Here is a 72089-nt window from a genome sequence, read left to right as displayed (position 1 = left end):
GCGAATTTGGTGCAGCTGGTGCGGAGTTCGCCTCCTGTATAGGACTTGAAGGTCCTTCTTCTTGTAGCGGCGGATAGTGGCTACTACTTGAGTGTCGAGGGGTGCTGAAGTGGATACCCCCTCCTCCTCGTGTGGACATACGAGCATTTGTCCTCCTACGCCTTGGCGGATCAGGCATTACTGGTTGCGCCGGTGGCGGAGGTGGTGGCGTAACTGCCACAAAGCGTGAATCCTCAGAGGGATCTTGCGGATGTCGCGGTTGTTGTGATGTCTGTTGAGGTGGTGTGTAGTACCACTCATGTCGGTCAAACAACGCTTGGAAACTATCTGGCCCCTGATAGGGTGTGCCATGGAAGGATGACCCATCAGAGACTTCTATCGGATGCGTGGGCGTACCACGAGCAGGTTCAGTTGGATCAGTATCTTCATCCATATGGTCTTCGGAGAAGTGATCTTGTGGCCCTAGTGGAACAAAGCCTGAAGGTTCCTGTATGTAGTCAGCTGGATTAAACTGACCTATGAAGTATGGAGTAGGGTCGTCGTAATTTCGGTGCGATACCGAACGTTGTAGAGGTATGAAGGAAGGTTGCGGGTTGTTGGGATCATTTTCTGAGTTTGGCCCAAAGGAGTGCCGGTAGGATGGCGTCGAGCTGTGCGAGGTGGAATGCCTCGCAGGTTCGTAAAGATCTCTTCGTCGTTGTGGTTCTTCGCTCCTTGTCATTGAAGGAGGTCTTGTGCCTGACGGTCCAGCTTCGTGATCGTGATGCGTCACGATATCTCCTCTGCCCCTTCTTCCCCTTCCTCTTCCTCGGAATATAATAGGTGGCATTTTCCTGCTCCAAAACTTATTAAAAATCGAAGTGAAAATAAAGACAAAAAGGAGTATTAATCCGAATTTGTCCTATGTTATTGTCTAGACTCAAGTATGTGCAATTGTGTCATTGAGATTAAACACATTAGGATAGTGTTTAATTCACTCAATGTTGGCTCTGATACCAACCTGTCACACCCCGAATTCCACGTGTATCACCGGTGGGCCCGGTGGGGGATTACCGTGACGATGTTGGCAACAATATAGTCAAACCACACAATTATATAAATGCACAGCGGAAGCTTTAAAGATAAATATATACTGCAACCTCTGGTGGTAATATCAAATGTATTACAGAAGTCGAATGTATCCACAGCGGATCAAAATAATAATAAAATATTGTTCATTCAGATATGGCATCGAGTTTGCGAGACTATTCGTGATGCCTAGGAAGCTATTACCAGCCCATTTCGTATAGTACCTGCACTTAATCTTTTGGGGAAAAATACGTCAGTTTACACTGGTAAATACATTCAACTGACACATTTGAAAATGTTTATTAAAATTGATTTGAATGCACAAGGCACAAACTCTTTTATAACTTGGGAAAATTATTAAAATCTTGTGAACGTTTTACATGTTCTTTTATGCGTTCAGTAGCCCGGGTCGTGCCGGGTTAAAGATTTATAGACACACCACATTGCGTAAAACCGTAGTATAAAAACCAATGGCTACGTCTTTTAATTTAATGTCGACAATGTATACCGGGTGTACGCCTACACCGGGATGTCGATGGTCGTGGCCATTTCGTAAAATGATGCCAAGGATATCCGGGACAACGGTCATTAAACCCCCCAAAGGCTTTTAAGAAACAAAACTGTTTAAATGAGCCGATCATATTATTTAATTAACCACCTAAGCGATGGAAAAATATAATGCTCAATCAAGCGGTATTAACATACCGTAACCCAAGCCCGTATAGGGGAAATAAGTTAAAGTATTTACCTTTGCAAGTATTTTCCTTAGTTAGATTAAATCACCGATAGCTTTTACTGGGGCTCCTAATCTAGAACGAAGGTTTTAATTAACCTCTTAGAATCCTAACGGGTCTTTATATTGGCCGTAGCCTAGACCGGTTGGTTCCGGAATATATATATATATGGTTTAATCGCGCGAAAAAGGCGAAAACCGAGAATGGAGTGTGATTCTGACCCAACAAGTTCAGAGACTTGTTTTATATGGGTTTATGGTTCACACTCTGGATTTTGGGGTTCAAATAATATAATTTGACCCGTATCGGCTAAATTATGAAAACTAGTTTCATAAGCCGAACCGTGCGCGCAATAGGCGAAACGGTTAACCATGAGAGTCTTACGCTAGTCAATATGCCTTAAAGAGGTTGTGGTATCAGTAGGATATCTTCCGTGATGCCCGTAACGAGTTTAAGTTAATATTATGCCCCGTAGGGGGTTTCCGGTCATTTTAAAGACTTTTAAAGAGCTTTTCGAGTTCTACAGGAAATCCGAGTTTCCTGAACAGTTTATAAAGTCTAAAATACTTTATTTATTATTTAAAATTAGTAGCAACTGGAATCGGGTCAAAAGACCTTGTAGAACTCAAGTTTTGGCCGAAAAGGGCATATTCGGTATTTACCGAACCGTAGCCATAACCGCAGGTTATGAGCGAGGTAAAAATTATTAAAAATCTTTAAAATTCCCAAAATATTATTTTAATACAGTGGGTAAAAGTTTTGGTGACGAAATCTTGGTTTAGATAGGCGTTATGCTAATTGCGCCGTTTATTACAAAAGTTTACTTTAATTGCGCTATTTAGCATAACTCTCATTCTAGACCTTGGATTGACGTGAAACTTTAAGGACATGCTTATAATTTAATAAGCAAGGTTCTGGTCCGTTCACGTGTCCGAAATATTCGTTTTATTTTCAAAATGGCGTTACGGTCAACTTTTAGGCGATTAACGGAAATGCGCAAAAGACTCGGATAACTCATGAACCGATCACAGAGGTTTATACCATCATGTAACCTGGTCCTAAGAGAGTCCTAAGGCATATCTATACCTCACTAAAACGGGTCAGAACTGAAGTCAAAGCAAAAGTCAAACTTTTGCGACATTCGGCTCCGAACCGGGTCAATATAGCAATTGGTCGATTCAAACGAGCGCAAACAAGTTTACATACTTATTATCATGTTTTATGATTGTTAAAACAGGTTTCATAGCATATACATTACAGGTTATGTACAAAATGGCAAAACGACTTTCTGTTGACTTTTTAAGTGCGCGTTTGACTCGATATTTGACATAGTTAGAGTGGTGATCAGAGGGAACCCTTTTAGGGGTTTATTACCCACATAAATACCAACTCAAAACTACTTTTGATCCGACAATTCACTGGACCATTTGTGAATTATCGTTATGACAACCGTTAGTTACGACGGTTGAGTTTATAAGCTAAATCTATGGAAATATAAGACCAAAATGGATTTGAACGACTTACAGAAGTTGTATCTTGCTTAGAGAGCAGAGAGGAATGCTTGAGAGCTTCTTAGAATGATCAGTTGAGTGTTTTTGAGTTGTGTGAATGTTATGAGCCAAATGTGGCTATTTATAGTGAAGCATAGCACACAAGATCATCACACAACACCTACAACAGGTCATGGATGATGGGCAGGTGTCCCATAGAGCTATGGGTCGAGTATAGGGTGCCCATGCCTCATTTATTGGCGTTTTGATCATTCACAAGCTCAAAAGGCAAGAAACTACAAACATTCTGCATCTGGGCGTCTAATGCGGCCCGCATGGAGAATCCATGCTGCTTTTACGCGGGTCGCCTGATGTGTAAAGATCAGACGCGTATCTTAGGTGGCTCGCGGCCCGCCTCAACTTAACCCAATCCCTTACGCGGGTCGCGAGAGGTTAAAATTTCAGGATTTTTAAATCTTTTGTAATGAATATCAGAATCTGGTAATTAATAACGAAATCTTTCGAAATGATTTACCTGACCTTTCGGGTTTGAAGGGGTAACTTTGCGGTTTGGCCCTCGGTTAATTACAACTAAGGACCTCGTGTTATTTACCCGCGTTGTTAAGTCCCCATTTAGTTTATTAATTATTCAGAAAGCCTTAACTTTCATTGTTGACGCTTTTAACCCTTCTCATACGAATTTGATTATAACTTTCTCGTTTTAAAACGGAACTTCGCGGAATTTATACAATATGTTCTTGTGAGCGTATAATACTGTTACAAAGCCTCGGGAGTGTTAAAGGGTCACTCAGAGGTATAATTAAACATGTTGACACAGTTAACCCCTGTAGCTTGTAATCTCTCACTTTCTTCCGCGTTTCGCTTCCGTACGATCCATGATTTATTCGTTTGAAGGTACAAGCATTATTTAGGGTTACTATTCAGTACATTTACCCTCGATTGACATTTATAACCCTCGAATTTATATACTTTCAAGGTTTGTCAATATTGATCCTTTATTTAATATCAATGCCACGTGTAATCAAAAGACACGTGTTAACACATTATTGGACACAAAAATTCGAGGTGTTACACTTATGCAATTGTTGAATCTGAAAACAAGGACTCATGGATGTGGTTTTTAGAGCTGTTGGGTGCAGATCTTGATATAGGGAGCAATTCCAATTTCACTTTCATTAGTGATAGGCAAAAGGTACACTTTCCTTTACTTTATCTGTCTACTCATACTATCTGCTCAGATCTGTTCATTGTGTATGTTAATTGTAACACCTCGAAAATTTGCGTCCAATAATGTATTGACACGTGTCTTAGGTTTACACGTGGTGCTAAATACTAAATAAAGGACTAAAGTTGACAAACATTGAAAGTATGTAAATTCGAGGGTTAAAAATGTCAACAAGGGATAAATATACTGTACGGTAACCCTAAATGATGCTCGTACCTTCAAACGAATGAATCACGGATCGTACGGAACAAATTGTGGAAGAAAGTGAGAGATTACAAACTACATGGGTTAAATGTGTCAACATGTTTAAGTTATACCTCTGAGTGACCCTTTAACAAACCCGAGGCTTTGTAACAGTATATTACGCTCACTAGAATATACGATATAAATTTCGCGAAGTTCCGTTTTAAAACGAGAAAGGTTATGATCGAATTCGTATAAGAAGGGTTAAAAGCGTCAAACATTGAAAGTTATGACTTTTCGGGTAGTAATAAATTAACCAAGGGTTAATAAGTTGGGTAAAAGTTCCGAGGCCCTTATTCATAAATAATCGAGGCCCAAAACGCAAAGTTACCCCTTCGAAATCGAAAGGCCAAGGCAATAATTACAAAAGATTTGAAAATCTTGAAATACAGGCCTCAGGCGGGCCGCGTTGATGAAACAAAGGATCTTACGCGGGCCGCGAGCCATGATTAGATCCGGTTTCTGACAATAGGATTCATGCGACCCGCGTAAAGGTAGACTGACCTCTTACGCGGGCCGCGTCAAGGCCCCAGTTGCAGAATACGGGGACAGGAGCACTGTTTGCTGTTTTAACCAACTTAGAACGCAATAATGAGAGCATGGGCGCCCCCTAAAAGGGCACCCTCTGATTCCCACTCTAACTAGTCCGAATGTCGAGTCAAACTTGCTTTGAAAAAGTCAACAGAATGCTAAATTGCGATTTTATGCATAATCAGTAATGTAGATGGCGTGTAACCTGTTTTAACACTCATACAACATGATAATAAGTATATTAACTAGTCTAAGCTTGTTTGATCCGACCATTTACTATTTTGACCCGGTTCGGAACCGAAAGTCGCAAAGCTTTGACTTTTGCTTTGACTTCAGTTCTGACCCGTTATGGTATGATTTAGATATGCCTTAGGACTCTCTTAGGACCAGGTTACATGATGGTATAACCCTCTGTGACCGGTTCGTTGTTTGTCCGAGTCTTTTGCACATTTCCGTTAAATGCTTAAAAGTTGACCATAACGCCCTTTTCACTTTAAAACTAGAATTTTGGATATATGAAAGGACAATAACCTTAGTTACTGATTTATAAGCATGTCCCTAAAATTTCACATCAATCCGAGGTCTAGGATAGGAGTTATGCTAAATAGCGCAATTACGGAAACCTTAGTAATTAAACGGCGCAATTAGCATAAAGCCTATCTAAACCCCAAATTTCGACACCGAACCTTTTATACACTGATGTAAAATAATATTTTGAAGTTTTTAAAGATTTTTAATTATTTTTGACCTGCACATAACCTGCGGTTATGGCATCGATTCGGTAAATACCAAATATACCCTTTTCGGACATAACTTGAGTTCTACATGGTATTTTGACCCGATTCCAGTTGCTACTGATTTCAAATAATAAATAGAGTATTTTGGACTTTATAAACTGTTCAGAAAACTCAGATTTCCTGTAGAACTCGGAAACCTCTTTTATAATCTTTAAAATGACCAAAATACCCCTACGGGGCGTATATTGGATTTAAACTCATTACGGGCATTATGGAAGGTATCCTACTGATACCACAACCTCTTTAGAGTATATTAAATTAGGAAACTTGTGTAGGACTCTTACGGTTACCCGTTACGCCTTTTGCGCGCACGGTTCGGTTTATGTAACTAATTTACATAAACTAGCCGAAACGGGTCAAACCTTATCGTTTTTACTTCAAAATCCAGAGTGTGGTTATATTACCCATATAAAACAAGTCTTCAAACCTGTTGGGTCCAAACCACATTCCATTCCCGGTTCTCGCCTTTCACGCGATTAAACCGTAATTATCCTTTGAAATTGACCGGTCTAAGCTAAGGCTAAATTAAAGACCCTTTAGGATTCTAATAGGTTGTTATAAACCTTCGTTCCAGAATAGGAGACCAGTAAAAGATACTTGCATTTGTTTGATTGAGGTTATTACTTGCTCAGGTAAATACTTTTAACTTATTTTCCGTTATACGGGCTTGGGTTACGGTGTTTAAAATACCGCTTGGTCGGGAAATTGACCCCAACTCATTTGTAGTTGGGTATTATCAATGTGACCCGTTTAAAAATTTGTTTTGTTGGCTTTACGCCTTTGGGAGCTTAATGACCATGTCCCGGATATCCCTTGCATCATTTTACGAAATGGCCACGACCTCGACACACGGGTGTAGGCGTACACCCGACAATGTGTTTATATTTATAAAGGTATAACCGTTGGTTTTCCCGCCATGGCTTTATGTTTTGTGGCGTGTCTATTAACCTTAAACCCGGCACGACCCGGGCGACTGAACGCATAGTGAACATGTAATTCTTTTACAAGATTAAATTGATTAATTATCCCAAGTTATAAAGAGTTTGTGCCTTGTGCATTCAAATCAATTTTATTAAACATTTTACAAAAGTGTTGGTTGAATGTATTTACCAGTGTAAACTGACGTATTTTCCCCAAAAGATTAAATGCAGGATCTACACGAAATAGGCTGGCCACTCCTTAAGCATCGTTAGAGTCTCGCAAGCTTGGGATGCCATATCTATTGAACAATATTTTTATTTTTATTTTGATCCCCTGTGGATTTATTTCGACTATTCGTGATACTTGGATATTACAATTGATGGTTGAAATATAATCTATCTTTATGCTTCCACTGTGCATTTAAATATTGTGGTTTGACTATATTGTTGCCAACTACGTCACGGTAATCCCCCACCGGGCCCACCGGTGAAACACGTGGAAATTGGGGTGTGACATTAATATATTATTGCCTCTTTGTGTTTTAAATAGGGAATACTTCCTGCAATCACAAGGCTCTTTCCTTTTACTGAGCACAGATACTGTCTCAGGCACATACATGAGAATATGAAAGTGAGCTTTAAAGGTGATCTATACAAGGATATGTTGTGGAAGTGTGCTGCTGCAATAACAACTCCAGAGTTTACACTTGCTATGGATGAATTGAAGGCTTTCAACAAGAAAGTCCACCTGTGGTTGTCAAAGATTCCACCATTGCATTGGACAAGGGCACACTTTTCAGGTATATAATTCAGTGAATATATATGTTTTTATTTCATTTATTGATTGGTTGCAATTTGATCAAAGGAAGGGCTGTTTCTGACATACTTCTTAACAACATATGTGAGGTTTATAATGGTAAGATTGTTGAAGACAGGGACAAGCCCATCATTTCTGCACTTGAATACATAAGGGAGTATCTTATGCGGAGGATTGTGACTGTGTTGAATGTGATAGAGAATAGTGAAGGGCTGCTGACACCAAAATCAACTGAAATGTTTGATAAGATCAAGCAGGATGCAACTCACTACCATGTTCAGTGGAATGGAGGGGATTACTACCAGGTCAGTGGCAAACCGAATAGTGCTCGCATGGTGAACTTGGCTACAAGGACTTGTAGTTGCAGGGGCTGGGAAATAACAGGTAATAAGAATACTTATTAAGTGTTGATGGCAAACTATGGCTGCATTTGAATAATTATTAAGGGTTAGGAAATGTAGGTATGCCATGCAGACATGCTGTGGCTGCATTATGGGAGAAGGCTGCTACTGGTGGAAGGGTGGGTGCTCTAGAGAGTTGGGTTCATCCAGTTTACACCATGGATAGGTGGAAGCTGGTGTATTCAATCAAGGTTAACCCAATTAATGGTCGTACTTTATGGGCAAAGATTCAACTTCCTATAACTATTGTACCTCTAAAGCACCATACACAAGTGGGAAGACCAAAAAAGTTGAGGAAAAGATCTGCAGTTGAGCTTGAAGAGTTGACCCAATCTGGTAGGCTGTCCAAAAAGCACACTAAGGCTGCATGCACAAAGTGTAAGAAAACTGGACATAATTCAAGGACATGCAAAGGTCAAGCTGAGGCGGGTAGTGGTGCAAAAGCTGGGAAAGCGGGTAAAGGTGCAAAAGTTGGGAAACCTGGGAAGGGTGGAAATTGACCATTTGGCTGCTTATTTCGTAGTTTATTATGTAGTTTGAACACTACTTATTTTGTGATGTTGGCTGCTTAGTATGTAGTTTGAACAATGCCTATTTTGTCTTTTGACCAAACATGTTATCTTTTAAACAAACATCATGTTATGGTATGGTTTGTAAGTGAAGTTTATCTATGTTATCTATGAAGTTATGGTCATTTTGCATTTATGGACATTTTGAAGTTTTGGTCGTTTGCATTTATGGACATTTGGAAGTTTTGGTCGTTTTGCACTTACGGACATTTTGAAGTTTTGGTCGTTTTGCACATTTCATTAGCAATTTAAACAACATTACATCAGTTGCAAAAGTTCGACATTTCATTAGCAATTTATACAACATTACATCAATTGCAAAAGTTGGACATTTCATTACCACTTTAAACAACATTACATCAGTTGCAAAAGCATACACCTGCTACTAACCAAATACATTAAGACATACTAAGAAAACATCACATACATAGCAAAACAAACCCATCTAATAACCAAATACATTTTCAATTTTGTTGAATTGGATTCAGACTCTCTCAATTTGCCTTCAAGTAACCCGTTTGAATGTTCCAGGTTCTGCATATCGACTTCCAACTTGTTCTTACCCCTAAGCAATCCAGGTATGATATCGACACACCTTTGACAAATTTCTTGATCGTACCATCCAATAAAAGCACAGGTTGAGCCCCAGAATGCAAAAAACCATGATCGATTGAAAGATGAAGAAAACCTTAATTTGAAGAGATATGATATTACCTGGACTGGACAAGCATAAAAACGACGACCAGGATTCTTGCTTGTCCATGAGGTCTGAATTATTGCCTCTCTTCCACAATGGCAGAAAACCATGATCAACGATGATTTGGAGGATGAAGAAAACCTAATTTGATGGCCAGATGAATTGAAGAGATGATTTTATGTTGGTGAGTGGTTAGTGTGTGATATAAATGAGGAATTAAATGGGGATTTAAAGGATTTGAGAGGGAATGACTATTTTACTCTCATGTGCCTTGCACATGACATATTTTAAATGAGATTTCTAACCTGGTTTGGCCTAAAGGAGAAAACTTGCAAGATTTTGAAACGTAAAGGACCCGCCTGTCAACTTTTTGCCTAAAGGACAACGCCTGAAACTTGATGTAAAGATAAAGGAAAAAACTTGTAATTTACTCCAAGATTTATGAATTTGGCATGCCTTTTTTGGAGTCGAAGGTTCAAACAACGATTTAAACGTTCTAGCAAGATCTGAGATTTTCGACGACATCATTAGAGGTACCAGTCCTAATTCTTCGTTCATGCTCATACAAGCACGTGTATTATCTAGTCGATGGTATATACCCAAGCTATGCGACTGTTATTAAAACTATACGAGATCCTACTGATGAAAAAAGAAAAAAATATACGAAGTGCCAAGAAGTGGCAAGAAATGATGTCGAAAGGTTGTTTGGTGTGTTAAAGTCAAGATGATATATAATACAAAACACAGAACGTGCAGGGACACCAAAAAGATTAAGATACACTATGTATACTTGTACAATACTTCTAACATGATCATTGAAGACGAAGGTCGAGCGATGTGCGAATACGACCCGAATGATATTGGTGAGACACAACAAGAATCAAATATATGGGTGTTACGCAATGAATATGTGCATGAGAACCTTTGTGCAGATTTAACTGTCTGTATTTGAAATAACTTTCGTGTCAATCCCATTGGTGACAAATAGTGGTGTTTGTAGGTTTATGCAAAATTTATTTTATGCTTTTAATATGTAATTTTAGATTAAAATTTATGTTTTTTTTTTATTTTTAAGTTTCTTGAATTTTTATTAAATGTCTAATTTTCTTAAAACAATATTCTTATTGTCTACATCTATTAATTCATAACAAATTGAGGAATAGTAACCTTTTTTTTGTTTTTTTTTTCGCTATGTCTTTTATGGTTTTTTTTGTTTGCGTATTAAACTTTAAGATTTTTCATTTTTGTAATAAAAAAACTTTGATTTTGTTATAATTTTGCGACAAAAGTTAAATGGGTTTTGTTTTTTATATTAGTTTTTGTTTTACACTTTTTACGGGTTTGATCGTTGTTTGATTACTACCTAACATGGTGTTTGATTGTCACATTTGGCGCCTCAAGTTTATTCACCACCTAAAACTTATAACATGTGTCAGTATACATTCGACTTCGTCAATGTTTTACGTCACGTAAGTCACTTGGTGTAAAAGTTCGTGATTTCGTTTTACGTTTTTTTTTTCGATTTTAGTTGTCGTTTGCTTGTTACTTAGCATGGTTTTACGTCTTACGCCCTAAAACATTGGTAACATGGTTTTACGCTCTCCGCCCCGCAACGATGGGGGTTAAGACTAGTTTATTATTACTTTAACATATTAAACAAATAAAAAATAAAAAAAATGTTATCTATAAATAAAATACATTAAATAAAAATGAAAATAAATAGAAGGTGGAAGGGGGAAGAAACCACACCCCTATTTGGGGTAAGGATGCTTAGGTGGAAGGGATGGTGATGTGGGAATGAGGTGAAGTTAGGGGAAGAAGGGGGAAAGAGAAACCACACCCACAACCTAATTAATCTTTGAATCCCCACACATATACAAGATATGCATTTGATAAGAATCCACATGATCAAGCACAATTTGAATAGATGCGACCTTCAAGCATTTGACATATCACATTCTCCCACCACCAAAACATTCACTTCCTCACGCATCGTTGCTCGTCTACGAAAACATCCAACAACATGCTTTAGTGTGGCTTTCGGCTAGACGGACACCCAATGGTATTGATCCTAGCATGCTATGACCATTTCCCCCATACCAGTTCCGCCTGTTGGGTTGGTTCATTACTGTGTATGGCGGTCAAGTTGGTTCCACTTTACAATGATTCTTATCCAGTCAATCGGTTGTATGGAAACACCATGCATCATGGAAACTCTCATCCACCGTCGAACCTTCGGCGTTGACAACAAAATTCTATGTGATCTAGTCTTGGATTAGCAGTTCGTTTAATTTTCTACGTCTTATGTCCCACGATAGTCGTGGAGCTTGAACGAAAACTCGGTGGGGGACGGTCTTTTAAAATCCAAATCGGTGGAGGCCAGACCCTTAACAATTCAATATTTTACACTACGAAAAATAGATCAGTTAGTACATGTAAATTTATAAATAACTAGCTACTTGAACGGATCAAACCAGGGATGAGCACGGTACCCGTTCGGTATCGAACCGGTACCGATACCGAAAGTACCGGTATCGAAAAACGGGAAAAGTGGGTACCGGTACTGGTGTTTTACCCATAAATACCGGTACCGTACCGCTACCGAAAAAAAAGGGGAAAGTAGGTACCGGTATCGAATATAACCGATACGGTTCGGTACCGGTACCCGATACCAAATGCTCATCCCTAGATCACACCGACTGAATTTGGTAAGATAATGAAACCATTATTTGATTAAAGTACAACCACTTAAACACAATTTATAATCATACATGCATACAAATGTTACAAAATAGTATATAAATAATTCAATATTTTACACTACTATTTTTTTTTCAAAATTTTTCCATAAAGCAAAACACTACGGGTGAAGAAATTGGTGGAGGCCGGGACACCCGCGGGCCTTAATTAACCACCGCCCATGGTCCCATCACACTGTATGTAGCTTTGACTCATTGTCATAGGCCCCTTAACTCTTCTTCCACGACAATTTCTAGCCATCGTTTTGCTTATATTAATTTTAACTTGCGCCCTACGCTTAAACGATTCCACTTGCAACTACCACGTAGTTTCATCAATACAAAAAAAAAAAAAAAAAGAAAAAGAAAAAGAGTCTAAAGCGTGTTTTCTTGTTTGCAAACGTACCATCTAATATATATATACACACATTTCCTTCGAAACATTCGGATAACAAAAATTCTCACTAGTCATCTTGAATCTTCGCACCGGTCGATCCACACTGAAGTTTGAGTCGTCACCCGCTAAACAAAAATATCCGAGGTTTGTAAACACACCCACAAAGTTACTTTCCTCTCCGAATCGATTTTGCTTCCAAACACAGTTATACATAGTTGAGTACATGTTATTACACCAGAAACACAGAGTTTGTAGTTTGTAAGCTTACATGTCTATTACCATTTTCTTTTCAAAAATTTTGAATTGAGTACTACCCTTTTTCTTGTTCCAGATTTAGATGAAGACCATGCCTTCCATTGAAGATGTGAAGCACTTGCAGATTCCTCTTCGGGAGATATCATTGGCGACAAATGGATTTGCAAAAGAGAATTTCATTGGAGAAGGTGGATTTGGGCCTGTGTACAAAGGCATATCCAAAAAACACGGCTCCATCGCGGTGAAGCGGTTGGTGTATAGGCAAATGCGTGGGCAAGGAGATCACCAGTTTAAGACGGAGATTGCATTGCTTTCAAAATATAAACATGAAAATATTGTCTCTCTTCGTGGTTTCTGTGACGAAGAAGGCGAGAAGATTCTTGTTTATAGGTATGAAATCAACGGGAGTCTTGACAAGCATTTAAACAACGAAAATCTAACCTGGATCCAACGCCTATGGATTTGCCTAGATGCTGCCCGTGGGTTACAATACCTTCACGATAACGTTGGGTCTCAACTTGGAATCTTCCACCGCGACGTGAAAAGCCCCAATATCCTTTTGGATGAAGGCTGGAAGGCAAAAATTTCAGATTTTGGGTTGTCAAGAGCACGCCCTGCCAATATGCAGGCTAGCTTTCTTATCTCGTATCCGTGTGGCACAGAAGGATATATTGATCCAGACTACAATAACAACTGTTATCTCACCCAAAAATCTGACGTCTACTCCTTTGGGGTCGTATTGTGGGAAGTTTTGTGTGGAAGGCTCGCATATGTTCCATCATACAATGATGACCGTCGATCTTTAGCTGTTTGGGTTGAAAAACATTACGCAAGGGGAATGTTAGACAAGATCATTCCTTCCTATTTACACAAGCAGATGAACACAGATTCATTACGTATGTTTTCAAAGATTGCCTATCAATGTTTGAAGAACAGAGAAGAACGCCCAACAATGAAGGAGGTCGTGTATCAGTTACAAGAAGCTATTGATCATCAACTAGTAAGTTGTTACACTTGTCATAAGGTTAATTTTACATATTTTATTGACATCAGTTCACTTTACTCCTTGATACCACTAGTAATCTACAATATTACTTATATAAAGTCCTTTTGGTAGTGTTTTATAAAGAAGCCGGAGGAAGAAGCAAAGCCGAGCATTGGAGAGAAGGAAAAGGGAGAGGATTCAAGAGACCCGGCACCATGTCCCTCACAACAACAACAAGAGATTGTTTTGAGCATTTACATGCATTGTCAAAGTTGTGCTAGAGATGTCAAGCGATGTCTCAAAGGCTTTGAGGGTTTGTATATTTTTCTTTTTCTAGTTTCTTGATTGAAATTTCTTTTTTTTTGGTATACTCAATAATTATTAAGTTGTTTTGAAATATAGGCGTTGAAGATGTTGTTACGGACTGTGAGACTCATACGGTTGTGGTTAAGGGAGAAAAAGTTGATCCGTTGAAGGTTCTAGAAAGAATTAAGATGAAAAGTCACCGAAATGTTGAGCTTCTATCACCATCACTAACGGAGGGGCTCAATGAACTAGAGCTTTCTAAATCAGAAGAGAAGAAATATGAGGTTGCCAATTATTCTTATTATTTTTATATATATCATCTTTTCATAATAATCTGGTGTGACAATGAGTTTCTTTTGGGTTTTAATAAAAATGTGTGTATAGAGGATGATGATATAGATTGTTGTTTTTCATTAGGTAAAGAATCTGGAGGAGGGAGAGAAAGAGGTCGAAGAAGCAAAACCGGCTTTCGGAGATGAGGAAATGGTAAAGGGGTCAAAAGACCAGCTACCACCTCCCTCGCCGCAAGAGATTGTTTTGAATGTATTCATGGATTGCGAAGGTTGTGCTAAAAAAGTCCGACGATGCCTTAAAGGCTTTGAGGGTTTGTACTCTTTTCTATTTTTTTTTGTTTTATGGAGTTTCTTTATTGTTCTTATTTTGGTATAATTTATAATTAAGTGTTTTTTTTTTTTTTTTTTTTTTTTTTTTTTTTTTTTTTTTTTTTTTTTTTTGAAAAATAGGCGTTGAAGATGTTGTGACGGATTGTGAGACACAAAAGGTTGTAGTAAAGGGAAGAAAAGTAGATCCACTGAAGGTTCTAGAAAGAGTCCAAAAGATATGCCACCAAAAAGTTGAGCTTCTACCGGAGGTCCAAAAACCATTGAGAGATGAGCCCAAGAAGCCGAAGCAAGAAAAACCTCGAAAACAGGTTTTAATTATGATTAATAATGCGTGTGTATGTTAATATTAGAAAATTATGATGTTCTAATTTTGGATTTTTGTGGGTATCATTATAGGGATGGAAGTCTTGGTTCTAAAAAAAGTAACGGTCAAACGCACTTTTCCTACAACGGAGATGGTGGATTATTTGCACGACATTAAGCAAAAAAGTTGTAATCGCTAAGCACGCTAGATATGGAGCTCTCTCATCCACATCAATGCGCCTATAATGTGTTGATGATATTTAGTCTTAAAACTAGGGTCTATCTAGAAATTTGTCTTTTAGATCTTCAAAAGAAATAGATATATCAATTATGTATGGTTGTATATGCATAAAGAAATAGACGTGCATGCATAGTGAAGATGTAAATAGAAGTGCACGTATAGTTAGACTTGAAGTAAATTGTATTATAAGAGTGAAAATATATGGGAATGAAAAGCTGAAGTATTATAAATTGAAGCTTTTATCTTTCAGTTGAAGTACATATACATATTGCTTGATAGTGGTGGTATCAAACCCAACCTGTTTTTCTCAGGACTTGGTGCTCAAACCTACTCAGTATTTTGGGAAGAAAAGGAACCCAGCGAGGTGGATGAGATGGTTAGCCAGCGGTGGATGTCTAACCGGTGGTGATGTCTTGGCCAAAAAAGATAATGCACCGTTCAAAGAATTTTCACCATTAAAAAAAGTGGTCGAACTTAAATTATTATTTGTTATAAACCAGACATTTTAGGCCCAACCCATTACTTACGGGATTTAGGGTTTACAGTTTTGTTTATCTATATATTGTAATGAAACAATGAGAATTCAGTTTATCTCTATTCTCCTTGGTTTTTATCACGTTATCAGCACGACGGTGCTCCGTGTAAAACCCTAAATTACAATCAGCCGCACACCCCTCTTTTGCTCACTCCTCCCTCGGGGGGCATTTCCGGCGACCGGAGCATATTCCGGCGCCTCGTTTTCCAGCGAAACACCTCCCCAAGCCCCTCTCCTTCTTATACTTGTTCACCCCACACCAAATCCTGCTCCTTTTCTCTCTCGTCGTTTTGACGGCGCCGCCGCCGCCGCTCACGTCGGTGGTAGCAGTAGAGGTGGTCGACGACGATACGGCGGCGATGGTGGTGGTGATCGTTACAGTAGAGGAGCAGCGGCGCCGCCGCCTGCGGCAGCGACTGTGTTTCTCGGCAATCAAATTCGGGTGGAGCTCGAGTCCAAGGAAGCAGCAGTGGTTGTTGTGGTGGCGCGGATTTCAGTGGAGGTGGTGGTGACGGAGCCAACGACAGCTCCGGCTCGTGCACGTCAGATCCCTCCTCTTGTGTCTCGAAGCTTTTGGTCAGTATTATGTCATTCCTGATACCTTTATGTTGTCTGATTTTGCTTAAAATTGTTAAAAGTTTGCTTGCTTGGAAGTGTTTTTAAATTGGTAGGATGTTAAATGGTTACTAAAGATATGATTAGAATCATGTTTGTGGATGTAGTAATAGTTGGTGCACTGTTAAGTGTCGCTGTGTTCTCTGTTTCCTTTTTAAACCCATAACAAATAGTCAAAATGATGTTTATAATGATATGTTTTCTTGGGGTATAAACTGCTTGTATGATGAAGAGTGGTATGTTATGTGCTTCTAATATGGTCAATGGCTTGCAACCACGTTCACATCATGTATTTCAACCACATTCTGCATGTTGTCATTATTCTAGCAGTATATTAAATTTGCTTATTTATCTTTCATGTTAGTGGGTTAGTTAGTAGATTATTATTTTTTTTTTTGCAATTATGTTTTGTTAGTTTATGCCTATAAAAGGCATTATGTGTTTCACTATTGGATATGAATGAAGAAATGAATTAGTCACTTTCAAAAGTCTTGTTTTCTTTCAAGTTCTTATCTATTTTCTTTGGATCATTTGATTACGATTCAGTTCGTAACATGGTACATGTTATCATATAATTTTTAATCCGAGTGATGACAAATTATTGCTACTTTTAGTTGTAAAAATCATATATTGATTTATTCATCTTTCTTTATGCATGTTATATCGCTTTTAATCAAGATGTATGATTTTATTGTGGCTTTCTATCATATATCAACATTAATTTGAAAACTAACGCACACGATTTCGATAAAATAGAGCATGACCTATAATAATAGGCTTATCACTATTGCAATTTTATGTGTCTTTTATATGCTTTGATTTATTTAGATGATATGTTAAATAAAAAAAAATCTAAATCATGAAAGAGTATGAATATGCTTAGACATGCCATCCAAAATGTCATGCACACATCTCATTATTGGCCGAAGTGTCATACTCATAACATCTCATTATTGATTTATAGAAGGCCATAAAATTTAAGGCCGATAATCGTACATGATTCAATCATGTAATTACTTCTCAATTTATGTAAAGAGAAGATTACTTACATGAAAAAATCGGATATAACAATTTTCATTTGTCACATCTCAGGATATGCTCCTGAAGTAGCAATATCATAATAAGAGTATGAAATGTTTTATAGTGACTTTATATCCGTATGTTCGAAAACTAATGAAAAGCCATGAAACTTAGTTGGTTTTACTTCATTCCCCGAAGTGAATGTGATTATATAACGATCATTGAAAATATCGTGATCATGGACATAATTGAGGAAATTCCAATGATGGTCATTGTAATAATGAGATCAACCATTAGAAATTATAACAATAGCCAAGTTAATAATGAGATTGACTACCACAAGTGACAAAATAAGGAGTGATAATATGAGAATGATATGTGGAAATAATGACAGTGATATAATATGATAGTTTATACATTATCTCGTATCTTATGTCTTGTACTAGCATACGTGCAAATAATACATATACGATCATAAACCAGAAGTTTATGGATCATGATTATTTACTTTATATGGCATGACCGTCTAGGTCTCCCTGGTAGCATAATGATGAGATGAATAATTAAAAGTGAAACCGGGCACCCTCTCAAAAAACTTAAAAATTTTGCTACCACAAGACTTATCATGTGCAGCATGCTCTCTGGGCAAACTTATAACTCGGCCCTCACAAACTAAATTGATACATGAAACCCCATCATTTTTAGAAAGAATCCAAGGGGATATTTGTGGGCCTATTCATCCTTCGTGTGGACCATTCCGCTATTTCTTGGTCTTAATAGACGCATCCTCAAGGTGGTCACATGTGAGCCCTTTTAGCTACTCGAAATGTAGCATTTGCCCGACTTTAGCTCAAACCATAAAATTGAGAGCCAATTTCCCCGATAATCAAATTAGAAACATCCGGATGGATAATGCGGGAGAGTTCACATCTCAAGCTTTTAATGACTATTGTATGTCAATTGGGATCAATGTTGAACATTCAGTACCTCATGTTCACACACAAAACGGTTTAGCTGAGTCTCAGATTAAATGATTACAAATAATGGCTAGACCACTCTTAATGAGATGTAAATTACCATCTTCTGCATGGGGGCATGCTATTTTGCATGCCGCTGCACTGATTAGATTGAGACCAACTGCTAACTGGTCTCCGGACGAGAATCAAGTTTGTCCCACCTTAGAATTTTTGGTTGTGCAGTATACGTACCAATACCGCCACCACAACGTACTACAATGGGACCCCAAAGAAGACTGGGTATCTATATTGGTTTTAACTCCCAGTCCATAATTAAATATTTAGAAGCAATGACGGGAGACATGTTTACAGCACGGTATGCTGACTGCCATTTTGATGAAACAAAGTTCCCAGTCTTAGGGGGAGATAAGGACAAAGAAAGACTGGTAACACAAGAAATAACGTGGAATGCATCATCGCTATCAAATCTCGACCCCCGAAGTGGTCAATGTGAATATGAAGTCCAAAAGATCATACATTTGCAAAGAATAGCGAATGAATTACCAGATGCATTCACAGACACGAATAGAGTGACAAAGTCACATGTACCAACATCAAATGCACCTGCTCGAATTGAAGTAATCCCAGAAGCGATTACTATACAACGAAAGCGTGGGAGACCAATCGGTTCCAAAGACAAAAACCCACGGAAACAAAAAGAGCAAAGTAATGCAGTTGGTGAAAACTCATAAAAGATTATAAGTGAAACCCCGGTAGAGGTAAATGTCCCAGAAGAGACAACTATGAATCCAGAGGAAAATGAAGTTTCAGAAGAAACACCGGTACCGAACGAAAATGAGATCTCTATTAATTATGTACAAGATAGTACAATGTGGAACCGGAATAAAACACGTGTTGATGATATATTCGCATATGCTATAGCAACGAATGTAATCAATGAAAATGATTACGTACCTAGAACTTTAGAAGAATGCATGCACATAAATGGTTGGCCAAGATGGCAAGAAGCCATAAACGCCGAATTGAATTCGCTCGAAAAGCGACATGTTTTCGGACCTGTAGTCCGAACACCCATAGACGTCAAACCAGTAGGTTATAAATGGGTGTTTGCAATAAAGAGAAATGAAAAGAATGAGATTGTACTATATAAGGCTTGACTTGTAGCGCAAGGGTTTTCCCAAATCCCAGAAGTTGATTATGAGGAAACGTATTCCCCTGTAGTGGATGCGATAACCCTTAGGTTCCTAATCGGCCTCACAATCTCTGAAGGACTTCATATAAGACTAATAGATGTCGTAACCGCATACTTATACGGGACACTTGAAAATGACATCTACATGAAAATCCCTAAAGGATTAAAATTGCCCGAAGCATTAAAATCAACACCTCGAGATATGTGTTCTATAAAGCTCCAGAGATCTTTATATGGTCTCAAACAATCTGGTCGTATGTGGTACAATCGACTTAGTGAATATCTCGAAAAAGAAGGATACAAGTCTGATGTTATCAGTCTATGTGTTTTTATAAAAAGATCACTCTCAAATTTCACTATAATAGCAGTCTATGTTGACGATATCAACATCATCGGATCTCCTGAAGAGATAGAGAAAGCTGCTCAGTTGTTAAAGAAGGAATTTAAGATGAAAGATCTTGGTATGACAAAATTATGCATCGGACTACAATTTGAGTATTTGTGCAATGGCACATTTGTCCATCAATCAAACTACATCCAGAAGATGTTAGTATGTTTCAATATGGATAAAGCACATCCGTTTAGTGTACCTATGGTTGTCCGACCGCTAGATCCACACAAGAATCCTTATCGCCCTCAAGAAGAAGGCGAAGAAGTACTTGGTCCAGAAGTACCGTACTTAAGCGCGATCGGTGCCCTTATGTATCTCGCAAATAACACAAGACCTGACATTGCATTTGCAGTACATGTACTAGCGAGATACAGTTCGAATCCAACAGGTAGACATTGGAATGGCGTAAAACATATATTCCGGTATATTTGCGGGATACAAGACTTAGGTCTTTTCTATCAGAAAGATCAAAAGTCCCAGCTTGTTGGGTATGCTGATGCCGGATATCTATCAGATCCTCACAAAGCAAAATCTCAGACAGGTTATGTATTCACATACGGCGGCACAACAATTTCTTGGAAGTCAACTAAGCAAACACTTACAGCAACATCATCAAATCATGCCGAATTGATAGCACTATATGATGCTGATCGAGAATGCGTATGGTTGAGATTAATGATTAATCACATACAAGAAGCATGCGGATTAGAACAGATCAAGAAGGAGCTGACAATTATTTATGAAGACAATGCTGCTTGCATAGCTCAGGTCAGAGAAGGTTATATCAAGGGTGATCGAACAAAGCACATCTCACCAAAATTTTTCTCAACATATGACTTGCAAAAGGAAGGGGAAATTGATGTTCGCCAGATTAAGTCAAGCGAAAATCTAGCTGACCTGTTCACAAAATCTTTACCCAGAAGCAGTTTCGAGCAACTATCACACAAGATCGGTCTTCGTAGATTGAAAGATGTTTGTTGAATTCAGGGGGAGAATTATGCACGCTGTACTCTTTTTCCCTTAACTAAGTTTTGTCCCACTGGGTTTTCTTAGTAAGGTTTTTAATGAGGCAGCATAGCTGATCCAGTAGTATCAGTTTATTTATTCAGGTCCTGAAGTACCTATTTAACATCATCCTGAAGTATGTTGTTAAACTGTGTGTAATTCTAAATGTCTGAGGGGGAGTGTTATAAACCAGACATTTTAGACCCAACCCATTACTTATGGGATTTAGGGTTTACAGTTTTGTTTATCTATATATTGTAATGAAACAATGAGAATTCAGTTTATCTCTATTCTCCTTGGTTTTTATCATTATCATTATTATTATTATTATTATTATTATTATTATTATTATTATTATTATTATTTATACTTTATGTTAATAGATTTTGCATGTTACGTCCTTTGACACTAGCCCAGTTAAATATTTTCGTTAAACAATGTAACACCCCAACCTGAACAGGCTGACGTGTCACTCATACATATATCAAAACTAAAACCAATCCATAACGTTGAAAACAAAAGAGCCTAACTACATTTTCTTACATTACCGAAATAAAAATAAATCTTTATCTTCAATACACTCTTCACTTATTCCCCACGTTTACCTGTCAAACACATAAGGCAAACACAAGAAAGAAACTACGGCTGAGCCAAAAAGTTGCCCAGTAACGGAGAAATCAACAGTAAAAGTAAGACCGACATATGGAAGCAAAACAGACGGTACTGACACTAACAAATCCAAAAGATGGCACTGAACAAATACTTCTATAACTTGAATCCCAAAACTTATACTGAACAGATAACATATACTGAACATAATCAGATGCATATAATCATATCAAACATATCATAACAGAGACAAGACATACGTGACAACATATAACAAAAAACAAGTCACGTGATATAGAAGCACCCACGAGCCTAAACAGAGGCATGCATGGCTATAGTCCATGCGCCGAGATGGTGCGTGTAGGCGCACACACATTATTCCATCTCAACAGGAGTCAGGAGTCAGGAGTCAGAGCTAAGATCGATCTATTCGCCTCTAGGGGCCATGTGCTACACAAGCACAAACTAGAAACGCCATGAACTTTAGTTACGCACCGTCACGATGAGTGCCATGTCGTTGATGCCCCAACGGTAAGTCAGAAGCGCTCGGGTGACAGAGTACAAAGCCGTATCAGAAATAAAATGTATTTTGACATAAGTTTAGAGGGAACATGCAATAATGAGCACAAAGTCTAAGGTCTATTGCATGCTACAATATATACTAGTCTTATAACAATACGAAACAGAGACAAGTAGCGAAAACATCCGTACTACAAAGTAACGGACTTGAATAAAATACTATAATGAAAAGATAACAGAATCCGTACCTTAAATTTAGCTAGGCAAAAGCAAAAGCAAATCAAGTCATCCACAATTAGTACACGGACCTATATTTAAATTATTACGGGATTACTCTTATGAAACACCCAGTTGGTTATCTAACTAGTTGGCTTATCGATTTCCGACGACAAAGACTATACGGATTTTTTTCTTGTCAAATTATTACGCTTCCGAAATTTCAGAGTCCCACCAGAATTTTACATTTAGAATATCTTTAACACGATGAAAATTCTTTTTTTTTTTTGTACCGTATCACAATCGATAGGATACTGATTATGTAACAACAGACATAACTCTAATTTCTGTATAAGAGTCAGCTCTTAATTTAAAACAATCAAATATACAACTTAAGTTGTATTTGATATTTATAAGTGATCTATTATAATATTATATAATATAATTGGAAAAAGTTTGTAGAACTAAAAACATTTAATTTAATATTTAACATAGTATGGCTTTAGTGTATCATCTTCCTCGTCAGAAACATCCAAACAAGACCAATATTTGCATGAATATTTTCAAATAGTATGATGGTTCGATGTGATACCTCAGATGATCATACAGATCTGAATCGAGATAAGCAACAGGGGTGATTAACGGGTGATCTTGAATCAAACTGACTTGAACGGAATGCGAGTGGAATCCGTGGTGGCAACTCTGGTTCGTGGTGGCAGACGGTGGCACCGCGCCGTCATAAATGGAATGCGGACCGCATGAGATGGTCACGGTAGTACGGTACCGACGCTGGCTTGGAGCACGGCTAATGACAGCGGTGATGAGTGCTTAAAGATGGAGACGTGGTTGTTATGCGCAGCGGTGTGACGGTGGCTGGATCGGGAGTCAAAACTACACTGGCGACACCAAGGTCACAGGAATGAGTGCGGCAAGGGTGGAGTCGAAGAACGAAGGTAACCGGAGACACACAATAAGCCTTCGGACGGTCGTGCGGAACCGAACTAGGGTGTGCGACAGTGGTGGTGCGGCGACAGTCGTGCGAAACAACTGATCAAACTTATAAGTGATTTGAATGGGTTTATAAGGAACGACGATCCTAGTATCGTATCCCAAAACGTTCGGCAGTTTGGTTTGAATGATAATATAGTAACTTAAAATTACATTACAAAAAGAAAAATGGCCAAAGAGATAAACATTTTGCCGCAAAAGACGTCGGAAGAAGGATTTGAAAATTGTATTATTAATTAATTAATAGTATATAGGGGATGGTTCAAATGAAAACCACTTTTATTGCGAAAACTCGAAAACTAACTAAAAAAAGCCTAAAAAACACCCAAAAAAATTTTTTTTTCAATTTTTTTTTATAAAAATCGCTAGTTTTTATATATAAAAAAAACTTTTTTTCAAAAAAAAAAAAAAAAAAATTTTGTGTAGTGCACATGTGTAATAATACACATGTGTAGTACACATACATATGTACAGTATTACACATGTGCACTACACAAATTTTTTTTTTTTTTTTTGAAAATTTTTTTTTATATTAAAAAACCTGCGAAATTTTGATTGCAAAAAAAAAATTAAAAAAAAAAAAATTTTTGTATGTTTTTTTGGCTTTTTTTAATTAGTTTTCGAGTTTTCACAATAACTAGTGGTTTTCATTTGAACCTTCCCATACTTTTCTATTTCTTTATTTATGTACGTAGAATCAAAACAAAGCATGCATATTTATCTTAACATATTTAATTAACAAAAACCTAAGATTTTTTTTTTATTACTGTTATTATTAATAGATTTCTTTTATACACTTATTATTTTTCGTATATTACAACTCCACCCATCTTAAAAAAAAAATTTGTCCTCAAAATTGCTAAGTACGAACACAAACGCTTCACACATAACGGACACGGACAAGACTTAACACATAGCAAGTATTTAGACATCACACATACTAATGTACGGAGTTCCTAAGATGGCAATTAAACGGATACTAAATCAAATCAAAACAAGTATCCCTAAAAGGAGCATATGTAACTAGAGGATACTCTAAAGCAGTGGACAAGGACTTCAAATACTTAGCAGATAAAAGTGATAAACATATATACACACTTAATTATTAAAAGTTTAAACAAATAATCTAAGAATTATTCATCAAATTCTATGTAGAATTTTGATTCGTTCTATTATAAAAAAAAATATAACTTTTATTTTCAAATATTACAATTTTACCCACTAAAAAAATTGTCCTCGAAATTGTTAAAGTATGGATGATGAGCAAATTTAGGTATAACAGTTACGAAACGAATTTTAAACATCGTGTGCTTATATATGAAACATACTAAAGTGTGGAGTTCTGAGACGGTCAAAAGACGCATATAAAACAAATTCAAATTCAGAATTAACAAAACAAGTAAAGTGAGATTTAGAATGCTAAGACACAACAAATTCGGGTACATACTAATCTACACAATATGAGTCCAAAAGCATACATATGTACCTGTAATTCACGATTATGTTCGCGACCATAATTGTCAATTACCTTACATAAGTGTACTAACGGTCCTCTTATCATGCATCTTAATGACCTATTAAAATTGTAAAGAAAGCTAGTGTGGCGATAAACAAATCATAGTTAGCAATAGTTCTAAAAACAAATACTAAAGCGAACACCAGAAAAAATGCTGAAAGACAACAAACTAACGAGTACGAAAATTGATCAGAAGTTGAAATCCTAACCCAACGTCTACCCATAACCTCACATGTTAAGTTTTTAAGGTTTAAGTTTTCTACAGGAAAGAGCCTTGGCTCTGATACCATAATTGTAACACCCCAACCTGAACAGGCTGACGTGTCACTCATACAGATATCAAAACTAAAACCAATCCATAACGTTGAAAACAAAAGAGCCTAACTACATTTTCTTACATTACCGAAATAAAAATAAATCTTTATCTTCAATATACTCTTCACTTATTCCTCACGTTTCCCCAAATTACCTGTCAAACACATAAGGCAAACACAAGAAAGAAACTACGGCTGAGCCAAAAAGTTGCCCAGTAACGGAGAAATCAACAGTAAAAGTAAGACCGACATATGGAAGCAAAACAGACGGTACTGACACTAACAAATCCAAAAGATGGCACTGAACAAATACTTCTATAACTTGAATCCCAAAACTAATACTGAACAGATAACATATACTGAACATAATCAGATGCATATAATCATATCAAACATATCATAACAGAGACAAGACATACGTGACAACATATAACAATAAAACAAGTCACGTGATATAGAAGCACCCACGAGCCTAAACAGAGGCATGCATGGCTATAGTCCATGCGCCGAGATGGTGCGTGTAGGCGCACACACATTATTCCATCTCAACAGGAGTCAGGAGTCAGAGCTAAGATCGATCTATTCGCCTCTAGGGGCCATGTGCTACACAAGCACAAACTAGAAACGCCGTGAACTTTAGTTACGCACCGTCACGATGAGTGCCATGTCGTTGACGCCCCAACGACAAGTCAGAAGCGCTCGGGTGACAGAGTACAAAGCCGTATCAGAAATAAAATGTATTTTGACATAAGTTTAGAGGGAACATGCAATAATGAGCACAAAGTCTAAGGTCTATTGCATGCTACAATATATACTAGTCTTATAACAATACGAAACAGAGACAAGTAGCGAAAACATCCGTACTACAAAGTAACGGACTTGAATAAAATACTTTAATGAAAAGATAACAGAATCCGTACCTTAAATTTAGCTAGGCAAAAGCAAAAGCAAATCAAGTCATCCACAATTAGTACACGGACCTATATTTAAATTATTACGGGATTACTCTTATGAAACACCCAGTTGGTTATTTAACTAGTTGGCTTATCGATTTCCGACGACAAAGACTATACGGATTTTTTTTCTTGTCAAATTATTACGCTTCCGAAATTTCATAGTCCCATCAGAATTTTACATTTAGAATATCTTTAACACGATGAAAATTCTTTTTTTTTGTACCGTATCACAATCGATAGGATACTGATTATGTAACAACAGGCATAACTCTAATTTCTGTATAAGAGTCAGCTCTTAATTTAAAACAATCAAATATACAACTTAAGTTGTATTTGATATTTATAAGTGATCTATTATAATATTATATAATATAATTGGAAACATGTGGGTGAAAGTTTGTAGAACTAAAAACATTTAATTTAATATTTAACATAGTATGGCTTTAGTGTATCATCTTCCTCGTCAGAAACATCCAAACAAGACCAATATTTGCATGAATATTTTCAAATAGTATGATGGTTCGATGTGATACCTCAGATGATCATACAGATCTGAATCGAGATAAGCAACAGGGGTGATTAACGGGTGATCTTGAATAAATCTGACTTGAACGGAATGCGAGTGGAATCCGTGGTGGCAACTCTGGTTCGTGGTGGCAGACGGTGGCACCGCGGCGGTCATAAATGGAATGCGGACCGCATGAGATGGTCACGGTAGTACGGTACCGACGCTGGCTTGGAGCACGGCTAATGACAGCGGTGATGAGTGCTTAAAGATGGAGACGTGGTTGTTATGCGCAGCGGTGTGACGGTGGCTGGATCGGGAGTCAAAACTACACTGGCGACACCAAGGTCACAGGAATGAGTGCGGCAAGGGTGGAGTCGAAGAACGAAGGTAACCGGAGACACACAATAAGCCTTCGGACGGTCGTGCGGAACCGAACTAGGGTGTGCGACAGTGGTGGTGCGGCGACAGTCGTGCGTAACAACTGATCAAACTTATAAGTGATTTGAATGGGTTTATAAGGAACGACGATCCTAGTATCGTATCCCAAAACGTTCGGCAGTTTGGTTTGAATGATAATATAGTAACTTAAAATTACATTACAAAAAGAAAAATGGCCAAAGAGATAAACATTTTGCCGCAAAAGACGTCGGAACAAGGATTTGAAAATTGTATTATTAAATAATTAATAGTATATAGGGGATGGTTCAAATGAAAACCACTTTTATTGCGAAAACTCGAAAACTAACTAAAAAAAGCCTAAAAAACACACAAAAAATTTTTTTTTTTCAATTTTTTTTATAAAAATCGCTAGTTTTTATATATAAAAAAAACTTTTTTTCAAAAAAAAAAAAAATTTTTGTGTAGTGCACATGTGTAATAATACACATGTGTAGTACACATACATATGTGCAGTATTACACATGTGCACTACACAAATTTTTTTTTTTTTTTTTTTGAAATTTTTTTTATATTAAAAAACCTGCGAAATTTTGATTGCAAAAAAAAAAAAAAAATTAAAAAAAAATTTTTTTGTATGTTTTTTTGGCTTTTTTTAATTAGTTTTCGAGTTTTCACAATAACTAGTGGTTTTCATTTGAACATTCCCCTACTTTTCTATTTCTTTATTTATGTACGTAGAATCAAAACAAAGCATGCATATTTATCTTAACATATTTAATTAACAAAAACCTAAGATTTCTTTTTATTACTATTATTATTAATAGATTTCTTTTATACACTTATTATTTTTCGTATATTACAACTCCACCCATCTTAAAAAAAAATTTGTCCTCAAAATTGCTAAGTACGAACACAAACGCTTCACACATAACGGACACGGACAAGACTTAACACATAGCAAGTATTTAGACATCACACATACTAATGTACGGAGTTTCTAAGATGGCAATTAAACGGATACTAAATCAAATCAAAACAAGTATCCCTAAAAGGAGCATATGTAACTAGAGGATACTCTAAAGCAGTGGACAAGGACTTCAAATACTTAGCAGATAAAAGTGATAAACATATATACACACTTAATTATTAAAAGTTTAAACAAATAATCTAAGAATTATTCATCAAATTCTATGTAGAATTTTGATTCGTTCTATTATAAAAAAAAATATAACTTTTATTTTCAAATATTACAATTTTACCCACTAAAAAAATTGTCCTCGAAATTGTCAAAGTATGGATGATGAGCAAATTTAGGTATAACAGTTACGAAACGAATTTTAAACATCGTGTGCTTATATATGAAACATACTAAAGTGTGGAGTTCTGAGACGGTCAAAAGACGCATACAAAACAAATTCAAATTCAGAATTAACAAAACAAGTAAAGTGAGATTTAGAATGCTAAGACACAACAAATTCGGGTACATACTAATCTACACAATATGAGTCCAAAAGCATACATATGTACCTGTAATTCACGATTATGTTCGCGACCATAATTGTCAATTACCTTACATAAGTGTACTAACGGTCCTCTTATCATGCATCTTAATGACCTATTAAAATTGTAAAGAAAGCTAGTGTGGCGATAAACAAATCATAGTTAGCAATAGTTCTAAAAACAAATACTAAAGCGAACACCAGAAAAAATGCTGAAAGACAACAAACTAACGAGTACGAAAATTGATCAGAAGTTGAAATCCTAACCCAACGTCTACCCATATCCTCACATGTTAAGTTTTTAAGGTTTAAGTTTTCTACAGGAAAGAGCCTTGGCTCTGATACCATAATTGTAACACCCCAACCTGAACAGGCTGACGTGTCACTCATACAGATATCAAAACTAAAACCAATCCATAACGTTGAAAACAAAAGAGCCTAACTACATTTTCTTACATTACCGAAATAAAAATAAATCTTTATCTTCAATACACTCTTCACTTATTCCTCACGTTTCCCCAAATTACCTGTCAAACACATAAGGCAAACACAAGAAAGAAACTACGGCTGAGCCAAAAAGTTGCCCAGTAACGGAGAAATCAACAGTAAAAGTAAGACCGACATATGGAAGCAAAACAGACGGTACTGACACTAACAAATCCAAAAGATGGCACTGAACAAATACTTCTATAACTTGAATCCCAAAACTAATACTGAACAGATAACATATACTGAACATAATCAGATGCATATAATCATATCAAACATATCATAACAGAGACAAGACATACGTGACAACATATAACAATAAAACAAGTCACGTGATATAGAAGCACCCACGAGCCTAAACAGAGGCATGCATGGCTATAGTCCATGCGCCGAGATGGTGCGTGTAGGCGCACACACATTATTCCATCTCAACAGGAGTCAGGAGTCAGAGCTAAGATCGATCTATTCGCCTCTAGGGGCCATGTGCTACACAAGCACAAACTAGAAACGCCGTGAACTTTAGTTACGCACCGTCACGATGAGTGCCATGTCGTTGACGCCCCAACGACAAGTCAGAAGCGCTCGGGTGACAGAGTACAAAGCCGTATCAGAAATAAAATGTATTTTGACATAAGTTTAGAGGGAACATGCAATAATGAGCACAAAGCCTAAGGTCTATTGCATGCTACAATATATACTAGTCTTATAACAATACGAAACAGAGACAAGTAGCGAAAACATCCGTACTACAAAGTAACGGACTTGAATAAAATACTTTAATGAAAAGATAACAGAATCCGTACCTTAAATTTAGCTAGGCAAAAGCAAAAGCAAATCAAGTCATCCACAATTAGTACACGGACCTATATTTAAATTATTACGGGATTACTCTTATGAAACACCCAGTTGGTTATCTAACTAGTTGGCTTATCGATTTCCGACGACAAAGACTATACGGATTTTTTTTCTTGTCAAATTATTACGTTTCCGAAATTTCATAGTCCCACCAGAATTTTACATTTAGAATATCTTTAACACGATGAAAATTATTTTTTTTTGTACCGTATCACAATCGATAGGATACTGATTATGTAACAACAGGCATAACTCTAATTTCTGTATAAGAGTCAGCTCTTAATTTAAAACAATCAAATATACAACTTAAGTTGTATTTGATATTTATAAGTGATCTATTATAATATTATATAATATAATTGGAAACATGTGGGTGAAAGTTTGTAGAACTAAAAACATTTAATTTAATATTTAACATAGTATGGCTTTAGTGTATCATCTTCCTCGTCAGAAACATCCAAACAAGACCAATATTTGCATGAATATTTTCAAATAGTATGATGGTTCGATGTGATACCTCAGATGATCATACAGATCTGAATCGAGATAAGCAACAGGGGTGATTAACGGGTGATCTTGAATCAAACTGACTTGAACGGAATGTGAGTGGAATCCGTGGTGGCAACTCTGGTTCGTGGTGGCAGACGGTGGCACCGCGGCGGTCATAAATGGAATGCGGACCGCATGAGATGGTCACGGTAGTACGGTACCGACGCTGGCTTGGAGCACGGCTAATGGCAGCGGTGATAAGTGCTTAAAGATGGAGACGTGGTTGTTATGCGCAGCGGTGTGACGGTGGCTGGATGGGGAGTCAAAACTACACCGGCGACACCAAGGTCACAGGAATGAGTGCGGCAAGGGTGGAGTCGAAGAACGAAGGTAACCGGAGACACACAATAAGCCTTCGGACGGTCGTGCGGAACCGAACTAGGGTGTGCGGCAGTGGTGGTGCGGCGACAGTCGTGCGAAACAACGGATCAAACTTATAAGTCATTTGAACGGGTTTATAAGGAACGACGATCCTAGTATCGTATCCCAAAACGTTCGGCAGTTTGGTTTGAATAATAATATAGTAACTTAAAATTACATTAGAAAAAGAAAAATGGCCAAAGAGATAAACATTTTGCCGCAAAAGACGTCGGAACAAGGATTTGAAAATTGTATTATTAATTAATTAATAGTATATAGTTTTCTTTTTCTTTTTTTATGTACGTAGAATCAAAACAAAGCATGCACATTTATCTTAACATATTTAATTAACAAAAACCTAAGATTTTTTTTTATTACTACTATTATTAATAGATTTCTTTTATACACTTATTATTTTTCGTATATTACAAACAACCCTTATCATTGTGCATTGACTAAATTACCCTTATTAAATTAAAAAAAAATACAACTAAATTAAAAACTCAACACTCCCTCACCCTCTTTTAGTAAGTACTAACCCCACAATCTCATCATCCCTCCACCGTTTGAAGATTACAACATCAATCGAAGACCACCAGGGTCAATCAAGAAACAACCAATCACCATATTCTTCTCGCTACCATTCAACATACCAGTGACCCACCACCAACTAGTGACCACTTCACGAGCTCTCAATCTCTCACCATCTAGAACCCGTTTAAAATCAAACCCATATTCAAACTTTAAAATCTAAACTAACACAAGATCGTTCTTGAAAAAAACAAACCCCATATCGTTCTTGCCACGAAGCCCATATTTAAACTTCAAAATTCAACCCGTTAAAAACAAACCCTATGACGATGAAATCGACTTGCAAACCGAACCAACAAACATTGGATTGTTCTCGCCCCCTAATTTGACTCGTCGCATTATATGCCAAAGCCACCTATGATTAATTGAGATCAAGGTTTTGGATTTTGACAAGGATTGAAGGTTATGGATAAGTTTGTAAACAAGAGGATTTTGGATAGGAATTTTAGGGGTTTGGGTCGAAGGAGAGAGAGGTGGTTGCGATGGTGGAGTTGATGGTGGTGGATTGGTGGTGCGAGGCTTGAAAATTTTCACCATGGGGTAGGAAGTTACCGTACCTAAAAATTCTATATAAGTATTTTTTTTTTTATAAAACCGGGGGTCGAAAACGTATATACCTAAAAAAATTCTATACGAAACGTACATACATAACACTACTAAGCAAAAAGTTCGGGGGGTCGTGCCCCCCCCCCCAAAAGCTACGCCCTTGTTGGTGGTTGGTTGCAATAGAAGAGGTGGTTTTGGTGGTGTTGTTGACGGAACTAGATTTTTAACAAGCAGTCTTGGTCGGACGTTGGAGGCGGTGGTGGTGGTGGTGATAGGGTGGGGTGGTAGAAATCAACAAAAATTAATAAACCAATTGGACCAATTGGACCAATTGAAGAAAAACTGTTTTTTCGAAAGTTAACTTCATTCATAACGTGAGCAGCCCCTACACTAACAAAGGGGCAACTAGAACCAACAACCAACACGACAACCTACATTAAAAGCAATTTACACCAACTAGACCACATAATGAACATTTATTGAACTATTTTTGTACCACAAGAACCCCAAGAGCCTTTATATCCTCTATGATTTCTTAAATTTTATGGCTTTGTTAGAGAAAATCTTCTCATTTCTGACTTTCCAAATTCTCCAACACGCAATCATCAGTGACGGATCTAGAATTTTTTTCCTGGGGGTGCGAAATATTTTCAAAAATATTTTCATGGAAACATACCCACAAAGTCACGTTGCTCTCTAAATCCATTTTGCCACCAAACACAGTTATACATAGCTATTTAGATAGGCCAAATTACCAATATACCAAATTCTCAGAAACACAAAGTTTATACATAGTCAAACACGAAAATACAGTTTGTAGTTTTATACACTTGCAGATTCCTCTCCATGATATATCTTAGCAACTAATTAGATTGGCCAAATTACCACTATACCAAATTCTCAGAACGAGTTGATATTTTTAAACGAATCAAACTACAGGTTGTGTTCTAGTTTTAACTAATTTGGTCCAGCTATTTATTAAATTACAAAAATTATACCAAACTTTTAATGATATTTAGTATTACTTATAATAGAAAAGTTTCCAAATATTACATGCATTCCTTCTCTCCCAAGTTTTTCTAAATCTTATTCAACCGTCTCTTTCATCATTCCAATTAATTAAAAGCATCCAAAACGCGTTTTACTTCTTTCAAAATGTATCTTTCCAGACATTTCCTTGTACCCAGTACTTGTATATAAAAACAGCTCATCTAGCGGTCTGTCTTCAGTAAGTCGCTTCCACTTAATCTTTTTAAAAAAAATTTCCCAACCACAAAGTTACCCCCTTTTCTTTGAATGGATTTTTCCTTCAAACACATAGTTGCATCAAAGATCATGCCTTCCATTAAAGATGTGAAGCACTTGCAGATTCCTCTCCGGGAGATATCATTGGCAACTAATGGATTTGCCAAAGAGAATCTCATTGGAGAAGGTGGACTTGGGCCTGTGTACAAAGGCATATCCAAAAAACACGGCTCCATCGCGGTGAAGCGGTTGGTTTATAGGCAAATTCTTGGGCAAGGAGACAAGGAATTTAAGACCGAGATAGCTTTGCTTTCAAAATATAAACATGAAAATATTGTCTCTCTTCGTGGTTTCTGTGACAAAGATGGCGAGAAGATTCTTGTTTATAGGTATGAAAGCAATGGGAGTCTTAACGAGCATTTAAACGACGAAAATCTAACCTGGATCCAGCGCCTATGGATTTGCCTAGATGCTGCCCGTGGGTTACAATACCTTCACGATAACGTTGGGTCTCAACTTGGAATCTTCCACCGCGATGTGAAAAGCCCCAATATCCTTTTGGATGAAGACTGGAAGGCAAAAATTTCAGATTTTGGGTTGCCAAGAGCACGCCCTGCCAATATGCAGGGTAGCTTTCTTTTCTCGTATCCGTGTGGCACAGAAGGATATATTGATCCAGACTACTGTAACAACGGTTATCTCACCCAAAAATCTAACGTCTACTCTTTTGGGGTCGTTCTGTGGGAAGTTTTGTGTGGAAGGCTTGCATATGTTCCATCATACAATACAATGATGACCGTGTAAGATTAAATATATTTATTTTATATTTAATCTAGTAGCCATTATAATCATTTACATTATATGGATGAAAATATATAACAATCCTATTAAATAATTAGTTGGTAATTGTTGATGGGCCTAATTACCCTTATTAACTAATTAGGGTTTCCTCCTGGGTGCATATATAAGGAGAATAATGTGGAGGTTAAAGGGTTAGACAATTACACAAACCCTAATAACACATAACATCAATCTCGCCTCCCTCTCCCAACCGAATACCCTTTTCGGTTTCTTCATCACCATCATTAGATTGCACCATAAGGAGGAACCAGATCAAGCTGACAATCATGTCAAACACTACTGCTGGCCTGTCTGATGCAATCAAAGGTATGTTTACATGTTTTCCATTATGTTTAAACAGAACCAATCAACATGTGGTATCAGAGCGTATGTTGATTAGTCGGTTCTGTTTTGTATCCGTAAATCTGGAATAAAACTGGAAAACAGTTTTAATAACCTTAATAAAAAGCCGTTTTTTGCCATCCGAAATCATCATTATTGATCATTACGGATGATTACAGATGATTACGGATCTGGGTTTCATCATCTCGAATGCATCTCAGATCATTACGGATCATTTCAGATGCATTACGAATGAAAATTCATAAAGAAATTTTTTCCTGTTCTGAAATCATGTCCATTATAACTGTTCCGAAATCATAATGTTCAAGAAATTGATTAATAAATTTCCAGATTTCGGATAAAAGATTAAGTTTTGTTTTAGGGTTCATCACATGTTCATGAGAAAAATTCAAAAATTCCTTTAGCTTTGGAATGAATTTAGGATTATTGGGTGTTTGTTCCTGTTTGATTTATTTTTTTATCTAATTAGAATTTTCGAAATCTGTTATTTTATTAATGGATATAATTTTCGAAATAAACAGATAAATATAATTAATATCTAAACAGAAACTTAATCCCATAATCCTTAAGATTTTGGATTAAATCTTATCAATAATTAACTGTCAAAATTAGGGATTTTGTAGCTTGTGGAACACATTACGGATAGGCATTTCGGATGATCATTCCGAATCATTACAGATCGTTTCGGACTAAGCGTCCATCACGAATCAACATATTTGATCATTATGGATCATTTCGAACTAAGGATTACGGATCATTATGGACTAAGCATCATCCATAACAGATCAATAACTAACTGATCATTCCGGATGAACATTTCGGATGGACATTCCGGATGAAGCATCTGTTTCATCCATTACGGATCATTAACTGCCTGATCATTTCGGACCATCTCGGACTTAGTGTCACGGATCATTTAGGACTAAGAATCACCATTTCGGATGAATCCAAGACATAATTCATCTGAAATCATGCGTCTTGGACACATCCGAAATCATCCGAAATCATCCAAGATCATCCGAAATCTTGAGTGTTCATAAAATTTCAAGACTTATTCGAAATCCCATTACTTTATTAAGCAGTTAATATGAACTAAAATTTAGCTCGGGGTTCCGCCGCGAACCCCGTGCAGGGGCACGCTGTCCCCCTGCAAACCCCAGCGAACTCACCGCGGAGTTCGATCCGCGCTAACAGGTGGTTTGCTATTAAATGATTGGTTTTTGTAATTACTTAGTTAATCAATGAGGATCAAATAATGTTTTACAAAACCAAAATGGCTTAACTTGAATGAGCTTCTGATGTATCACTTCTGGCCAAAGCTGATTTGATGCATCTACTTATCGTTCAAGTATTACGAAAGCTATGTTAAGTGTGCATCATAAACATGAATGTCTTAATATCTGGCCAAAGCTGATTTAATTCCTTCATAGATGGCATACTTAACAAGTGCATAACTAAAGTGATTGTCTCAATTTCTGGCCAAAGCTGATTTGTTACAACCACTTTGCACACATGCTTAAATGATTACACTTCTGGCCAAAGCTGATTTATCTTCGTTTAAGTAGAACGTTAAATAGTCTATTATTTTAATGTTAGTAATAGACATATCACAACCTTTTCACATAATGATCCTTATATTAATGATCCTCAATTAATATTTATGATCATTTCGTCTGCCTTATTCTTAGTACCCATATTTTTACTCACTATAAATTTCTTCTATAAATCTATATCTCATCCACTCTAATTCCTAAATCTAATATGTTTTGCTTAAAGTTTCTATAAGAATTAGCTCTTAAATTAAATCTTTGATTATCTCTTAAGACACGATAATCCTATTGCTCTCTTCTGATAAAGCACTACAGAAGAAAAGTAGAGCATGATGATTAGGATAAATTGAACATGATGTCTCTTATAATAATCAAGAACTCTCTAACATAAGTGCTGTCACTAAAAGGTTATTCCAGATTAAATCTTTCCTAAGACTAATCTATAATTGTGGAATAATCACTAGAACTCCTAAGATGCATGCCTTCATTTAAAATTATAAATTATAAAGCTAAGTGGTATATGTGAATACATAACAATGTACAATACCATGACCCATAAAGTTAAGGGCTTACGCGTGGAAATAAGTACATTTTTCCAGTACATTACATACTAAGATTTTCACTTGTACAATTTGATGCCTTATAAATCAACTATAACACTCAAAAGTACCAAAGTATAATGAGTGTGTTGATAAGCAACATATGTACATAGAAATAAATGTTTGAAACTGGAAAATAAGATGTTATTCACCTTACAACCACTAATAGTTTAAAAGAGGATTGTTCTAAGGTCCATAGACAAATTACAAGTGCTAATTCCAACTTTAAGGTTCTTCAAGGGAAAATCTCAATGCATAATTATGTCATTAGACTAGGCATAAGCAACGAGACTATCCATTATTCTAAAGAACAGTTGGATAAATTAATTAGATAGTCACTTACTAATGATATTTAAGTCTGATAATTGTTTAATATTCTTATTAACAAATGATTAGTTGACTTTAGTTCCATACGTTTTCTTACCAGAACTCGACAAATAACTAACATGAGAGTTAGTGACAAAATTAATTGTTAAGGCTATAAGAACCGTAATAAGCAGTCTTCTAACACGCCTTTCAATACCTTATATATTCTGAAGATTAATCAGAATATAGTATCATAATTAAGCAGCGTTATGAAGGTTGTGAGGTTTGCATAGTCAACATAAAGTCACATTTACCTTAAACTCTCATCTTATTTGTTCTCAATATCTGGATAGAAACATTACTAAGATGAAACTAGATGATAACTTAAACTTTCACAACTTTTGTCATCATGCAAATGAGAATTTGACAAAAGGAAAATGAGACTTATAAATTTCATCCATTATAACCAAAATTCATGAGAAATCATGACATGGTTAATGAGGATGATTTTTTCATCTAATCTCATTCTAAGTGATTTTAAATCATGACGTTATAGCCCTAAATATTACTTGGCTTCAGGAATAAGTATGGGTCCATCATAAGTCATTCATTGACATTCGTGGAACTTATTGCAAACGGAATATTCAGAATAATTCATTAATCATTTTAAAGACTATCAACTTGTATCTAAATTTTGTCGCATATGGCACACGGTCTTAGAAGAAATCTATTCATATATATACTTAATAAGATTTCTATTAAATATGTCCTTAAGGTTTCTTATGATATCTGGACATTAAAAAAATCAAATAAAGTCTAACGTATATATGATAGGTTCCCACGTCACGTAGCTCATTGAAACTTCTCTTGTAGCATTCTAGAGATATTAAAGATCAGTGGGAGCATTAAGTGTCTTAATAATAACTTGCAATAGTTGCAAGAGGTGGGGGAGTGAAAATTTTTACATTACCTAAATTTGCACCTCTTGTACAAGACAGCGCTCCATCACGACACTGTTCTATGATAACTTGTCTCCTTAAAATCTAATGCTACTCTTACAAAAGTTTCATTGTTGCTTAATTGTAGGCACACTTAGATTTCTTACCTAAACTAACATAATCCTCAACAAGAGAAATCACAACGACTAACGTCATTAATTTGTTTTCTCTATTAGAATTTGTTGGTCGTTAAATATTGACCCTAAGCATGCTGAGTTCCTAAAGTTTTCTAAGGTCAGTGGGAGCAGTCAAAGTCCTTATCATGACTTGTAAGGAATACAAGAGGCGGGGGGGGGGGGGGGGAGTGTCATTAAATTTCACTCTGAATTTAACTCCGATTACACCTCTTGTACACCATACTGCACCAACTCTTTCAAACTTAGAATGAAAATGATAGCAACCTAACCAAGAGCTAATCTATAGAGCTGAAACTTTTAAAACCCAATAATCAACTCAGGAGGTCATCTAGGTTTAAAAGCCTACTAACTTTGATGATTACATAACCTCCCTAACTGAAGTTGAAATGGATTATGGAAAAGTTCACTGATCCAATCTCTTCTAATTAAGCCATTAGTGTCAATCAATCTTCTAAATGGAATAAAACAGTTTCCTAGTAAAACTAATTTTATGTGTTCGTATAACGTTTGGGATTTTGATTGAATTACCTAAGGGTGTTCATAACTAAATCAATTCCTGATACAAACGTTAAGACACTAAGAAGCATGATTGATTGTCAAAGGTTATACTTAGGAAGAGATAAATTATCAAAGTTTTCTTTGAGGATCATCACTGTTCTAGTAGCTTATAATAGTTTAAAGCTACATTAGATGAACATTAAAAACAATTTTTCTTAACAAATGGATGACATATTTACATGTTCAAAAAACAACCTGAAAGTTTCAAACTGAAGGTTAAAGAACACTTTATTTGTAAGCCAATAAAATCCATGTATGGGTTAATGCAAACATCATAATGTGATGAAATCTTAACGTAATTATTTTCATCAAAAATAAAGTGGATTAATGTACCTACCTCAAAATGAGTGGGAGCAACTAAGATAAACTTGTCTATATAGATGATATTCTTTTGACAGGTATATGTTACATAAGTCAAAGAATTGTTAACACAAACTTTGATATAATAGATCTCAGAGATATCTCTTACGTGATTGATATCATAACATACCGAGATAGACCCAATGGGACATTAGTTTCGTTCCATAAGTTTAACTTTAAATGGGTCCTTACATATGTAACAAACAATACTGCTCTTCTTTAGAGGATAATAGGATAAATGAGATTATTTATTTACGCTTCATTAATTGGAAGCCTTATGTAAGTTTAAGTCTATACTCATTTAGATATTACTCATATTGCAACACACTAGTTTTGTCTAGATTAATGTGAAACATCTAATGGAGTATTACAATATCTTTAAAAGAAAAGAGAGACTAAAATTTGAAGAAAAAGTGAGAACTAAAAACCGGTTGATTACTTTAACTTTGTGATATTCAAAGATGACAGAATGTAATTTCGGGTATATCCTTATGTCAGCAGACAAAACCTATCTCATGGAGGAGTCATAATGCACTGATATTAACAACCTAAGTTATAACGACATAATATAGTCACTAAATGTTGTTGGAAATTTATCAGTGGACTCATAAGTTATTAACTCCATATAATTAATGTTTGAAGACTTAGTGTGATAAAGCCAGCTACCATGACTCCTTGAATAGTAACAGTTCAAGAGGTGCTGCATTAAGTTTCGATACACAATTAGTTATTCGTTTATGAACGAATTGAGGAAACTAAGTTTTGTATCAGATACATTCATGATATGCTTAAGGATCCTATAACTGAAGGGCTATTACCCATAAGTCTTATTAAGAGAGCTCATAGACGGATATTAATAAATGGCCGTGCGCAATTGCATATCGTACTATGAATGACTAAGTATTAGTTAATTTTCCTCATCAGTTTGATTTTGTATGTCTCTAAGAATATGTCAAGTCGACATAATGGCATATATACAATTAAAGTTACAAGTCAAACAAAGGGCTTATGCATATTTTGATCATGACGATTAGGTTTTAAATTAAGGCTATAGTATAGTATGATTAATGGGGGTCCTGAGTCGCATAATGATTCAACGGCTGTATTTCTCTGCTATAGTACTTGTTTAAGGCTAAAATGAGTGTTAACTCCTGATCAGACTTATCTAATACTCATAGTAAATGATTACTCGGCTAAGTGGGAGAATGTAAGATTAAATATATTTATTTTATATTTAATCTAGTAGCCATTATAATCATTTACATTATATGGATCAAAATATATAACAATCCTATTAAATATTTAGTTGGTAATTGTTGATGGGCCTAATTACCCTTATTAACTAATTAGGGTTTCCTCCTGGGTGCATATATAAGGAGAATAATGTGGAGGTTAAAGGGTTAGACAATTACACAAACCCTAATAACACATAACATCAATCTCGCCTCCCTCTCCCAACCGAACACCCTTTTCGGTTTCTTCATCACCATCATTAGATTGCACCCTAAGGAGGAACCAGATCAAGCTGACAATCATGTCAAACACTACTGTTGGCCTGTCTGATGCAATCAAAGGTATGTTTACATGTTTTCCATTATGTTTAAACAGAACCAATCAACAGACCGTCGATCTTTAGCTGTTTGGGTTGAAAAATATTACATAAGGAAAACACTAGACAAGATCATTCCTTCCTACTTACACAAGCAGATGAACACAGATTCGTTACGTATGTTTTCAAAGATTGCCTATCAATGTTTGAAGAACAGAGAAGAACGCCCAACAATGAAAGAGGTCGTGGATCAGTTACAAGAAGCTATTGATCATCAACTAGTAAGTTGTTACACTTGTCATAAGGTTAATTTAACATATTTTATTGACATCAGTTCACTTTTGGTAGTGCTTTATAAAGAAGCCGGAGGAAGAAGCAAAGCCGAGCATTGGAGCGAAGAAAAAGGGAGAGGATTCAAGAGACCCGACACCATGTCCCTCACAACAACAAGAGATTGTTTTGAGCGTTTACATGCATTGTCAAAGTTGTGCTAGAGATGTCAAGCGATGTCTTAAAGGCTTTGAGGGTTTGTATATTTTTCTTTTTCTAGTTTCTTGATTGAAATTTCTTTTTTTTTGGTATACTCAATAATTATTAAGTTGTTGAAATATAGGCGTTGAAGATGTTGTTACGGACTGTGAGACTCATACGGTTGTGGTTAAGGGAGAAAAAGTTGATCCGTTGAAGGTTCTAGAAAGAATTAAGATGAAAAGTCACCGAAATGTTGAGCTTCTATCACCATCACTAACGGAGGGGCTCAATGAACTAGAGCTTTCTAAATCAGAAGAGAAGAAATATGAGGTTGCCAATTATTCTTATTATTTTTATATATATCATCTTTTCATAATAATCTGGTGTGACAATGAGTTTCTTTTGGGTTTTAATAAAAATATGTTTATAGAGGATGATGATATAGATTGTTGTTTTTCATTAGGTAAAGAATCTGGAGGAGGGAGAGAAAGAGGTCGAAGAAGCAAAACCGGCTTTCGGAGATGAGGAAATGGTAAAGGGGTCAAAAGACCAGCTACCACCTCCCTCGCCGCAAGAGATTGTTTTGAATGTATTCATGGATTGCGAAGGTTGTGCTAAAAAAGTCCGACGATGCCTTAAAGGCTTTGAGGGTTTGTACTCTTTTCTATTTTTTTTTTTTGTTTTATGGAGTTTCTTTATTGTTCTTATTTTGGTATAATTTATAATTAAGTGTTTTTTTTTTTTTTTTTGAAAAATAGGCGTTGAAGATGTTGTGACGGATTGTGAGACACAAAAGGTTGTAGTAAAGGGAAGAAAAATAGATCCACTGAAGGTTCTAGAAAGAGTCCAAAAGATATGCCACCAAAAAGTTGAGCTTCTACCGGAGGTCCAAAAACCATTGAGAGATGAGCCCAAGAAGCCGAAGCAAGAAAAACCTCGAAAACAGGTTTTAATTATGATTAATAATGCGTGTGTATGTTAATATTAGAAAATTATGATGTTCTAATTTTGGATTTTTGTGGGTATCATTATAGGGATGGAAGTCTTGGTTCTAAAAAAAGTAACGGTCAAAGGCACTTTTCCTACAACGGAGATGGTGGATTATTTGCACGACATTAAGCAAAAAAGTTGTAATCGCTACATCAATGCGCCTATAATGTGTTGATGATATTTAGTCTTAAAACTAGGGTCTATCTAGAAATTTGTCTTTTAGATCTTCAAAAGAAATAGATATATCAATTATGTATGGTTGTATATGCATAAAGAAATAGACGTGCATGCATAGTGAAGATGTAAATAGAAGTGCACGTATAGTGAGACTTGAAGTAAATTGTATTATAAGAGTGAAAATATATGGGAATGAAAAGCTGAAGTATTATAAATTGAAGCTTTTATCTTTCAGTTGAAGTACATATTGCTTGATAGTGGTGGTATCAAACCCAACCTGTTTTTCTAAGGACTTGGTGCTCAAACCTACTCAATATTTTGGGAAGAAAAGGAACCCAGCGAGGTGGATGAGATGGTTAGCCAGCGGTGGATGTCTAACCGGTGGTGATGTCTTGGCCAAAAAAGATAGTGCACCATTCAAAGAATTTTCACCATTAAAAAAAAGTGGTCGAACTTAAATTATTATTATTATTATTATTATTATTATTATTATTATTATTATTATTATTATTATTATTATTATTATTATTATTATTATTATTATTATTATTATTATTATTTGTATTTTATGTTAACAGATTTTGCATGTTACGTCCTTCAACACTAACCCAGTTAAATATTTTCGTTAAACAACCCTTATCTTTGTGCATTGACTAAATTACCCTTGTTAAATTAAAAAAATACATCTAAATTAAAAACTCAACACTCCCTCACCTAGGGCTGTAAACGAGCCGAATCGAGCCGAGCTCGAGCCGAATCGAGCCGAGCTCGACCCGACTCGAGCTCGACTCGAACTCAATTCGAGCTGGCTCGGCTCGAGCTCAAATTTCAAATCGAGCTGAGATTTGAGGCTCGAGCTCGACTCGATTAAAATTCAAGCTAACCCCTATATCTCATCATCCCTCCACAGTTTGAAGATCACAACATCAATTGAATACCACCAGGGTCAATCAAGAAACAACCAACCACCATATTCTTCTCGCTACCATTCAACATACCAGTGACCCACCACCAACTAGCGACCACTTCACGAGCTCTCAATCTCTCACCATTTAGAACCCGTTTAAAATCAAACCCATATTCAAACTTTAAAATCTAAACTAACACAAGATCGTTCTTGAAAAAAACAAACCCCATATCGTTCTTGCCACGACGCATAGCCGGCCCTGAGAATTCATGTACCCTGTTCGAGCTCGAAAAAACGTGTCCTTGAGCGTGAATGAAATTGGTATTGGGCTCAATAAAGGTTTAAACCTAATGCCAATGGGGTAATAACTAATCTAAACCATAAAAATAGTTTTGTAAGTGGGCCTATGTTGGTATTTGTATGGGTATACCCTATTAATTTATTTATTTTTACATATACATATCGGAGTTTTTTTAAAAAATAACGTGCCCTTCGAAATATCGGGCCCTGGCCGGTGGTCCTCCGCGCCCACCTTTACACTGTGTTCCAGAGTTTACTAACGGAAGGAAAGGAAAGGAAACAAAAAAAAAATATTTTGTGTTCCAGAGTTTCATTTAAGGAAGGAAAAGAAAGGAAAATAAAATATGTCGTGTTCCCGAGTTTCATTTAAGAAAGGAAAAGAAAGGAAATAACAGGAAAACTAGGCTAAATTCTTTAATTTTTCTTTCCTTCCGATTTGGGAGGAAACGGTGGGAAAGACATATTTTTTTTCCTTTCTCCTCCTTTCCTTTCTCACCTTTCCTTTCTTTTCTTATCCCTCATTAAGTTAACTCGGGAACACAGCGTTAGGGTTGGCCATGCCACAAAAGACCATATTTAAATTTCAAAATCCAACACGTTAGAAACAAACCCCATGACGATGAAATCGACTTGCAAACCGAACCCCTAAACAAACATCGGATCGTTCGCCCCCTAATTTGACTCGTCGCATTATAGTGCCAAAGCCACCTATGATTAATTGAGATCAAGGTTTTGGATTTTGACAGAGATTGAAGGTTATGGGTTTGTAAACAAGAGGATTTTGGATAGGAATTTTAGGGGTTTGGGTCGAAGGAAAGAGAGGTGGTTGCGATGGTGGAGTTGATGGTGGTGGATTGGTGGTTGGTTGCAATAGAAGAGGTGGTTTTGGTGGTGTTGTTGACCGAACTAGATTTGTAACAACCAGATCTTGGTCGGATGTTGGAGACGGTGGTGGTGATAGGGTGGGTGGAAGAAATCAACAAAAATTGATAAACCAATTGGACCAATTAAAGAATTTTTTTTTTCGAAAGTTAACTTCATTCATAACGTGAGTAGCCCCTACACTAACAAAGGGGCAACCGGAACCAACACCCAACACGGCAACCTACATTAAAAGCAATTTACACCAACTAGACCACATAATGAACTTATATATTGAACTATTTTTGTACCACAAGAACCCCAAGAGCCTTTATGGTTTTGTTAGAGAAAATCTTCTCGTTTCTGACTTTTCAACTCTTCCAACACGCAATCATCAGTGACGGACCCATGATATTTTCCTGGGGGTGCGGAATATTTAAGTACATATTATTACACCAGAAACACAAAGTTTATACATACTCAAACACGAAAACACAGTTTGTAGTTTTATAGTTAAGCTTACAAACAAATGAACACGACTTCCGTTGAAGATGTGAAGCACTTGCAGATTCCTCTCCATGATATATCGTAAAGCAACTTAGACAGGCCAAATTACCACTATACTGTTGTATAATTTGGTCTAGAACAAGTAATTTCAAAGAAATTAACAAACCTGGAATGCGAATTGAAATTGCAAAGTCATGATAAAACCTGGATTAATCTCTCAATCGTATGAAAACTATCAGATAAACCTATTTGCGGGTTACACACAATGATTTATCGGATTGGACAGAGACTACTCTTATAGGAATTGAATTTGATGTTTATGTGATAAGAAGATCGCACACCGTAACCAGAGAAACTGTCGTATGTCTCAACCTTTTTATTCTTGTGTATTCTGTGCGCATCCCATATGTTCCTTTTTGATCGAGAGGTATTTCCAAAGTCTGCCCCAGACTTAATACAAAGCCTTATTAAACTAATGAAACAACTAGTGGTGGCCCAACACCAAAACTTTATTAAACCAATATATATGGCCTTATATGACTAAACGAAAATAATAAGTCCAAGACATAAACCTGTTAATGAATTCTTTTAAGAAGTCTGCAAGACTTCACCTTCATTAAATAAAATCCATGGACTAAAACCATTTATTGGGCTTTATCAAACGCAAAATAATAATTTAATATATAGTAAGTAATGACAAGGCCCATGTAAGTTAATTACATGATAGACTCAAATAATATTAGGATTAAGTCGAGCCCGCACTCCCGCGTCACCTAACTCGTTTAATCTCTAACGTTATTTCCTCGATCAACAAGTTAATCCAATACCCTAAAATCCGTTGATAACACTAAAATTACCAACATTCCTCCCCCATTTTAGTGGTATCCATGATTAACTTAATTGTCCTCATAGAAACACAAATGCATGCATAATGAAAATGTCCTGAGGATTGAATTTTCACTTACACATTACAAATATTAGAATAACAGAGTGTCTCTATGGATTGAACTCATGTTATCCATTTAAATACATGTAGGTAATATACACAAACTTTTACAAATCCAAACTCCACTTGACACAATATTTTACTAGCCTGTGTCCTAATCCTTCAAAGAACATATCAAAGCTCAAGTCCAAAGCTTCTTGAAGCGGCTAAACTTCATATTCTTATAGGTAGTTCATTACTCTTGCACCTGCACTGCAATTTATCAATGAACTATTAAGAAGTTCAACTTCAACCTACTTTATCTTGCAGTCTGAACACACACCTTGGGATGATTTGCTAATGTGTTCCAATATCGTTATGACAAGCTTTCCGCATTGAATTCTGCATCTAACGTTGTATTAGATGGGAATTGGGTGTCTTGACATAAGATATTTAAAGTGGACTTTAAACCCATCCCTTTAGCTGATTTCTTCACGAGATCTCTTCCTAACCCTTTGGTTAGATGATCAGCTAAATTAAGCTCAGATCTAACAAACTCAACGGATATCACCCCATTCATGATTAATTCTCTAATCATACTATGTCTAACACCTAAGTGTCTAGACTTCTCATTGTACACTTGACTATATGCCTTAGCCAATGTAGCTGCACTATCACACCTGATAGAGATTGGTGATATCGGTTTCGACCATAATGGAATCTCATAGATCAAATTTCTGAGCCACTCCGCTTCTTTACCAGCTGCAGCTAGAGCCACAAACTCAGATTCCATAGTTGAGTCAGTGATGCAAGTTTGTTTCTTTGAAGCCCAGGAGATAGCACCTCCACCAAGTAAGAACACCCATCCACTTGTGGAGGAATGATCTTCCTTATTGTTTATCCAACTTACATCAGAGTACCCTTCGATAACTGAAGGAAAACCTGAATAGCATAAACCAAAGTGCATGGTTCCTTTTAGGTACTTAAGCAGTCTGTTCACTGCTTGCCAGTGTTGAGAACTAGGATTACTAGTAAATCTGCTCAACTTACCCACAGCACAAGCTATGTCAGGCCTTGTGCTAATCATAGCATACAACAAGCATCCAATGACCTTAGAATACTCTAATTGTGAAACTGAATCACCAGAATTGGGCATTAACCGGATGCTCGGGTCTAGAGGAGTGCTAATAGGAGAACAATTATAATGATTGAATTTCTTCAACACTTTCTCAATGTAATGAGACTGTGTCATGGTTACACCATTGTTACTCCTTTTAATCCTTATTCCAAGGATCACATCTGCCTACCCCATATCCTTCATTTCAAAATTCGAAGACAACAATTTCTTTGTCTTATCAACCTGATCTTGGTCAGTACCAAAGATCAACATATCATCTACATATAGACAAATAATCAATCCTTTACCAGAGGATTCAAATCTACTGTAGACACACTTATCAGCCTGGTTTAGAAGAAAACAATGAGATAAGATCACGTCATCAAATTTTTGATGCCACTGCTTAGGTGCTTGTTTCAAACCATATAATGATTTGATGAGTTTACACACCTTGTGCTCTTGTCCAGGTAATACAAAACCCTCAGGTTGTTTCATGTATACCTCTTCATCCAATTCACCATTCAAGAACGCGGTCTTGACATCCATTTGGTGAATTACCAAGTAATGGTGAAAATTCTTGCAACAGGAGCATATGTATCAAAGAAATCTATTCCTTCCTTTTGTCTAAAGCCTTAGATAACCAACCTGGCTTTAAACTTATCTATGCTACCATCAACTTTCATCTTTCTTTTAAAAATCCATTTGCAACCCAAAGGTTTGCAACCAGGAGGCAAATCAGTCAATTTCTGTTAGTTGCATTTTTTGGCACGTTTTATAGCATATTAACATTAAAAACTCACCACATATCATGCATATTTCATAGTCATACCTCGTTATTTTGCGAAACGCTTGTTTTTGTGGAATGGAATCTACGTTGGTTGTTTTTGGTTGATATTGAAGGTGAGGAGCGATTGCGAAGGACGAAAGCATTGGAAAGAATTGGAGTACGTCGAAATACCAATTCATAAGCTAGTGAACAAAGTGAGCTGGATGTGTGACTAAGCTAAATTGTGACATCACAAGAAGTGAAGTTGGGCCAAAATACTAATTGTCATGGGATCATCTTTTTATTTGGAGTGTATTTGTTGGGCTAAAAAATACGGGCTGTCAACAAGCACAAGAAAAAAAAAATAGAAGCAGCCAAACAAGTGATAGATTTTGGGGGTGAGCCAATTAAAAGTAGAATGATCATCAACAACAAACTAATAGAAAAAAAAAAGGGGAAACAGTGTTGGACGGTTGCAAGTGGACAAAAAGGAAAAAAAGATCAATTTTTTGAGGGCATTCGAGATCAAGGAAAAAAAAAAGAAAGAAAAGAGACTTTTCTTTGTTTGTCTTTGGTGATTTCGAGAACAACAAACTATTTTGGTTGTTTGTTTTGTAAGTTTCTTTTGATGTTTTGTTTTGAATTAAACTTGATTGTTCTAGCTATCATGTCTGGCTAGATCTTTTTAGTTTCGACATCGGGGTTTATTTTCTTTGATTTGGTTCATAAATTTATGTGAAACGGTTATGTTAGATTCAATTATTTTAGTGGTTTGTTTGTGTGTTTCTTGATCTTAAATCCGGATATTTTACCGGATATATATTAGTTTGTTAATGAAACTGGCCACTTTGTTAATTAATCTAATAAAGTTCATCAAGTTTTAAAACCTAACCAGTTTTGATTTTTGATAAAAGGAACAAATAACGGGCTGTGTTTGTCTATGAACTCGGTTTCGTTATAGAATCATACAATCTAGTTAAACATACCGAACGGCGTGTGTGTTTGATTATAATCGATACTTTTATCACGCAACCCGCACACTAAAATCCGAACGGCGTGAGTTTAGAGTAGCGGGTTGGCTCTAACCGACGAACTGCGCTTGGTTAGACATTATATGGAGTGGATGTCCGAACTGCGTGACGTCTAGTATTGATACAAACTATTATTTAAAAGGATCATTGCACCGTGACCGTTAATGATCGTAAGTTGAACTGAATCAAGAAATTGCCCTGGTGTTGAAATTAGTTTTTAACATCTAAATTTTCCAACCATTTTAATAGCTTTTCTTTTTAATCTAAAAATTAAAAATTGTTTTTTTACATTCTAGTTTAAACTTAAAACCCCCCTTTCAAAACAACCGTATATGTGTTTAAAACATTTTGGCATAATTAGTTAACCTGTATCCCTGTGGACACGAACTCTACTTCCACTCATACTAGTAGGTTTATTTTATATTTATTTGCTGGATTCGACACCCAACAAATTGGCGCCGTTGCCGGGGATACGGCAAAATTTAACCGTTTTATGCCAAGATCTTTGCGTACAGGTACACCACTTGAGATTGACCCGGAGATCGAGAAAACAGCAAAGAGATTAAGGAGGCAAGCAAAACAACGAAAGAAGTTAGCAAGCTCCTCATCCTCTATATCTTCACCTCCGGTCACCAACATTTGGCAGGACATACTCTTGTCAAGTGAATCAGAAACCGAAACGGAATCACAATCCCATCAAGAAACACCCATCACCCCACCACACTCACCTACCCATACCCACCAAGAACCAAACTCACCTAAACCACAATTTCCCGCAGTTACAATGGCAAATGAACAAACCCTTAGACAGTGGGCGACTCGTGATGTCCCACAACAACCCCTTTGCATTAACTACCCTGCTATGGAGAACTTCGAGCTGAAATCCGGACTCATTCACCTATTACCACTTTTCCGAGGCCTAGAGAATGAAGACCCACACAAGTTCCTCAAAGAGTTCCATGTTGTGTGCTCCGGTATGAAGCCACATAATGTCACGGAAGACCAAATCAAGCTAAGGGCATTCCCCTTTGCTCTTCAAGACTCAGCAAAAGAATGGCTATATTACCTACCACCGGGGTCGGTAACTACTTGGAACGAACTTGCAAAGCTGTTTCTAGACAAATACTTCCCAGAAGTTAAAGCTTCGATCCTGCGCAAGGAGATCATTGGAATCAAGCAACTAAAACGAGAAGCCTTGCACACTTATTGGGACAGGTTTAAAAAGTTGTGTGCTCGCTGCCCACAACACGGCATAACTGATCACCAACTCCTTCAATACTTTTGTGAAGGATTGGCATCAATGGAGAGACGTTTGATAAATGCATCTAGTGGAGGGGATCTACTCGACAAAACACCTACTCAAATTAGGGCCTTGATTACCTCCATAGCTGAAGACACCAAACACTCAGCACAAGATGAAGAGTGGTACACCGATGTCCCACGCGCAGTCAAGGAAGTGAGGACTCCTCACATTGAAACTCAACTCGCTGAGCTGACAAAAGCGGTCATGCAACTCACCAAGGATAAGAGTGCTGAGCCACAAGCCCGAGCTTGTGGAATTTGTCTACAATTTGGACACCCCACTGATATGTGTCCCACACTGCAAGATGATGTTGAACAAGCACAAGCACTTGGAGGTTACCCGGGGCAAAATTCAAGACAATATGAACAATATCAAGGCAATCAGAATTGGGGACCTCCTAACATGAGTTATCAGCAAAGGCCCCCACAGTATCAGCAACACCCGCCCTTCCAAGGTAATCAACATCAACAAAACTTTCAACCTCGACAACAGCAACCCGCCCAACAACAAGCGGGTAGCTCGGGAATGTCTTTGGAAGATATTGTGAAAAGTTTGGCTACTAGCACCCATACGTTTCAACAAGAGACTAAAGCTAGCATCAAGAACTTAGAACAACAAATGGCTCAACTTGCTAGCTCGGTGAGTAAACTAGAGTCTCAAGGTAAATTACCCGCACAAACTGAGAATAACCCAAAGCACAACGTGAGTGCCATTACCTTAAGGAGTGGAAAGAGCTATGACGGTACGAGTATGCAAGAAGAAGAGGAAATTGTTGTTGAGAAGAAGGACCAACATAAGGAAAAAGTACAAGAACCGGTTCGAAGTGAATTGAAATTTACTCCTGTAGCTCCATTTCCATCAAGGCTACGAAGCACAAAGAAGGAAAGGGAAGAACAAGAGATCATGGAGACATTCCGTAAGGTTGAGGTAAATATTCCACTTCTTGATGCCATTAAACAAGTCCCACGGTATGCGAAGTTCCTCAAAGAACTTTGTACATCAAAGAAGAAGCTTAAAGGTAATGAAACCGTCAAGGTAAGTGAAAATATTTCTGCAGTGTTACAAAAGAAACTACCTCCAAAGTGCAAGGATCCGGGTGTTTTTACCGTTCCTTGTAAATTGGGGAATATCACTGTGCCTAGAGCTATGTTGGACCTTGGAGCCTCTATTAACGTCCTACCATACTCGATTTTTAAAACACTTAATGTAGGACCGTTAAAGAGGACTGGGGTAGTCATTCAATTGGCCGATCGATCCATAGTACGCCCAAAAGGTGTATTAGAAGATATATTGGTACAAGTGAATGAATTGGTCTTTCCAGCTGATTTTTATGTGCTAGACATGGAGGGTTATGAAGCCCCAAATTCAAGTTCCATATTATTAGGAAGACCATTTTTAAAAACCGCAAGGACTAAAATTGATGTTTATAATGGCACTCTTTCTATGGAATTTGATGGGGAGGTAATCAATTTTAATATAGATGATGCTATGCGTTACCCAAGTGATGTCTCGTCTCTGAATTATATAGATGTCATTGAACCACTAACAAATGAATGTTTTGAGTTGTCTAACCATGATGTTCAAGCATTAGTGTCAAATAAAAGCATTGATGAAGCTGTGGCAAAGGAACTTACTGAAAAGTTCAAGCTTGGGAAGGATCTAATGGATGTCACGATCCTCATGGACCCGCAGAAGAAAGCAAAGGAAAAAACACCAAAGTTTAAATCACCAAGTATTATCCGAAAGCTTCTTCCGTGCATTGAGCAAGCACCAGATTAACGAAATAAGGTCCAAGTCTAGCCAAAGACGAGAAAGAAAGGCGCTTCGCGGGAGGCAACCCGTGGTTTCGTATTGTTCTCTTTTGTTTTAATTCCATAAAAAAAAAACAAAAAAAAATATAAAAACAGAAAAAAAATTGTTTTCTTTTAGTCAAAAGTTTAACCCGGCCGCGTTGGATATTTTTTTAAAAAAAATGTCCCGGTCGTGTGAAAGTGAGTTTTTATTTCAGAGGCTTGCCCCGACCGTGTTAAAAATTCTATAGAAAGTGACCCGACCGTGTTGAATTTTATAAAAAACATTCAGAACCACGACCCGGGCGTGTCAAGTTTTCACCCGGCCGGGTGAACATTCTGTGGAAAATTTGTGGGAGAGATGTTTAGTGCTGATAATAATTATTATTATTAATAATGATAATAAGAAAAGAAAACCCTTCTTTCCCTTTAACCCTAACTTCTCCACAATCCTCCTCAACGATCTATCTGATCCATCTTCTACCCCCATAGACACCACAGCACCTCCTTCATCGTACCTTCACCACCCTGAACTGCCTACGTCGCCCACACACCCCGCCGCCGCTCGTCCTCCACCGGTTCGCCCTTCTCTACCGCCTTCTCCGCTGCTCCCGTCGCCGGTCGACCACCGCCCTCAACCTCCCTCTCCGTCCTGACCCCCCTCCATCTCTCGCTGCTTCCGATCTCCACCGCACAACCTCACCAATCAGCAGTCTCCCCGAACCCATCTTCAACCGCCGCCTGTCTCCACCACCATCACAAAGACGGCACCACCATCGCCGATTACCGCCCATCGCTCGTTGCTCATCATATTCGCCGCTCACCAAACAACAACCAGCATCGTCGCACCAGGTATCTCCTACGTCGACCAACACATCAGGTACGTCTCTCTCAGGTGGGTTTTCATATTCTGCAGGATGGTATTTTAATCATCTCTACCATGACTTGAGTGAACTTATTTTATATGTGTTAACTGACAACCGTGATTTTTGAAGTGAATACAAAATTGATTTGTGATTGTTTTATGGAGATAAGTATTGGACAAGCTATACTTTCCACATGGGCATTCAACAGATTATGAGGCTACTAGTGATACTGGGAAAACTTCGTATGACATTGATCTGCCGCCTTAGTAGATTCCTTACACACTCATCTCCGAGCCTCGAGGACGATGCTATATCTTAAGCTTGGGGAGGTTGAGATTAGAGGTAATTTTTATGTTTTCATCTTAGCATGCATCACTTAGTTTGTAAATAGTTGCATATAGTTGCATTTTTCATGTTCATTGCATTTAGGTTGCATATAGATGCATTAAAAAAAACCCGTTTCTGTTCCGCTGAAAATGATTTGTGAAAAAATGAGATATGATATGATTTCTGGCATGTCAAAGCTTATGCGCGAAATGGTAACTTTGGGGAAGAAAACATAGATAATTCGGGATATGTTGATAGGCTCGGCCCTAGCTTAGGAACGCCAATGTTGGATGCAATAACCTTAATTATATATATGTGTTTTGTTTCCCATCTTAATGCTTGTGGTTAAAGATTGATCCCGACCAAAAATCGGTTGAGTTGCATATCCTCTATCACACACCATGTTCCCCATATCATGACACCTCCGTAATTTCATTGAAAAAATAAATAAAGAGGTGAAAAATTGACCTCAAAGAGGTGAAAAATTGACCTCATAGGTTATTATAGTAAAAAAAAAAAAGAAAAAAAAGAGAAAAAGGAAGGGGTAAAAGAGCACAATGTATGCCAAAAATTTGAAAGAAAAAAATCGAAATCGAAAAAAAAAATATTTGAGCAATTTAGGGAGAAAAGTCCCGACCCCTTGAAAAACGGAAAAAGATAATAACTATTGTGTCATGGTTTGGGTGCATGGTCGCATCAAGTGTGGTTTTGGAAATCTTCAAAAAGTCGTGAGGTTGGGTAGATGTTGCCATAGGTGTTGGGCGTGGGGACGATTGAACCATGTTGGTAAATTTGTATATTATTAAGCAGAAAGCATTTGGTTGTGATTAAGCGGGTTTGAGTTTAAAGGGACACAGAATATCAACAATCGCGGTTACACGTGTTAGTATGACCCGGGTTTGAATGAATGTAATAAGAGTTGACAATGTTGGATGTGATCTCATTACAAGTTTGTTTTCCGGAATAAAAGAAGCAGGTTGAAAAAAAAAATATTTTTATAAAGCATGCATATGTGTATTATTTTTTTTCGTGTTTATTTCTTGGTTTATTCTTGTTCTTGACTTCCTTGAGGACAAGGAAAGGTTTAAGCTTGGGGAGATTTGTTAGTTGCATTTTTTGGCACGTTTTATAGCATATTAACATTAAAAATTCACCACATATCATGCATATTTCATAGTCATACCTCGTTATTTTGCGAAACGCTTGTTTTTGTGGAATGGAATCTACGTTGGTTGTTTTTGGTTGATATTGAAGGTGAGGAGCGATTGCGAAGGACGAAAGCATTGGAAAGAATTGGAGTACGTCGAAATACCAATTCATAAGCTAGTGAACAAAGTGAGCTGGATGTGTGACTAAGCTAAATTGTGACATCACAAGAAGTGAAGTTGGGCCAAAATACTAATTGTCATGAGATCATCTTTTTATTTGGAGTGTATTTGTTGGGCTAAAAAATACGGGCTGTCAACAAGCACAAGAAAAAAAAAATAGAAGCAGCCAAACAAGTGATAGATTTTGGGGGTGAGCCAATTAAAAGTAGAATGATCATCAACAACAAACTAATAGAAAAAAAAGGGGAAACAGTGTTGGACGGTTGCAAGTGGACAAAAAGGAAAAAAAGATCAATTTTTTGAGGGCATTCGAGATCAAGGAAAAAAAAAAGAAAGAAAAGAGACTTTTCTTTGTTTGTCTTTGGTGATTTCGAGAACAACAAACTATTTTGGTTGTTTGTTTTGTAAGTTTCTTTTGATGTTTTGTTTTGAATTAAACTTGATTGTTCTAGCTATCATGTCTCGCTAGATCTTTTTAGTTTCGACATCGGGGTTTATTTTCTTTGATTTGGTTCATAAATTTATCTGAAACGGTTATGTTAGATTCAATTATTTTAGTGGTTTGTTTGTGTGTTTCTTGATCTTAAATCCGGATATTTTACCGGATATATATTAGTTTGTTAATGAAACTGGCCACTTTGTTAATTAATCTAATAAAGTTCATCAAGTTTTAAAACCTAACCAGTTTTGATTTTTGATAAAAGGAACAAATAACGGGCTGTGTTTGTCTATGAACTCGGTTTCGTTATAGAATCATACAATCTAGTTAAACATACCGAACGGCGTGTGTGTTTGATTATAATCGATACTTCTATCACGCAACCCGCACACTAAAATCCGAACGGCGTGAGTTTAGAGTAGCGGGTTGGCTCTAACCGACGAACTGCGCTTGGTTAGACATTATATGGAGTGGATGTCCGAACTTCGTGACGTCTAGTATTGATACAAACTATTATTTAAAAGGACCATTGCACCGTGACCGTTAATGATCGTAAGTTGAACCGAATCAAGAAATTGCCCTGGTGTTGAAATTAGTTTTTAACATCTAAATTTTCCAACCATTTTAATAGCTTTTCTTTTTAATCTAAAAATTAAAAATTGTTTTTTTACATTCTAGTTTAAACTTAAAACCCCCCTTTCAAAACAACCGTATATGTGTTTAAAACATTTTGGCATAATTAGTTAACCTGTATCCCTGTGGACACGAACTCTACTTCCACTCATACTAGTAGGTTTATTTTATATTTATTTGCTGGATTCGACACCCAACAATTTCCATGTATTATTATGCATGATAGAATCTATCTCATCTTAGATGGCTTCTTTCTAGAAAGCAACATCCCTAGATGCCATTGCCTGACTGTATGTCTTAGGATCCTCCTCAATATTGAAACAATATTGATAATGATGTTCAACCCCATTCCTGGTTCCTTCCACCAAATAAAGATGAAAGTCAGAGCCAAAAGACTTGCCTTTCCTAACCCTAGTACCTTTCCTGGGTTCAGCACTAGTCGATGGTACATCTTTGGTACCAGCAGAGTTACTACCAAACTCAGTTACAGCTGATGTTTTCAAACTATAAGGCATGTCCTTTAGTCTAGGCACATAAGAAAATCTATCCTCATCGCCAAAATCAGCAGTTCTTGATTCAATCACAATGTGGACAGAAACATATGTAGGTCCCCTTGATGTGTATGGATCGTCACAGAATCGTCTTTCCAATCAAGAGTGCGGAATCCTCTTGATCAGAATTAGCAGAAAACGTGTAGGAAACAGAAACAGCAATTCACTTTCAAACTGGTCTTTATTGATTATCAATCTTGACGAATTACAATCAATCAAGACCACAAATTCGTCCAAGCCCTAGCTCTCACGAATTCTCTCTCTCACAAACTGTTTTGGCTGATTAACCTTAACCCTAATGTCTAACCTTGTTTATATAACACAAGGTTCACAACTGGGCTAGGTTAAAGACTCCTGGGCTGCGAATTGGACAGGCCCAATTCGCCCCCCATCACCCAAACCTTTGGGTTTAGTTAGCCCAAACATTTACAACTAACTATTACAAAGCTAAACCCGCTAACTGTTTATCGTTTAACTAATTACAAGATATCCAAAGACCAAATCTAAGCTGTTGTCACAAACATGCACCAACAAACTCCCCCTTGACAATAGCTTCATAAAAACTTTGTCTTGAGTCAAAACTTTGTCTTTAGTCTTCTTGCAATCTTCAAGTAGTCTTGCACTCTCTTTGGTCTTTGGATAGCTTCAGCTTCAACAGCTTCTGTCAGCAACAGACTCCCCCTAAGCTGATGCATCCAATCACCAAATCTTCAACACGTTAGCGTTTGAGTAAACTCCAGTTCAGCATTTGCACAGCAATCTTCAAACTCTTCAATCTTGTCTGCAATATAGAAAGGAGGTTCTACCATGCATCCAATCAAACTCTCATCTTCACACTGCACAGCCACTACTCAGCAACAAACTGCTTCAATCTGTATACTATAAAACAAACATCTCGAGAAACCATAAGAATTTTTCAACAAAGTTAAATAAATTTTTATTTTTCAAGAGATTAGTTAAACTGTATAACAGATTAAGTATTTACAATTTCATCACCAACACGCAAAACTTTTGTTCAACACACAAGAACCTGCAGAAGTTAAAATTTGAACTCACTTACTAACACCGTCTCCCCCTATCGGTAACAATTCCTCCAAGAATAACAGTTTTCCGTACGTTAAGAACTTCAAAACAGAAAATGACACTATTTTTGGATTTTTATATTTTTCTGAAAGCAAGTAAATACAAAAGCAATAAACACTCTATTTTTGTGAGAATCACTGGTAAGAAGATCATATCAGCACAATCAAACTATTTCACACTATTAGATAATTCTTTATTTAATTTTTCGTGAAAAGCAGTTCAAGACGATTACCAGTATGTTTGTCCACTTAAACAAAATGCATGAACATTTCAAGTACCATTACCATATGATACATTAAGGTAATTTTATTTTCTGAAATACGAACGTGTCCCACTTCAGGATATACCCCCACGATCAAGGTATGCACAAAGATTCATCGTAGTAGGTGAGTATACTGATGGCATCCTTTAAGATATCCTGACTGTGTCTAGTTCTGCATATAATCTGTTTTATCATGTTTTGATTGCTTAACTATGAACACCCAAATAAATACAAATCAAATCCTGGAAATATAAACAGCACACTCTATCATGCAAGTATCTTCCCTACCACATATTTCACAAGTCCAATCCTGAGTTCTGAAATCTTAACTGGGAATAGGTTGAGAAGAGAACATAATAGATCTTTAGTAGAGATGGTATAATATACAGATCAAATGAGATTTTCTCAGTTTGATATAGGTTTCTTGGGTTTCTTTTGGGCACTTGAAGGCCTCTTTCGGGTGTATTAGATCTATAGCGCGACAACGTACAGCTAGGTCAGCATGTATCTGGATGCAGCAGAAGCTGTCGTTGCCTAGCACCTCCAGGTCAGCATATATCTGGATGCAGCAGAGGAGGTACACGACTTTTTTTCAGAGAAGATTTCAGAATAAGATCAAAATTGTGTGTATCGGGAAATATACAGACATTCAAATAGAAATGAGCTAATTCCAAGTGACTATCTTTCCTGGGGTCATGTACATTTTTAGTTCTAACAGACAGACAGCCAAGATATCCCTAGTTGAAACAACAGTATAAAGACCCAAAACTTCAGATTTTGGCAATCTATCAACGCAAGAATTAAGGTCATTAAACCATACACCACTAATGTGTTCCCCACTCATATTCAGTTCATTTAAGTTTATATCACATTGGTAAGTTGATTATTTCATGCTTTTGCCTACTGGTACATCATATGATGAAGCTGCTATCACACTTAAGCAATTTAGGTTCAGTGTGACAGTCTAACTTGCTGATGTACTATCATTTCTTCTTTTTCACACAGTGAAATCTCATTTTTGATTTTCTATTTTTTTTTATGTTTTTGATTTTTCAATTTTTTTTTATTTTTAATTTTTAAAAAAAAATAGTAAACTATTTACAAAAATTCTTATGAAAAACCAGTTATTCAGGATTCCTCATCCCGTTGAGTTCGACTAAATGTTCAAAGCGAGCCCTGTCAAATGCTTTAGTATAAAGATCTGCCAGGTTATCCTCTGTGTCGACTCGATGTAATTCAATTAGTCTCTTTTCAGCACAATCCCGTATAAAATGATGACGTATGTCAATATGTTTTGTACGACTGTGGTTCACGGGATTGCTTCTTGCATTGCCAAGACACGATCCTGCCTTCTGTTCGATTGGGTTCGGGTTCATCGTCACTTGAATCAGTATCAGCAGCATCTTGGGAAGTTTCAGGAGCATCTGTCATATCAACATTTGATCTAGGCATGAACTCGCCTTCATCATCTCCATTTATCACTGTTTGAATCAGCTGAGACTCATCTGCATTGGAAAACTCAGGAATATTAAATGATTTAAAAACACTTTCATAATCATATAATATAGCTGGTCCACTCGTTGACTGTTGAGGTTTGTAAGAAGTAATTTCAACATTAAACACAACCTCAATTTTACCAGTTTTTAGATTAAAAACCCTTTTATTCGGTGCGCCAGGTACGTAACCTAGAAAGTAGCCCTCGTCAGCCACCTCACCGAATTTTTGTTTATCTTTATTTCGCACAATGGTGCAGGGTAATCCAAATGGTTCAAAGCCTTCTAAGTTTGGTTTCTTGTTAAACATTAATTCATGACTAGTTTTGTTAAAACGTTTAACAGTCAAAACTTTGTTTAGGACATAGCAAGCTGTATTCACAGCTTCTCCCCAGAAGAGAACTGGTAGCTTAGAATCTGAAAGCATCGTCCTAGCGGCTTCAATCAACGTCCTGTTTTTCCTCTCAGCAACTCCATTCTGTTGAGGCGTATAAGGAGCAGAATATTGATGTTCAATTCCCTTGCGAAGACAATAGAGATCCAGAATACGATTCTTGAACTCCGTGCCATTATCACTCCTTATCCTCTTGATCTTTGCATCATGGACGTTTTCCAATTTTGTAAAAAGATCTATCAACATCTCTGCTGTTTCATCTTTTGTACCTAAAAAGAAAACCCATGAATAACGTGAGTAATCATCAGTGACAACTAAACAATAGTACTTTCCACCTATGCTCCTCACGTTCACTGGACCGAATAAATCCATGTGAAGTAATTCGTAAGGGGCATCTATGGAATTTACTGTTTTTGATTTATGAGGTTTCTTATGTTGTTTTCCCTTTTGACATGGAAGACATTTGTCTTCCACTTGAAACCTCCGCAATGGAACCCCTTTCACTAGCTCATTTTTAACAAGATAGTTCATTTTGCGATAGTGAATATGGGCCATGCGTCTGTGCCACAACATCGATTCAGCTTCAGATGCTTTTGATAGTAAACACGCCACCACTGCAGTTGGATCCTTAGCACCCATGTCCATGACATAAGTGTCATTTCTCCTTGGCGCTCGCATCATTATCCAATCGTCCGGTATCTCCAAACCTGGTTTTAACACTAATGCCTCATTCTTGGTAAAATGGACCGAGTGACCCTTGTCGCAAACTTGTGACACGCTCATAAGATTGTGTTTAAGCTGCTCAACATAGTTCACTTTGTCCAGTGTGATCTTCCCATTGGTCACCTTTCCTCGTCCAGTAATTCTACCACCTTTCGCACCCGCAAAATTTACTTGTCCTCCATCATATTCTTCAAATTCAGTCAACAACCTCGCATCCCCCGTCATGTGCCTAGAGCAGCCACTATCAACATACCACAAGTTGATAATCCTCCTTAGCAGCTCCTGCACACACCAACCAAGAAATTAGTTAGATTGGGGGACCCAAGCCTTAATGGTCTTGGGTCGTCCAAATTCACCAACAACTGGAACATCCATCCAATATCCATTACTCCTAACTGGAGTCTTGGATCTTAGACCTGTTGGAATTTGATTTTGATTTCCAGTAGGTCTTTGGTCCTGAGGGTTCCTATGTGTGTTTGGACTATTTGACCTTTGAAAATTTTGATTTTGATTTCTAGAAGCATTATTGATGTAATTTCTAAAGCCATTGTTATAAAAATTTCGACTACCATTATTTTGGTATCGATTTTGATATTGACCTTGACTTCTGAAATTATTTGTATTTTGATTGTTCATTCTTGGTGAACTGCTTCTAGGTCTCTCAAATCTGCTTGGTGGAGATCTAGGCTGAAATCTAGGTTGATTTCTTTGAAAACGAGGAACTGGTGAAGTTCCTTTTTCAGCCTTATCCACACCAACAGCAACTGTCTCTGGTTGCTTAGGAGCAGATTTCTTTGGAGAGTTGGACTCTCTCTCCTGCTTATCACCGCTTTTCTCTGGTGACTTCTCTATCTTCCTCTCATTCACCTGTGCTTCATTCTTTTTGTTAGGACAGCAGCTAGCTACATGTCCTTTGGTGTGACATTTGAAGCACGACATCTTTTTCGAAGACTTCTTATCTGAAGCCTTTGAACTAGATTCAGGCTTTGATGATGATGCTTTAGAAGAATCTGGTTCAGTTTGCTTAATTTCAGAATTTTCTTTGTTTTTATTTTTAGCAAACTCTACGTTCGATTCATTTTCAATAACAGCTGTCTCATTTTTCATGTCACTTCCTTGAACAAAATTTATCTTTTTAGCAAAAGTCGAATTTTTATTCTTAGGTTGTGAAGTGTTCTTTTTCAAAGCTGGTTTGCTGTTATTATCCTTCTTAGCATCACCTCTCTCAGACTCATCACCTCGACTTGCTGTGGAACTACTTGGTGCTGTTGACATAAACTTTGTTAGCTCATCTTCATCAGGTAGGAATGAATAATCATGACTAAGAGGAGGTGGGACTTCATTATAGCCTTGGAATCCCACACTAGTCTTGTCATTACTCTTCTTTAACCCACCCAGCATATGTTTCATAACAAAAGTAGAATCCCTGAATTGACCCAATTTCTTTTCAAGTTCAACAATTTTGAGTTGAGCATCTGACAACTCTTTGTTTTTATCAGAAATCTCTTTTGTTTTTTCAGCCATCATGTCATGAGCTAAGTCTATGACTTGAAGTTTTTCATTTAATTTGCAGGTTACGGCTTCAATTTCACTTTCATAACCTTTTATTTTCTTCAAGTATGACGTTTCATTTCTTTTAGAAAAAAAGTTTGATTCTTTAATGTTAGACATTTCGCTTACCAAACTTTTGTTTTGTGCAGACAACCTGTCAACCTCACCCTGTAGTTCACGACATTTTAAACACACAGAATTAGATTTTACCTCTCCTGTTTGTTTGTCAAGGTTGGCCATTAGAGCTGCAAGCTGAGCTTCCAATTGTTTATACTTAGCATCCTTTTCCTCAGCTTCTTTTTCATATTTAGACTTTTGTTTTTCATCTTCAGCACCTGTTGTCTGATCAACCTTCTTTTCTTCAGCTCTATTCTCTAACTTCACCTCAGCATCCACTTTCACTTCAGCATCATCTATTTAGCTTCACCATCATCGACTGGAGTAATCTCTGCCATGAATGCTTGAGTGACATCCCCATCATTTTCTAAGTGAATGCTCCAATCATATGAACCCTCTCTTGCAGTAGAAATCAACGCCTTTGAGCTAGAGTTGCTTGATGCATTCCTGTTGTTTGAACTCTGACTCGAGTTTTCTTGCTTTTGTTTCTGACACTCCCTAGCAAAATGCCCATAACTTTGACAGTTAAAGCACCTCACTTTGGCCTTGTCGAAACCAACAGACCTCCCAACAAACTTCCTCCCAGTTCTATTCATAAACCTCTTCACACGCCTAGAAATCATGGCCATTTGCCATTGCAAATCCATCTCTTCAAGATCATCAGGGTCAATCTGATCATAGTCTTCATCTAAAGTAGCAGGATCAGAAATCTTTCCCTGAATATAGTTTTCATAGGAAGCAACAAACGAAGCAAGTAGAGCCAGATGCTCCTCAGCAGACTTCACACTCATTGGCATTGACTTAGCACCAGTACTCTGCTTAGAAGCTGACGTTTTCTTTACTCCTGATGATCCTCCTGAAGCAGCAACAAAACACACATCACCATCCTGATTCACCATAACCTGCTCATTCTCACATGATAAAAACGCAGTAGCTGAGTCGCTAAAAGCGTTGTGAGATGAAGAAGATGTAAGCCCATTGTAAACAGCTGGATCTTGAACCTGATCATATCCAGTATCTTTCTTCTTCATACTGAGCTCATAAGCTCTCAACTTTCCTACTACCTCTTCAAGCTCTTTTGTTTCATAATCTGCTTCACCCTTGATCATTAGAGTGTAGATATCCCACTTAGTAGGCAAAGCATCTAGCAGCTTGTCATTCTTCTCTACGTCAGAATAGCAATCGATCTCATAATTGTCCATTTCTGACATCAGATGGTAGTAACGGGTGATGACGTCTTCAAGTGACTCATGCTTCATGTACTTGAAAACATCAAACTGCTTCTTCAGTAGATCAATCTTGTTCTTCTTGACATCAGCATTACCAGCGTATCTTTTCTCCAAAGGATCCCACATATCCTTTGAGTTAGTGTACTTTTTGAAGGTATGTTTGATGCTATCATGTAACGACATTTTGATTGCAGCCAAGGCTCTCTTTTCAGCCTCATACATCTTTTTATCGTTGTCTTGCATGTTCACATATTCAGTTCTACGTGGTCTGCCCTCAAAGTCGTGTGTAGGATTCACGTACCCATCTTCGATGCATATCCACATGCGCGTATCCTGATATTCAATAAAGGACTGAAAACGATCCTTCCATGTCAGATAATTCTCCACCTTCATCATCTTAGGTGGTTTGTTGGTAGTACCAACCTCATGCTCCATCTTCAACAACTCGTTCAAAGTAGACATGTTTGACATTTTAACGTTAACAGACTGAGAAAACCATACAAAAGTCGTCCGAAAACAGTGGTTACCAAATTACACCGTTAGAATCGTCTCGAAAAGACGAATCCAATGATATATAATGTCAAAAACCGAATTCGGGATTTTCCAGAGTCTTTTTTTTTGTCCTAAAAATCACACGAGTTCAATGGTGCAAACGGTTCTGTCAAACGAGCTACGGATCAATTTCTATTTGCAAAACACTGAAAATTTTCCGACGCTTGCCAATGGAAATTCCACCCCTTAATTTTGCTATTAATTTCGCTGGCTAGTCAAGGGTTATTTCGCAGATCAAATTCGCTGGTCTAATTCACTGATCTAGTTCGCTTAAATGTCAATTTCGCTGTCAAAATCGCTGGTCAAATTTCGCTGCCAATTTCGCTAAATTCGCTGGTCAATACCGCTATCCGACGACCAGTAAATTCGCCGAAAATCGTAATAACTTCGCTGTGGAAAGTTATACGATCACCAAAGTCGCCTTTGGATTTATTTCGCCGACAAATATGCTGGAACTAGCAAATTCGCTGTGTCTGTCAGCGAAATTGGTCAAGTTCGCCGGATAAATCTGGAAACTTAATCTGTTCGAAAATTTGAAGATTTTTCTGATTCTCTAACAACTTCCTGCAAAATCAAAGCAGCAAATCAGCAAAAAATTTCGAAAATTTATCAAGAACAGATTGAATAAACTCAAGAACACGAAGAACAGTCTTCGAATCTTCAAGTCTATCAGCCAAAAACTTTTCCAGAATCAGCCGAATCTTTCCAGAAAACCCTGCAAACCACCAAACAAACAAACCAGAAGATCAAACAGCCAAAAAATTCGAAAATTTTATCAAACCAAAACACACAAAATTCGAAAATTTTAAAAACCCTAATTTTCAGGTTTCAAAAATTTCGAAAATCCTCCTGCCAAGCACAATTCTGAACCGAGCAATCAAGAGCCTAACGCTCTGATACCAATTGTAGGTCCCCTTGATGTGTATGGATCGTCACAGAATCGTCTTTCCAATCAAGAGTGCGGAATCCTCTTGATCAGAATTAGCAGAAAACGTGTAGGAAACAGAAACAGCAATTCACTTTCAAACTGGTCTTTATTGATTATCAATCTTGACGAATTACAATCAATCAAGACCACAAATTCGTCCAAGCCCTAGCTCTCACGAATTCTCTCTCTCACAAACTGTTTTGGCTGATTAACCTTAACCCTAATGTCTAACCTTGTTTATATAACACAAGGTTCACAACTGGGCTAGGTTAAAGACTCCTGGGCTGCGAATTGGACAGGCCCAATTCGCCCCCCATCACCCAAACCTTTGGGTTTAGTTAGCCCAAACATTTACAACTAACTATTACAAAGCTAAACCCGCTAACTGTTTATCGTTTAACTAATTACAAGATATCCAAAGACCAAATCTAAGCTGTTGTCACAAACATGCACCAACAACATAGTCATTTGGTTCTGTGACATAGAACCTATGAACAGGGGAATGCTCACCATACCAAATAAAGATGCAATCAATGCCTCTTTCACCTATGTTTCTCAATTTTGGTTCAGTAAGCTTTACAACAGCTCTACAACCCCAAACTCTAAGATGACTTAAGTTTGGTGCCTTTTTGTACCAGAGTTCATATGGGGTTACTTTAGACTTTTTATTAGGAACTCTATTTAACAAGTAACAGGCTGTTAACATAGCCTCACCCCAAAATCCTTCACTTAACCCAGAATAGGATAACATGGAATTAACCATTTCTTTCAAAGTCCTATTCTTCCTCTCTGATACACCATTTTGCTGTGGTGTATAGGGAGCAGTGGTTTGATGTATTATACCAGTAGACTGAAAGTAAACTGGATCATAATACTCCCCACCTCTATCAGTACGAAGGTTCTTTATCAAACAACTTTGATGCCGCTCTACTTCTTGTTTATAAATTTTGAATTTATCAAGAGCTTCATCTTTTGAATGCAACAAATACACATAACAAAACCTAGAGGCATCATCAATAAAAGTAACCACATACTTTTTATTTCCAAGTGAGGGCGTATTATGAAAGTCACATAAATCAGAATGAATTAATTCTAATACCTTAGAATCCCTTTTAACATCTTTAAACGGTTTCCTAGTAATTTTAGTCAACATGCAAGTATGACATTTACTACAGTTTTGCATGTCAAAGGTAGGTATTAGGCTCATTTTAGACATATCTTTCATCCTATAAAAATTAACATGACCTAATCTAGCATGCCATAAACATGAATCATTCTTAACATTACTAGAAGATATAGATGCCATACATACAGATTCAATAGCAGGCGGGACATTGATATTAAGCATGAACATGCCATTACATAAATATCCAAACCCAACAAAGGTTCCATGTCGAGACAAGATAAACTTATCTGACTCAATAACTTGTTTATAACCACAATTATTTAATACAATTCCAGATAAGAGATTTTTTCGAATCCCTGGTACATACAACACATTATCTAATAATTGATGTTTTCCAGAAGTAAATACAAGTCTAACTTTTCCAACTCCTTTGATGGGCTCGGTTGCAATATTTCCCATCCTTAGTACAGATCCATCTTCAATTGGTTCGAATTCCTCAAACCATTTGAGATCCTTGCAAACGTGACTCGTAGCACCCGAGTCTACCCACCATGCAAGCATGTCATCTTGTACATAAAAGGATTCATAAATAAATGATACATAATTCTCAACCAAATTATGTTTACAAACCATTGGACTTTTTAAGTCCAATAACAAACCCGAAGACTGGGTTTCATTTATTTCACACCCAGAGGGATTTTTCCCGACTTGTACACTTCTAGTAATTTGGCCCAATTGCCCCATGTGTGTATCACCACAGCCAACGGGCTGCACCTTTGTATTAACTTTGTTTGATTTAGAAACATTACCTTTTATTTGTTTATTATCCAAATCACAAAATAAATTTTGCTTCTTTAAATTAAATCCAATTTTTGGGTTTTGTAAAAAATTACCATGTCCCGAATGACCAATTGAATCAACTACAAAACTCATAGGTTTTGTCAAGCTTAAAGTAGAATTAGTAAGCGTACCGTGTGGAGCATTTGGATCTTTTGACCCACTTGGACCTGCTATGTTAGCTTTGTCTCCATCCGCAAGCTTTACGCAACAATCTTTCTTGAAGTGTCCCGGTTTTCCACATCTCCAACACCCCTTTTTGGTTTCTTGTTGAAATCATTATTACCTCGGTCAAACTTTCTTTTATTACCCTTATCCTTGTTGAACTTCCCATTTGCCTCATCACATTCAACCATTTTGAAACAACTGATTTTGAAACTTGATAGTGATCAAAATAAAATAAAGTACAAAACTCTTCTAATATAATTTAAAAGTTCCCACTTTCAATTCAATGATTTTTAATTCTTAACCTTAGTTCTCCAACCAAATAGATTCCTATGCTTTAATTAATTCTTCAAATTAATCCATTATATATATCCAGACGATGAAACAAATGTCATAATACTAACTGAACTGAAATTCAAACTTTACTATAAGATGCTTGATCATGTAATCACCACTTATACCATCAATAATTTTGCAAATTGATGTTAATAGTCAAAGCACTATTCACGGAAAATCATAGTATATGCAAAATAATATCAACTAGTATTGAGCACTCTCGCGTTGCGGCGGGGGCGAGCACTAATGCTACACTACTGTTAGCGACCACGGACACTGAAGTTGCGGCGTGTTAATGCGAAGAAATAAATCGAAACGTAAAACATTAAATAAAATAACTAAGTTGATTTAGCACTCACGCGTTATGATGAACCCGCGTGTATATTTTCCCGTTTGACAGGTTAATCATAATCCATACATTACAACAACCATTGCGTCAATATGTTGCAAATTATATATATGTCATTACCAGTATACAAACCATAATCCATACATTACAACAACCATTGCGTCAATATGTTGCAAATTATATTTATACAAGATTTTGGCTAAATTAATTATATTATTATATTATAAATAATAATGATTTACAAATAAAACAACACAACTTTGAATGGATCAAATCGATTGAATATAGTAAGATAATGAAACCATTATTTAATTAGGGTACAATCACTTAAGCATAATTTACAACCATACATGCATACAAAACATATTGAATTTGGTAAGGTAATGAAACCATTATTTGATTAAGTTACAACCAATTAAGTACAAATTACAACCAAACATGCATACAAATTTTTCAAATTAATAGTATAAGGTACAACCATTTTAGCACAAATTACAACAAAAAAAGCATACAAATATTCCAAAATAAATTTTCCAAATTAATAATATAAATAAGGTACAACTATTTTAGCACAAATTACAACCAAAAAAACATACAAGTGTTCCAAATTAATAGTATATAAATTTTTGGAATAACTTCATGCCATTAAAATTATACATTAACTAAACTTGCATGATGACAACAACCAAAATTAACCCAAGAGATTCCAGAAAATAATTCACTGCTAGAAATAAAAATTTATGAAACTAGATTTCTATAATAAAAACTTGTGAAATCAAGATAAACAAACCCAAATTAATCACTAGAACATGTGAATTAGGGTTAATTCACAAACTATAGAACATAAAAATATTCATTGTAGAATATTTTTCAAACTTGAAATCACAACCAATGACCAAATTGAACCCTAAAATAGGTTTATCTTTGTTGTATAATTTGGTCTAGAACAAGTAATTTCAAAGAAATTAACAAACCTGGAATCCGAATTGAAATTGCAAAGTTATGATAAAACCTGGATTAATCTCTGAATCGTATGAAAACTATCAGATAAACCTATTTGCGGGTTACACGCAATGATTTATCGGATTAGACAGAGACCACTCTTGTAGGAATTGAATTTGATGTTTATGTGATAAGAAGATACACCGTAAGAAACTGTCGTATGTCTCAACCTTTTTATTCTTGTGTATTCTGTGCGCATCCCATATGTTCCTTTTTGAGCGAGAGGTATTTCCAAAGTCTGCCCCAGACTTAATACAAAGCCTTATTAAAACTAGTTCTATACCCGTCCGGTGGACGGGCGTATTAATGGTATAATGACGTTTTTTTTTCTTTGCATTCTAATAAAACCCAAAGCGTGTTCCGTTTGGGTAAATTTAGTTCTACACCCGTCCGGCGGACTGAACCATGTTAATAAAACAAACTCGTTTTATACATGTCCGGTGGACAAGTATTTACTGTCAAAATAACATAAGTATTTTTTTTCTTTGTATTCTAAACAAAAAAAATTACATTAAGTGCATAATGATTCTAAACAAAAACATCATGTTAAATGCTAGTTAGATTATCAAACTTAAATTACCAAGAATAAGTTCATCGATCATAAAAAAAGAACAATAATAAAGGCACAAATTCTCTCTCTTTTTTTTTAAAGGCAAGGATAACCATTAACCAACCAGCAAGTAGCTGGCACCGAATAACAGCAACAAAATAACATCATGACCATGGTTTTACAAACCTTCTAGACATAAACCTAAGTTTGAGACTTGCCCAATACAATCCCTGAACTAAAATTCATCCTGTCTTCCCATTGTGTACTTTAGCAGCCCTCTGTACAAAAGAACGACTATAACCGAGCCGATATATCTTGAATCAACAGCAACTAACGTTTTTTTTTACCTTTTACCCTTAGTCTTATACAAATCCCTGTTCGATATGCCCAGACCGCTTATGTGTGTTTCTTGCGCTACTGTCGAGTGATGCTCCATGTTTAGGCCTCTTACCACCTAGTTTTCAGCAGCTGCTTATGTTTCTTGCGCTACTGTCTAGTGATGATCCTTGAAAGAAAGGCAACCAAGAACATCATGCTTAGTACCCCCCCCCCCTTCCTCATAATGCCTTTCTTTCATATGTGATTTGAACATCATGCTGAATACCCTCCCTTTCCTCATTTCAGCTGCTTTTTATTATGCCCACTTACCATATTCCTCGTTTGCTTTTAAGGAGACCCACTTGCATATTCTTCATTTTATGACTCTCCATTCTCAATGTTTCCATTATATGTGAATTGTCAACATAATAGCCCTATTAGGAAAGTGTCCCTCCCTTTCAGCCATCATGTTTCACCAATACGCACCCACACACCAAGGTTTATTACCCCCACTCATGTTTCCTATCTTTGGAAAGACCATTCCAAATTGTATCTAAAAATTTAATCTTACCATACCTAAAGGTGCATGCCCCACCCCCGAACTGAAAGCACGCAAAAGAAGGTACACAAATCGAATATGAATGGCAGATACACTAGCACCCAATTTTTTTTCATATTACACCCAGATTTCTAACTCGATTGCTCCCCTTTTGGACTCACACCAAGACTCACATAGGGTGCTAGTGCCTCGCGCCCTTTCCGCCATCATATATCACGACCCGTGAAGCTGATATACATAACAATCTCTGACCGGTTATCACCTTTAGATTTCTTAAAACGTTGTTCCAACTACTCTGTTCTTCTAATTGCCCGTCCTCTTTTTTTTTCTCGACAGAACAATCTCTGATACATAATCAAGAGGCTTTGATTCCTCATCAGCCATTAAGGTTGATAATACCTAATAAAGGCATAAGGATATATAAGAAATTCTGTCTAAGAAATTTTGACCTAATAAAAGCATAAAGATATATAAGAAAGTCTACCTAAGAAATTTTGCCTATGTCCCCAAATATCCTTTTGTGCATGATTGATCAACCAGTTCAAAGGAACATACACGTGACCCTCATTGATATCCATCAAGTGTCAAAGCAAAATCATCAGCATTGGCTAATTTAACAAACAAAAGATTCTTGCAGCCAATTTTGCCACAGATTGTCCGATAGAATTGGATTTTTCACACCTGCACCAATGATTAAAGAATGCAGATCATGAAAAAAATACCCATGTGCTTTCCACCAATCTAAAGATTACAATAAACCTAGTGTGTTACTTCATCCAAATCCCTGTCTTAATTACCCCTCTGCCTAATAACCAACCATCAATGCACATGATTTATAGAGAATTTAGAGATGGCTTACCCATGTGAAGAGGACAAAATGCTTAAAGCAAGTACTGAGATGAGCTTCTTCTTTCAAACTCATAATCATTTGAAAATGTGAATGATATATGTGAGCATATACCCGAAACAGCCTCTTGAATATTGTCTTCACCACATCCTGGAAATTCGGAGGAAATGGCACACCTGCAATGCGCACACAAGTTAGACCAAATCTTCTTTTTAACTGAAAAATGGATATGTATGTTTATTACAAAGAATTATTATATACCCAGTTTTTGAGGAAATATTGATTCGTTATCAAGTTGAGTTTCAATCCATTCCATCAGATACTCGACGTATTTAGGAGCCGATACTTCTATCGGTTTCTAGATAGACACTCCATCAGCCCACCTATACTCGTATCTGAAAAAAAAAAACTTAGCAAAATATCACAGACTGTATAATTTTGACTAATGACGAGTGATTAAGCAAGCTACTTTGTTCCGGCTGTCATTGTTGGGCATGTTGACGGCGTGCAGAACTCAGTAAGAGTACCATAAAGAATGTTCACTTGATTAAAGAAATCAACAGCTGTAGATAACAAAATATGAGCAAAAATAGTTGCTATAAAAGTAAGTAATCATATGCTAATTTATATCTAAAAATCAGTGAAGATTGTTACCATTAATTGCTAGCCATTCGTTAAGATCTTCTCCAGGGGGTAGGCAAACGGCTTCCCTCAAATTTCCACTACCCAAAGTTGGATCAATGTGCTTTTTAAGCTGTGCGCCCTGAATACGTCGTGTAAATAAATCGAGCACATCAAGTAAGTTTGATAAAGAATAAAAAAATTCATTAACATTCCTTTAAAATGTGTAGCTAACTAACCTTACTTCCTGATGGGGCGCCCTTTTTTTGGCCGAAACGTTTTTTGTAGTCAATGATAATTCAAAGAAAGCTTGAAACTACGAAAAATAAATAAAAATAAAAAACAAAAAAGTATTCTGCTTTTCATAGCTGTTAAGGAGGTCTTGAACCTCCCTATATCTTCATATCCAAAACTGGAAAAAGAAAATAAATAAATAAAAACTATCATGTTTAATAGAAAAGCATGTTTGTCTGTCTGTGATATCAATTATGGTATAAGGATGATCAGCACTGGTTGTACAAGATTGAAGACTAAACTTATGATTTTTGGACCTAACTGGATCATGTAACACATACACATATCAAACCTAAATCCAGATCAAAATTGTCAAAAAGTTAACAATAATTAGATCAAATAATTGAAGATTGTTATCCAATACATAATTTTGGGAAGGATTTCTAGTCGTTGGTGATCGAATTACAAGAAATAGTCAAAAACAATTTCTGCGCATAAACAGATTACAACAAAATTCGAATGAAAACAACTCAATAAATCAAATTTATACCTGGTAACCGCTTGGATCGATCCAATTTCACTACTGATACATGGTGGAAACACGAGATTCCGAAGCATACGTATCAATTTCGGGATGGATCGTCGATGATGAGTTTAGAGAGGGGGAAAATTAAGGGTTTAGAGTGAGAAAGGTGGATCAGTGTGTATTTGTGAGTACATGTCCATCCAGTGATTGATTTGCAGAAGGAAAAAAGGAAATCATGATTTGTTTTTTGAGAAAGATCTCACATAATGCAGGAGAAGAAGACTATTGCCGGTTGTTCTTGTCAAATACAGTTTATGTGTGGCGCTAAACTGCAGGTAACAGGGTATTGATAGTGTGTAACACCTCGAAAAATTTCGTCCAATAATGTCTTGACACGTGTCATAAGGTTCCGTTATGTGAAAACATACTTTAGAGGGACTAAAAGTGACAAACAGTGAAAACT

General features: G+C 36.8%; 4 protein-coding genes, 1 long non-coding RNA gene and 1 pseudogene across 5 annotated transcripts; 5 read left to right on the top strand and 1 right to left on the bottom strand.

The window, feature by feature from the left end:
- The first annotated feature begins 12639 nt into the window (after nt 1-12639).
- LOC110894365 (receptor-like protein kinase HERK 1) lies at nt 12640-15596 on the top strand. The gene is made up of 7 exons (XM_022141577.2): nt 12640-12792; nt 12980-13903; nt 14021-14201; nt 14291-14478; nt 14612-14798; nt 14938-15125; nt 15214-15596. The coding sequence occupies exons 2-7, from the start codon at nt 12986-12988 to the stop codon at nt 15232-15234; spliced, it is 1683 nt and encodes a 560-aa protein (XP_021997269.1). The 5' UTR covers nt 12640-12792; nt 12980-12985; the 3' UTR covers nt 15235-15596.
- Nucleotides 15597-33365: 17769 nt separating this feature from the next.
- On the top strand, nt 33366-34079 carry LOC110892590 (receptor-like protein kinase ANXUR2). Its single transcript, XM_022139747.1, has one exon. It carries the CDS (start codon nt 33366-33368, stop codon nt 34077-34079), a length of 714 nt encoding a protein of 237 aa, XP_021995439.1.
- Nucleotides 34080-40663: 6584 nt separating this feature from the next.
- LOC110894364 (heavy metal-associated isoprenylated plant protein 7) lies at nt 40664-42252 on the top strand. Its single transcript, XM_022141576.2, has 6 exons — nt 40664-40816; nt 40884-41061; nt 41149-41336; nt 41470-41656; nt 41765-41952; nt 42041-42252. Exons 1-6 carry the CDS (start codon nt 40694-40696, stop codon nt 42059-42061), a joined length of 885 nt encoding a protein of 294 aa, XP_021997268.1. The 5' UTR covers nt 40664-40693; the 3' UTR covers nt 42062-42252.
- A 6828-nt stretch (nt 42253-49080) lies between these two features.
- Nucleotides 49081-51109, top strand: LOC110892589. Its single transcript, XM_035981220.1, has 2 exons — nt 49081-50925; nt 51101-51109. The coding sequence occupies exons 1-2, from the start codon at nt 49081-49083 to the stop codon at nt 51107-51109; spliced, it is 1854 nt and encodes a 617-aa protein (XP_035837113.1).
- A 974-nt stretch (nt 51110-52083) lies between these two features.
- LOC110894363 lies at nt 52084-54747 on the top strand. Its single transcript, XR_002566261.2, has 2 exons — nt 52084-52575; nt 52716-54747. It is a non-coding gene; the product is annotated as an uncharacterized LOC110894363 (long non-coding RNA).
- Nucleotides 54748-68515: 13768 nt separating this feature from the next.
- On the bottom strand, nt 68516-71145 carry LOC110894362 (annotated as a pseudogene).
- Nucleotides 71146-72089: the final 944 nt, after the last annotated feature.

The sequence above is a fragment of the Helianthus annuus genome, chromosome 12, assembly GCF_002127325.2.
Source record: "Helianthus annuus cultivar XRQ/B chromosome 12, HanXRQr2.0-SUNRISE, whole genome shotgun sequence".
Lineage (NCBI taxonomy): Eukaryota > Viridiplantae > Streptophyta > Magnoliopsida > Asterales > Asteraceae > Helianthus > Helianthus annuus.
This window is presented reverse-complemented; position numbering and strand designations above follow the sequence as displayed.

What these genes read in the sequence shown, in the direction of transcription:
- LOC110894365 (XM_022141577.2), top strand. Translation starts at nt 12,986, where the DNA reads ATGAAGACCATGCCTTCCATTGAAGATGTGAAGCACTTGCAGATTCCT. An exon ending in ATGTCTCAAAGGCTTTGAGG is followed by an intron (nt 14,202 to 14,290) that starts GTTTGTATATTT and finishes TTTGAAATATAG; the next exon opens with GCGTTGAAGATGTTGTTACG. An exon ending in AAGAAAAACCTCGAAAACAG is followed by an intron (nt 15,126 to 15,213) that starts GTTTTAATTATG and finishes GTATCATTATAG; the next exon opens with GGATGGAAGTCTTGGTTCTA.
- LOC110894364 (XM_022141576.2), top strand. Translation starts at nt 40,694, where the DNA reads ATGAACACAGATTCGTTACGTATGTTTTCAAAGATTGCCTATCAATGT. An exon ending in ATGTCTTAAAGGCTTTGAGG is followed by an intron (nt 41,062 to 41,148) that starts GTTTGTATATTT and finishes GTTGAAATATAG; the next exon opens with GCGTTGAAGATGTTGTTACG. An exon ending in AAGAAAAACCTCGAAAACAG is followed by an intron (nt 41,953 to 42,040) that starts GTTTTAATTATG and finishes GTATCATTATAG; the next exon opens with GGATGGAAGTCTTGGTTCTA.
- LOC110892589 (XM_035981220.1), top strand. Translation starts at nt 49,081, where the DNA reads ATGCCAAGATCTTTGCGTACAGGTACACCACTTGAGATTGACCCGGAG.
- LOC110892590 (XM_022139747.1), top strand. Translation starts at nt 33,366, where the DNA reads ATGCCTTCCATTAAAGATGTGAAGCACTTGCAGATTCCTCTCCGGGAG.